The sequence below is a fragment of the Hyperoodon ampullatus genome, assembly GCF_949752795.1.
Source record: "Hyperoodon ampullatus genome assembly, chromosome: 6".
Lineage (NCBI taxonomy): Eukaryota > Metazoa > Chordata > Mammalia > Artiodactyla > Ziphiidae > Hyperoodon > Hyperoodon ampullatus.
Window position 1 is genome coordinate 26539100 of NC_136919.1, and position 72089 is coordinate 26611188.

The 72089-nt window shown below is 42.7% G+C and overlaps 1 protein-coding gene and 1 pseudogene across 3 annotated transcripts; one reads left to right on the forward strand and one right to left on the reverse strand.

Annotated features, from left to right (window-relative positions):
* Positions 1–7176: 7176 nt before the first annotated feature.
* NR4A3 (nuclear receptor subfamily 4 group A member 3) lies at positions 7177–40595 on the forward strand (the record flags this gene model as incomplete). 2 transcript variants are annotated; one of them, XM_079706303.1, is made up of 8 exons in its annotated part: positions 7180–7348; positions 8216–8287; positions 9559–10517; positions 14129–14258; positions 14720–14892; positions 24788–24987; positions 27555–27733; positions 40348–40595. In XM_079706303.1, exons 2-8 carry the CDS (start codon positions 8257–8259, stop codon positions 40593–40595), a joined length of 1920 nt encoding a protein of 639 aa, XP_079562429.1. In that variant the 5' UTR covers positions 7180–7348; positions 8216–8256. The 2 variants fall into 2 exon arrangements, with proteins under 2 accessions (XP_079562430.1, XP_079562429.1); XM_079706304.1 differs by lacking the exon at positions 8216–8287 and having other exon boundaries at positions 7177–7348.
* A 17025-nt stretch (positions 40596–57620) lies between these two features.
* Positions 57621–57956, reverse strand: LOC307054581 (cytochrome b-c1 complex subunit 7-like; annotated as a pseudogene). The gene has a single exon. The product of its transcript is annotated as a cytochrome b-c1 complex subunit 7-like (transcript).
* Positions 57957–72089: the final 14133 nt, after the last annotated feature.

The following is a 72089-nucleotide window of genomic DNA, read 5'->3' on the forward strand; positions in this document are numbered from 1 at the left end:
GATATTAATTTGAAAAAGAGAACGATTCACTTGGTTTGAGGTCACCTAAAGAAATGCATATGACTACAGCCCTAGGTTTAAGCAGAGGATGGTGTCCCAGTTTGTAAGAGAGCCTTGTCTCTGCTTCCATGACTTTCCATTTGAGTGCAAAAATGTTGCCACTTATCAGTGACCACTGGAACCTCTCCAACAGTCAGTCCAGCTTCCTACCCAGAGGAGCACTAAGCCAGCTGATTGGCTCAGTGCAATCAGACAACAGCCCTCAGCCTCACAGTAGTCAAGGAACAAAGATTGGTGACCCGATACTCAGGAAGAAAAGGACGTAAAAGGCAGAGGAGGGGAAAAAGGGGCGAGGGAAGCATATAACCAACATAAACGTCCAGAAAATCACATTCACTCAAAGAGTCAAAGGGAGAAATGCTTTACCTGGAGATATTCAGACAGGGATGGACTTTTTTTTTTTTTAATTTAAGATAAATAAGGAAACCGGTTTGAAACGGTCACTGAGGAAACCCAATTCATATAAACAAACTTAGCTAGAAGCTTTATAAGTACCTTCAGTGGGCAAGGATCTTTTACATATTAACATTTAAAAGTGTAGTTTACTCAACAAATTCACTGAAAGATGTCCTGTTTCCTAAAAACGGTACCTAATAACTGTTCTTTTCAGTGATTCCAGTTCTGCACGCGATTTCAAATTGAAGAGGGAATGGGTGGGGTACAGAACATAAGAAATTTTTACAGCATGGAAATAAAAGTATTTTTAAACCTTCTTGGGGGTGAAAAGTTAGGCAAGAAGTAATACGTGGAAACTGTCAAGTGCTTCTCTACACATCCACCCACCAGATACCATCGCAGCCGGCTAGGGGAGTCTCCCTCTTCTTGCCTGACAGCTTCACTTTCTTTGAGGTCTGGAGCTGGTGATCACACTGGCCCGTCATGGTATTTTCATTTAACAAAGCAGTTACTCAACAGGGGAAAAAGCCACAAAGGAGCAGAGCAACTGCTGCTGCACCCGTGATGCAAGTGCAAGATGAGCCCCGGGCCGCCACCGCCGCCTCGGCTCCTCCGTGACGTCCGGGAGGGGTATCCCCGGCTCTCAGGAAGTGGTGGCCGCGGGCAGCTCCGCCCCCACGCGACTCGGGGCTGGCCGGGCCGCGGGGTGTCGGGACGGCCGGGCCTGCCGACTGGCGGGCATCGCCGTCCCACACCCGCGCACGCCCCGTGGGCCGCGCGTCCCGGGCCCTCCCCCGCGCCACCCCTGAGGGCAGGCTCCGCGCCCTGACCCGCCGTCCGCTCAAGTCACAGCCCGCGCGTCCCACTCTATCCCACAGCTCACACCCACTCACCCCGACCCCCTGCGCCGAGCCCGGCCCAGCATCGCCGGTCACCAGACTGGGTCGAGCCGAGTCCAAGATGGCGACTCCGCCCCCGCCCCCTCTGCACTCCCCGCGGGGTCTGGGCGCCCCCTCACGCGGCGAGCTGGCGCCCTAGGCCCGACTAAAAATAGCCAGGCCCGACTATATTTGGTGCGGCCGGATCCCGGCGCGGCCGCGCGCACCCCGCCCCGCCCCGCCCCGCGCGCGCCCGGCCCCGCCCCGCCCCGCCCCGCCCGGCCGAGAGCTGCTCTGAATGGAGAAGGGGCGGGGGTGACCGAGGGGAACCTACTCCGCTATCTGCCGCGCGCGGCGGCGGCGGGGCCCGGCCAACCGCCGAATTTAGTAACATTGCCTGCGTCAATCACGCGCCTCGCGTGCGTCAGCGCCGCGCGGCTCCAGGTCCTGCTACCCCCACCCGCCCGCCTTTGAATGGATGCAATGTAGCAGCGCCCTCCTTCTTTGTGAGACTGGATTGGAACCCGTGGCAGTGCAGAGGCTCTGTTCCTGTCCGCTAGGTCAACTTTCGTAGTACCCTTCCAGGTCTTCTCCACACCACCCTGTCTGAAGTGGAAGTGGAGGCGAAGAAATATACCCATACCATATGTATAATTCTAGTTTTGTTTCCAAGTTTCTTGTGGTAGCTCGAACCTTCGATTCTGAATTGTGTGCTCCGCCCCCCCACACACACACACGCAAAGATTGTGACAGGTCAAAGACATAAATGTCACGTCTGATTCAAGCGGACCACATGGGGACCATGTCTGTCTGCATTGTTTCACTCAAATACTTTCTCCTCCTCAAAAAAATCATTTTTAAAAGAGATTGTTTTCACCCAGCTGCAACCTTTGGAACTAGGAGACTTTAATTCTGATAAAATTTTGTTTTTGTTTTCAGCAAGAAATTCACACTTAAATTCATCACTTCCAGGAAGAAATTTCTCTCCCTAACAGAATCGCCCAGGCTTTCAGCTCACCATTTCATAACAAATGTGTCCCAGGAGACCAGAGCAAATCCCGTAGCGAGGGACTGACTAATAAATCCTGTTGACTGATTTCGAAATGTTTAATTTGGGAGGTGGGAGGGTAGGCCCGTCTACAACCATCAAAAAGTGAAAGTGCGAGCTGAGAGTTACATTTCTGATGGGAGGAGGTGATTTGCAAGTCAGACCTGCTCAGCTGTTCAACACGTGTGTGTTTGTTTTACACACAATAAGTAGTTTCGGCTGCAGCGCGCGCGGATGACGGATGTGCACTTAGTTGGGTTGTAAAGTCCAGTTAGGAAACCCACACTTAAGTGTAAAGAAATACAACCTTATCTTCCCAGAGCCATCGGTATCCCTGTGCGAAATACGCACCCAGCAAATGATGGGAGGAGAGAGATTAGCCTAGGCGCAGGGAGCCAGAGAGACGCAAACAGCTTTAGAACTGTTGCTTGGGGAAAGAGCAGCTGCCCCTCGGGGAGTCTTCGGACTGGTGCCTGACTCCTGCACCCGCTGCCAGGTCACTCGGAGAAGCTGGCTGGCTGAGGCTTCCCTTTCGGAAGAGCTGTCCTCTCTCTTACCCCCTCGCCCTGGCTCCCTGCCTCGGGGCAGCCTCGGAGGCGCGCCAGTAGCACTCCTCCAACTCTACTCCACCCGAGTCTGACAGCTGGGCGGTCCCGCCTGACCCGCGGTCGGGCCGCTGCACCGTCTTACAGAATAGCGCCTGGGCAAGCAGCGCGGTTGCAAACGGGTTGGCAGCGCGGATCCGAAAGGCCCCCGGGCCGGGACTGGCCGCGCGGCACAGTTTCCATTGCGCTGCCCTGCAAATAGCCGGGGAACGCGCGCGCGCGCACACACATGCACACACACCCCCTCCCTCGCACACGCGGAACCGGCTGGGCCAGGGGAGGGAGGAGGAGGGTGACGTAGCGTCCCATGGCGTCACATTGACGTCTCGCATTCCAGGCACTCTATGGAGAGGCCGCTAGGGCTCCTGTGGCATAAATGACGTGCCGAGAGAGAGAGCGAACGCGCAGCCGGGAGAGCGGAGTCTCCTGCCTCCCGCCCCCCACTCCTCCAGCTCCTGCTCCTCCTCCGCTCCCCACACACAGACAAGCTCACACCCGCTCCCTCACTCGCACACACAGACACACGCGCGCACACACGCTCCTCACACACACTCCACTCTCTCCCGCGCGTTCACACCCCTCTCGCCCTGCGCCCTCGCGGGTGCAGCGCTGCGCGGCAGGCGGACGCCCCTCCCGGTCTCACTTTGCAACGCTGACAGCGCCGGCGGTGGCTGTGGAGGTGGGAACAGAAGCGGCATCCTACCCCCTGGTCGCGGCCCGAGCCAGGACGCCCGCGGAACCCCTCGGCGGCGCTCTCCCATGAATCGGGATCGCAGCATCCCCTGCCAGCAGCTCACTGCCTCTGGGAGCCGCTGGACTTCTTCACAGCAGCCCTTCCGGGACAGCAACTGTGACTCCCGCCCCCCCCGCCGCCCCCAGTGCAGATTTCGGGGCAGCTTTCTAGAAACTCGCTCTAAAGACGGAACCGCCACAGCACTCAAGTAAGTATGAGATTCGCTCAGTTAATAGGGGGACTTGCTAAAAAGTTGGCGTGCTGGGAAGCTTAGCTTCTGAAATTGACAACTTTGAGTGTGGGGTTTTCCCCCCTCGCCTCCTCGCTCAGGCTTTGCTCGCGGAGTCGCCGGTGGGTTCTGATCTGAAACTTTTCCCCCGTAGCGGGCCTGCGGGGATCTCTGGAGCTTGTGGTATTCCTCTCCCTACCCAAAGAGGCGAAAAGCCTCTAACAAAGAGGAGGACCGGGATTTGTGCAGTAGCAGCTCCAGCGATGTAATTCAGGGTATTTCGGCTCTAGTTGTCATGGTAATGATGCTCTAGGCGGCGGCGGCGGCAGCGGCAGGGAGTTGCAGCTCCGGTGATGAACGGCAGTAATTTTCCTGCCTTTTAACTAGGATTGAAAATAGGGGCTCCGGTGGGTCCCAGTTAATATGCCTAATGGTGACTCCGAGATGGTTGACTCGGAGGAAGCTTGGGAGGGAAGGGGCCTGGTCAGCAGCGGCCGGAGTTTGCAGCGGCGCTCCGAGGATCTCAGGAAAGAGGGCGTAATTGTAGGAATGTGGCTTATTGTATTGAAATGAGCCTGGGGCTCCACCAGGCACGTCTGCCTTGTGTCGCCGACTTGCCCGTTTACACTTTTCCATTCGGAGGTAATCGGGTGTAATTGCCGACCCCAGTGCCCCGACACGCGTGGGAACGGTGTCCCTCTCCTCCGGGCCTTAAGTCAGTATGGGAGAGGCGTGTTTTACTCTTAACTGACAGAACTCGCGCTTTTGGAGAAGTTGCTCGTAGTGTTTTACTCTTCATAGAAATGAAAGTTCTCGGTGGTGAGAGGAGAGCGGTCAAGCGGGCGCAGCCTGCGGAGGCTGACTTCCAAAGGCACCTCTCGAACCTGTTGGAAGCTTGGGTCAGTCGTGAGGGAGAAAGCATTTGTCCCTTCATTCCAAAGAACGTTCTTGGAGATTGTCATTTATTTACTATGCCCACGGATTCTCCAGAGGGAAGAGCTGCAAGGAGTTGGGTAATCAGAAATCTCGGGCTATTATCCCAGAGCCCTAGGGTGCCAGGAGAGAGGTACAGGGCGCCCTTCAGTCATTTCATCGCGAATCCAATCCTGAGCCGTCTTTTCCCACGACGGAGAAATATTTTATAGAACTGAGCTGGGGAAAGGAACATCTTCCTAACGCGGCTGCTGAGCACAATGAATGAAGTTTGAGTTTATTCGAGTTCTCTTATCTGAGCAAGACGCTCGTAATGTGAATATCAAAGACCCCTTAGGCCACAGCAGCCTCCACACCCGCTCCCTCCCCCCGCACCCCCCACCCCCACCCCCGCTTCCCTGGGACCGTGCGCTCGCAGAAATTCTCCCCCGCGGTTTGTCTCCTCTCCCTCTGTCTTTCTGAGAATCTCTGTCTTTGCCTTTCTGTCGGTCTCTTCTCCACTCCTACTGCCCCCGCCCAACCTCCGCCCCCGCTCCCCAGGGTTGGAAACTCCGTGGAGGAGCCCCGGTCACAATGGTGCGTTTCACGGTTTCCTTCACACACTTCACCACGGGGAGGGGAACACGGGGGTGTTCCTTTCGTCTGCCCACGAGAAAGAAAGGGGCTTTGACAGAGGTAGTTATTTCTTCCTAATTTACAACCCCGAGGCTCCGTGCTCCCGGCCGCGGCGGCCGCGAGCGGGAGCGGAGCAACGTGTTTCCAGGCTCTGAGGCTTTGCCTAGGTAACCGGTCGTTTCGGGGCGGGGGGGTGGGGGGCGGAGATAGCCGAGGGGCGCTCGGCTCGGCGGCTGTAGGAAGTGCGGTGTGGCTCTTCCCCGCGAACGCCGGGCGCTCGAGGGGAGCCCCTTCCTTGGGGAGACGCTACCCTCGCCCACCCCAGTCAGAGGCCTATCCTTGGAGAAAGACTCCGCTTGAAAGGCCGTGGAGAAGGGCGGGAATGCGGGCACCTGGAGGAGGTGGTGGGAGGTTGCCAGAGACTCCCACTGAAGATGCGGGAGGGACGGGAAGCGCAAGCTACAGCCGTGGGAAGATCCGCCCTTGCCTGCGCTAGGGCGAGCGCAGGCTTTCTGTAGTATCAGCTGGGGCTGGGGTTGGGGATGGCAAGGGAATCCCCCATTTCCTGGCCGTCGAGGGCTCCCCGGATCTGGGGGCTCCGATACCCTCTTTCCTTTCAGGCAAGCCCGGGGCGCAGGGGCGGCGGGAGACGAAACTTATCCGACACCCGCGGCCCGCGCACTCCCGAGGTTTTTGGAATTTTGGTAGTTTGGGTTTTTTTTTTTTTTTTTTTCGAGTCCCCGTTCCCATCCCTTAAGCTGCGAGTGGGTCCGGGCAAAGGGGGCGCTATACGCCGGAGTTTGGGGCCGTGGGATCCTTACCCGAGGCCCGCCGAAATGCGCTTCTAGCTACAAAGTTTTGCTAAGGCTTTGCGCAGAGACGCTCGCCCCAGAGCCGCTCTCGGCGCCCTCCGGAATGTGCCCCCCTCCGGGTCGCCGGATGGCCCCGAGCCTCGAAGTCGCCCACCCTCTGGGATACCGCCCGCTGGGCGCAGGGGGCCTCCCTCCCTCTCACCACCAGCCGCAAACGCCAACCGCCTTGTGCCTCGTTTCCAGCGCCGGCCTATTTCCACTGTGTCCTTTTGTTTGCTTGACCCCTGGCCCCCGAAACTCACGGCTAATAGAGGCGAAGCTCCATTAGCATTTAGAATGAAAAGCGCGGACTTTCTTAATTCCTCGGGGCATTCATGCATTCGTTCCGTACCCTGTGCCTTTCCTATGCAACGTGTCAAATTTGTATTTGAGGGGTGGGGGCGGGCGAAGTTGGAAAATATTTTCCGCTCGTGCACACTCACAGACTCCGATTCGGGCGGAACTCCTTCCTCAAGTGTTCTCCATTCTTCGGTTTTCATGACATCGTTAGCTTGGAACCAATTGTGGGGGCAGATGGATTAATTTCTGGGCGACGACTGGCTGCGCGTTTTTTTAGCCTCGGTTCGGGAACCACAAAACCGCGGTGAGCGCGGACAGCCTTTCCTCGGCTCCTCCAAGGCGCTGTGATGCTTGCTGCCCGGGGACTCCGGTCACCTTAAGCACTGCTTTCTTACCCTTCTAATTCTTTTGTAATTAATGCATTTCTAGAGATCTATTCAACCCTCACCTCTGTACGCCCAGTCCAGGCCGCGGTGACCCAGCGTGGTCTCACTGTGACCTTTGTCCTCTCTCTTGGTGCCCGCAGAGCCCACTGCGGAAGAGCGCAGCCCGGCAAGCCCCAGCCCTGAGACTGGACCGTCAGCGGAGCCGGGCAGCACCTCCGCCGCTTCGCCCCGCCGGACGTCCCCGCCTCCTCCACTCTCAGCCTCCGCTGGAGAGACCCCCAGCCCCACCATTCAGCGCGCAAGATATCCTCCAGGTAGGTCTGAAGGCGCGACTCCTTATTCCTCCCGGGCTGGGATATGTGGGTGGGGGAGCCACATACCCAGCAAGCAGGCTGGTCGACTTGCCCAGCGCCAGGACAGCGAGTGACTGCTGGCCGCGAATTTCATGGCACAGGTGGCTTCCTTGCACGAATCTCCTCTGGATACCACACCCTGTTGCTACCTAGTGGAGCAGCCAGATTAAATTAATCGTATTGCTCAAAGATATTTTTCCTGAGAAAAATGCAAATACACCAACAGATTTGGATCTTTTATACATTTTAATGTCTTCATATTTGCTCTACTTTTAATGCTAACGCATTTAAGTTATGGGATCATTTCGAACAATGCAAAGCATTTTTGTTTGTATAAAACGTAAATCATTTGGGTGCAGACATTTGGATTATTGAAGCTCAAAGGGAAAGAGAGAAAGCATTTGAGCTGAAAACCAAGGAGTAAATTTGATTTGGGCAAAAGAAAGGATTGCAGGTTTGGCTTGTAATACCTCTTTATGCATTTGGTAAAGGGATACCAGGTGCCTGGCCAAAGAGATGCAGATAAATAGAACTCAGTCCCAGCAAGCTCATCTTCTATCTGGAAACCTCAGAAAGACACAAAGAAGAGCAATAGGTAGGGATTGGCAAAGAAGAATGATAGAAAAGACTCATGGAGAAATCCAAGGGAGGAGAACAAATGAAACATCAGGCAGTGTTCTTTCTTTTAAATGACTAGCCTTTCATTTCACCCCAACAACTGGACAGCAGGATAAGTGCTCTTTTAACTTCAAACTAATGAGTGTTTGTAGGGCGCTCGGAAAATAAAGGCTTGAACTGGCCCCTCCTCATCACTGCTTCTTCCACCAGGCCCTCAACACCTTTTTACAAGTCAAGATTTCATCCCATACATGTATGACTCAATCAGATTTGGAAATGTGGGTAAGAGAAAGATGTCAAAGGAGATGTAAAGTGTTCACTTTTCTATTAGTCACACCTTTTACACCATAGACTCCAAAGACAGGTTAAGCACGTGGTTTTCCTTTGGCTCAGAAAAAACAACCACCAGAAACTGCCCAGTTTACTATTTATATTTAACCATAAAGAAAGGGAAATAATTAGATAAATTATCCACTAGATCCAATATTTCTCAGGGCTTTCTCATCCAGTTCAACCTCTCTGAACAATAGTAAGCACTCCAGATATCATTGCTTTGGGGGCTGAGAGAAACTAAACCTATTAAGAAACTACTTTCTTTTCTAGGGGTGCTAATTCTTCTGTCATAAGAAAATATGTAGATAACTAACCTATTATGACAACTGTAAACTACTGTTATAAAGCAGCCACTGATATATTTTATTTCTTAGAATGGGGGGGGATACACACACACACACACACACACACACATATATGGCAGAGAGCAGGTTTGGTGGGTGTTTTGTTGCAGCTGCTGATCTTTTTCTTTGCAGATGGTGCAAACTCCCCCGAGTCCATTTCCTGGACCTAGGTTCCTACCTCACCACCTAGCTGGCTGAAATCAACAGGGGTCCAGTTTGAGCAGGCTGCTAGCCCTGCTTGGAGGAGTAGGGAGAGGGTGGGAGAAAGCAACCACAATGTGTGTGGGTAGCCTCAGTTGGCACTCATAAAATGTTAGAATGTCACTGGGCCAGTAAGTCCCATGTAGGACACCTTTTTTTTTTTTTCTTTTACTAACTCATAGGTTTACAAATCAAAGCGTGTGACTTGGGGGACCAGTGGTCTCTTTCACCCAAAAGAAACCAACATGGCATTCACTGGATTTCTTCTTGTCCTCCCAATTTGTGGCTGAGGTCACTTCATTTAATCTCTAGGGCTCAAAACCACTTTTAAAAATACAACTGGGCTTATGAGGGAAGATATCAAAATTCACAGATATAGTGGAGGACAGGGCAAGGGAGGGAAGGTGGGCACAGAAGTCCTCAGGAGGCTGGGTTTTGGCAACCTGTGGCCCCTTTGGCAGTTTGTCAGGGATTCAACTTTCTTCCCAGCGGACGAAGGAAGGAAGGAAGGAAAGAAGGAAGGAAGGAAGGACTCTAAGTCTATGATACTAGAATGTGGAAAGAATGTCACTTCCTCTCTATTTCCCATATTAGAGAGCGACAAGTCCATTGCTACCTATTAGCTATGAAGAGTGCTGACTTGCTTCTGAGAGACCTTTTTCCTCTCCCTTGCAGATATGCCCTGCGTGCAAGCCCAGTATAGCCCTTCACCGCCAGGTTCCAGTTATGCAGCACAGACATATGGCTCGGAATACACCACGGAGATCATGAATCCTGATTACTCCAAGCTGACCATGGACCTCGGCAGCACCGAGATCACGGCCACGGCTACCACGTCCCTGCCCAGCTTCAGTACCTTCATGGAGGGCTACTCGAGCAACTACGAACTCAAGCCCTCCTGCCTGTACCAAATGCAGCCGTCGGGGCCCCGGCCTTTGATCAAGATGGAGGAGGGCCGCGCGCACGGCTACCACCATCACCACCATGACCACCACCACCACCACCACCACCACCAGCAGCCATCCATTCCGCCCCCCTCCGGCCCGGAGGACGAGGTGCTGCCCAGTACCTCCATGTACTTTAAGCAGTCCCCGCCGTCCACCCCCACCACGCCGGGCTTCCCCCAGCAGGCGGGGGCGATGTGGGAGGACACGCTGTCCTCGGCACAGGGCTGCATCGCACCCGGCCCGTTGCTCGACCAGCCGATGAAGGCGGTGCCCACGGTGGCAGGAGCGCGCTTCCCGCTCTTCCCCTTCAAGCCCTCGCCGCCGCACCCGCCCGCGCCCAGCCCCGCAGGCGGCCACCACCTCGGCTATGACCCGACGGCCGCCGCCGCGCTGAGCCTGCCGCTGGGAGCCGCCGCCGCCGCCGCCGCGGGCAGCCAGGCAGCCGCGCTCGAGGGCCACCCTTATGGGCTGCCGCTGGCCAAGAGGGCGGCCGCGCTGGCCTTCCCGCCGCTCGGCCTCACGGCCTCCCCCACCGCATCCAACTTGCTGGGCGAGAGCCCCAGCCTGCCGTCACCACCCAACAGGAGCTCGGCGTCGGGCGAGGGCACGTGCGCCGTGTGCGGGGACAACGCCGCCTGCCAGCACTACGGTGTGCGCACCTGCGAGGGCTGCAAGGGCTTCTTTAAGGTGAGCGCTCGCCCCTCCGGCTCCCTCTCCCCTCCGCAGCCAGCATCGCCACACACCCGCTCGACTGAGCGTCTAAGCGGGCCCTTCCCGGTTTGAGAGGTGTACTGGTTATACTGTGCATTTCAGTAGCCTTTCCTAGCACCCTCACACCCACTTTCTCAGGGCTTTTTAACTTGAAGTCCATTACAGGAGGCCCAGACGGGCTTGAGGGGGCTGTGAACTTCCTGACTTGGCGTTACCTCCTGCTTATTTTTCTGGAGAGAGCTTTCAGCAGATTCGCAAAAGGATCTGTGACCTCAAAAATGCAAACACCTCACTGTGTTCCTCTTCTGTCCATCCAGGATGTCTGAGGGAATAGAGTCTGTGTGCCAGGCCCTGGGTATTTGTATCTCATTTAATCATCCTAGGAAGAGCTAGGACTCTAGACTCAAACAGAACTGACATTGAATTTTGGTCACCCACTAGCTATTTTTACTAACAGCGTCTTGAATGTTTAATTACCCTTGTTTCATAGATGAGGAAATGGAGGCTCAGGGAGGTTAACTGCCCCTGGACACACACTCAGAGAGTGAGATGAAGGCAGGATGCCAACTCATGTTTGCATAACCTCAACGTGCATGTCCTCTTCACAGCTCTGCAGCTGCAGAATAGACAGGGGCAGCTGGTGGATGCAGTTTGAGGCAGCTTGCTCTGTAGAAGATAGTAGCTGGGGTCTCACCATTCCACTCCACTTCTGTACCACACAGAGTGGGGACACTCTTCATTATCTCAGAGACCCAAAGGAGAATTTTATAGTGGGAGGGTCTTCAGCCTCCCCCTTATTTTGCCCAGGAGGATACTGAAGTCTAGAGAGGTGATTTAGTTGCACATGGGGACAGTTCCAGCTGGTTTCTCCTGACTCTTGAGTTCAGTGCTCTTCTCACCACTCAGGGGGAACAGGCCTTGTTCTCTTGCAGCTCTATTTTTGCTACTGACTCCCAGACTTCTTCAGACACTTAATTCTATGCCACCCTCCCCACTCCTCACTCCTCTGGCTATTATGTCAGGCATTTGCAAACCCCCGAATGCTCAATAATCACTTCCTAGCCTTCAGTGCTGGGCAGGGTGGAGGGAGAGGAAAAGCTGGATGCTGATTGGATAATGAGGATTTGGGAGGCCAATAGGATGTACCTGGGAGCATGCTGGAATTGGAGTCAGAACACTCAAATAGGAGTCCTTGATCTGTCACCTAACAATTTTATGATGTTGGGCATGACACTTCCTTGCAGGCCTCAGTTTCCCTATCAGGTGAATAAATTTCAGAGAAAGGCTGTGAGTATTAAATGAGAGAAACATTTATGAAAGCACTTTATAAGCTTTAAAGGGCCATAAAAGAATAGTTCATTATAAATGAAAATACAAACATTTATAAAAAAATGCACGTGTGCATTGGTATACATACCAACAAGCAACAGTTATTTTTGATCTGGAGATAGGAATCATGTGATTAATTTCTGCAGATAAATGAGAAAATGCTTATGGAAAGATTTTGCAGTATGTTAACTGCCATACAGGAGATATGCAGGATTATGATGTTTTAAATGTAGAACCGTCGGTTTAGCCGTTTTTTTCTGTCTTAACTACTCAAGGTTTACTTTCAAGTAACTGCATTCCTTTAGCAGATTTGCTTTTTACAGCATTTCAGCGGAAATGCTGAAGGGCAGTGAAATGGGCAGCTGAAAGGGGGAAAAGAAAGAAAAACAAGAGAAGTACAAGTAATCCACAAATATAATCACCCCTGAATTGACCAAAATACAGGAGTGGTGATACATTCCTCGTCTAGAAATGTCAATTAAGTGTTCCCCAACAGCATCCTTTTTCTGTAGCAATATCTTGAAAACAAATCTATACTTGAAAGGGTAGGGGTAGGATAAAGGAGAACCACCCCACAGATCTGTTAATTAAGGGAACCGGAGCAGGTTTTACCCAGTGGCTTTCTACCATTAAATTGAATTCTTTAAAAATGTGACATGAAGTGCAGTTAATGATGGGAATTCAGTGATTGAACCATAACGATCTCTCCCTGTCCTTAAACTATTGTGCAGGCCTACACAAATGTGGGGAAGGTTTGAGGTTATTGGGAAAACGTATACCTGAAGCAAAATGCCACCAGCACTGAAACTAGGATATCCTTGAGGACAATGGCAAGAAATAGAGTTTTTTAAATTACTTCATGTTCAATGAAAGAGAGCTTCATTTAGGAAACACAAGTTTCCTACCCTTACAAACTGCTGCGAATTTAAATGGTGGAAACCTCAGAAGTATGTTTGTGTTTTGGAAATTTTGCATTTTAAACTAGTCACCTGCTAAAGCAGGGAAAATGTATCTGGCTTTAAATTTTATATAAGCAGTTTAGAAATGATCTCTTAAAATGAAATTAAAAGGTGATAGAGTGAAAACTGATACAAGGGGGTTGAGAATTGCTGAAAATTAAAAAAGATAGAAAGTAAATCTATTTAGAATTTTAGACACAAAGTAGATCACCAATCCCAAATTACCTGGATTTCTTTCTTTTTTATGCAGCCCAGGCTTACCAAATAAATTCCAACTTTCTGCTCTATTTGGAGTTGAATAGATTCAGGTAATTTCTGAATGAGTGGTAAATACACATCCATTTGCACAAATGTTTTTAATTTTTTTTAAAAAATCAAGCATTCTCTTATATTTGGAGCATAAAATATCCTTTATTATTTCATGTTTCATTTTAAAATTATACGTGATTCTAAAGAATACAACAGTATTTTATAACCAGGCCCAAGTTTTATAATACGTCTTTTACAGTATGGTTATTTGGTGTCTGTGTCAATAGTCATTTATGAAATAACCAATTAATGGGAATTTTCATTGAAAATATATGGCTCTCATATTCCTTCTTTTATCTCATTCTTTTTGTTTGTTTGTTTGTTTGTCTTCTTTCTTGGATATGATAGCAGTTTTTAGTATCCCGTTTTACAATTTTGCTTTCAAAAATGAGAAATGGACAGTTTACCATTCTTTTAAAAATAAAATACACTACACAAGCTGATTAAGTGATTTTTTTTGCATTAAAACATTATTTCCTATATGTTAAAACTAGACAAGTCCTTGTTTTTGCTTTTTATGATTTCATCTCTATTGGGGAACAAAGCCAGTTTCTGTGATATTTGACTTACAATAGTGATATCCAGCAAAGTACATCCCAGATAATTTTGATTTTATTTTAATAAGGTCAGCAATAATCAGGGGAGTGGAACAAGTAGAAAATTGTTCCCAAAGGGATATTAAAAGTGAAGATAATCTAATCCTCCAAGGTATGATATGTTGACCTGGTAATTTCAGATATGATTTTATCATTCAGACTTGGGTGTCTCCTGAGACTTGCTTCAGAACAATCCGAGATGATTTTCATTGTCAGCAGCTAACACTAATAAAATTGTTTTTCCTGCAGGCTAGCGTGTTAGGAAATTAAATTTATCTAATTATACAAATTGCACTGTCGCTTTTCACATTGTAATTAAAATACATCTTGTCAGGTCCTACCTCTTTCCAGAAACTATTAGTTGACTATCTCTGTATGTATTGTATTTCCTCAGAGAACAGTGCAGAAAAATGCAAAATATGTTTGCCTGGCAAATAAAAACTGCCCTGTAGACAAGAGACGTCGAAACCGATGTCAGTACTGTCGATTTCAGAAGTGTCTCAGTGTCGGAATGGTTAAAGAAGGTATGGATATAATGCTTTTTGTCCAGCTTGCTTATAAATATTCTCAGATATCACTGAAAAAGTTAATATTTACATTAGAATGGTGAAGTTTCCTAGTTTCCCTTTCTTTCAACATTTTATTTTTATGGTGTGTATTTACATTCAAAAATAGCTGAGGTCTACTTATTCTAATTTCTCAAAATCAATAGAGAGCTTGTGTACATACATCTTTGTTCTATTTGAGAAGGAGACTTTTTAGGGCTAATTCATTACCAAATGTAAGTATGGGTGGCTTTTATGCTGCTTGTTTCAACTTGCATTAAATCATTGTGTGACTATTACTCCAAACTTATTACTACTTTTAAATGGTTGGTCTCATTAATGATTTGCTCAACTGTGAAGTGTTTTGATTCCTTTTTGTGATTTATGGCTGTTCATGGATATCTTTGAAGACATTTTTTCTCTGTTTCTCTCGGTATCAGTCGTCCGTACAGATAGTCTGAAAGGGAGGAGAGGTCGGCTGCCTTCCAAACCAAAGAGCCCATTACAGCAGGAAGCCTCTCAGCCCTCTCCACCTTCTCCTCCAATCTGTATGATGAATGCCCTCGTCCGAGCTTTAACAGACTCAACGCCCAGAGATCTCGATTATTCCAGAGTAAGTTTTATGATGTCTTGCTCTTGAATGAATGGTCAGGGTCTCTATTCATGGTAATAGTAGTAAGAGTGGATTGAATGACTTTGTGCCTGGCACTGTGCTCAACCGTTTTCATACCTTTTCTCTATTTTTCACTTCACTTAGCAATTCCAGTGCATCCATTGCACCAAATAATTTTTGCCTTATTGAATCTCTAAATGCCTTAACAAATGAGCCTGACAGTGCTGCACCTGTCATACCCATTGTTGCAGGATTCCTGATGGTTGTGCCAATGAAAATCTGCACAGGTGAATTACAATTTGTACATTTCTTTCATGCTTTAGACAAAGTGACTACTTTTTTTTTTTTTTCCATATTGTGACCGAACCGTCTGGGTAAGCTTCAAGTTATCCTTAAACAGTTTACCCAATTGCACGGGCATTGACTGACCTACTGCTTATACTGAGGGATTAAACCATTGACGGAGAGGAGTAAACTCTGGCCTTGACATCGGGAGGTGTCAGGAGGACTGGGATGGAAGGCTGCCTCTGCTGCTTCCTGCCTGTGTCACCTGGCTCCTGCTCTTGGCTTTCTCATCCTTACAGTGGAGATGATTACAATATTTAACCTCAGAGGGATGTTTTGAACATCAGTCACACAGGAATGACAGTTGAGAAAACATTTGAAAATTGTAAATGATTACCAGTGTTGTTATTTAAGCCAACCAAAATATATTAACACTTTAATTTCATATGGGATATAGTAAAATATCATCAGTTTGAACCCTGCAAATTCCCAGGAATTTGGATAACACAAAGAAGAATGATGAGAAAGGATTTTCTGAGCAAAGGTATAAACATTACTGGAAGGCAGTTTAAAAAGAGACTTAGAAAAGCAGACTTCTAGTAAGACAGGGTCTCACCAAAGAAGAAAAGAAACGAAAAAGATCTCAATTATTGAGCAATTTCCACATGCTAGGCATTGTGGTACTTTGTCTCATCTAACTATTGAAAGAAGCATGAACTGTACGAATGGTTAATCCCACCGTAAGACAAGAAAACTTAGAAACACAGTTTACGCACAGATAAGAGAGATACCAGTCCAGGGATCCCCAGTTGGTTGATTTGGCTTGGCAGCAGCTACCAGATTGCCCTCTCCAGGTCCAATCAGTATTTCAAACTTCTGGTTGAAGGGCTGGCCAAGAGTGTGAGAGTGTCTGCCATATGCCCTCCTTTTAGGCTGCAATGTTGACAGAAGTGAAGGGGTGATTTGTGTATCTGCTGTGATCTTCCTTCCCTCATCCCCTCCCTCATTGTAGGTTGTGAAGCCTCCTCTCCACACTTGAGCACAAGACTTCATATGAGAAGCATGGTAGACCCTTAGCATCAAAGGTTGAGGACTCTTACTCTGATTACAAGTAGCATCTCTTGACTGAAGTCAAGTCTCAAATAATAGTCTAACAGAATAATGCAGTGATTAAGGGCTTAGGTTTTGGAACCATGCAGGCCTCGATTAAAATCCCAGCACCATCATGTACTAGCTGGGTGATCTTGAGCAACTGATTAAATCTTTTAATGCATCAGTTTCCTCATCTGTGTTATGGAGTAATAATAATAATATCTACTTCCCAGGGTTTAACTTCCCAGGGAAGTTTAAATAAGATGATACTTGTCAAAGCTTTAGCACAGTGCCCTGTATGTTATCTCCTTGACCAAAACTTCTTATTCTATCCTTTGTTGAATGTTCTAATGAATATAAACACTACACATGTCAGGTACTATGTAGCAAAACCACTAAGGTAAGTGTTATGATCTCTCATAGATGAGATTAAAACTGAGAAAGGCTAAAGGACTGACTTGCCCAAGGTCACATAGTAATATGTATCAGAGATAGAATTAGAAGCCAAGTGGGCCCAATTTGGCCCCCAAAGCCTGTGCTCTTAAAACCATAATTCCTTGCATCTCTGGTTTCAGTGTGAGTGGGTGATAGAAAAGCATTTGGGAATAAAAATTTTTCCATGAGCCAACTCTGGCCTTCCCTTATGCAATTCATCCGAATTAATGAAGCTTCTTGGCACTGCCTTCACTGAGGCTACAGCACACAATCTGACATTGTTCTGGGGCATTTGAAATCACTACTGATGGCCAGTCCAGAGGTTTAGTCCACGAAGTGATTTGGTGGGTTGGGGGGGGCCAAATTATCCAATTATTGGTCTACATGGCCTAATTAGTTATTCAGCGGCAAACCCTACCCCGTACTTTGAGTTGTCCCAGCTAGTAACTGCCTCACAGTGAAAAATCAATCCACCGTGTTTGCTTGCTTCTGCACCATTCAGGGTGTTAGACTAGAGTCATCATTCTCATCAACAAACATTTATCCAATTTAATTGTTAGCTTTGCCCAAAATAACAGATTGACCATGCCAGAGTCTGGGTCACACTGATACTACCTTTGGGGCCTGGCTCAATTTTGTAAAGCGTATTTATTTTAATTGCATTGTTTTGGAATTGGGTTGAACCTCATAGCTTGGATTCTCCTGCTTTTAGATAGCTTTACAAAATTATCAAAAATTGGACCCAAATCAATTATATTAAAAGTCTTTTCAAATAAAATACAGTGAGTTTTCATCAAAAACTTGGATGAAGGCAGAGAAAGCATGCTGATCACATTTGCGGATGACAGAAAGCTGGGAGGGATCGCTAATATGATGGATGTCAGTGTCAACATTCAGAGTGATTTCGACAAGCTGGAACAGGATGGGCTGAAACCATCGTGAAGAAAGGTCACAAAAATAAGTGTGAAGCTCAGCATTTAGAATTTTTTTAAATGGGAGAGGCATGGCCTGTCAGTGGTTCATGTTAAGAAGATCTCAGGAGTTTATTCCATACACATTCAGTGAGAACCAACCAAGTGTGCAGTGGAAGGGAGGGATGCTAAATTAGCTTAGGCCTCAGTAGTAGAAGCATGGGACTAGAACCAAGTTGATGGTGTCCCACAGACTCGGTCCTGTCAGTCCACACTTCAAGGATGGAGTTCAGTTCCATGCTGGGATTTAAGAGGACGCAGTGTATGTGGATACACTGTTTCTGGAAACTCGAAAGGGATGGTTGGAGGAAATGGAAATACGTAGACAGAAAGGGAGAAGATTTGGCAGGATTAGGTCACACTTTGACCCTGTCGCCAAGAGGACTGTTGCTCCCAAGGGCAGAACTAGAGGGTGAAGGAGGGGGCCCTTCCAGCTCACTCTGAGGACAAGGAAGAGCTCTCCTGGCTACAAGAGCTGCTGTGGAAGCGTGAGTTCATCAACACAAGAAGAAACTAAGGAGAACACATAACAGGGTTCCTCACAAGGAGAGAGGTTATTTTGGCTGATACTAATTTCCTTCCAGCGCTAAGATTTTATGATTCTAGGGTTTACCTTACTGTCCACAAATGCAAGTGAATATATATACATATACATATAAGAATATGTGTTGTTAAACAACTTGTTACTTCACAAGATTGAATTTGCTTCTTTCTCTTTTAAAAAAAATTAACATAAAATGAATGAAGCAAAATGAATTTATTGAATGCCTACTTTGAGCCAGGCACCATCACATACATTCTTACATAATTTCACTTAAACCCAGTTTATGTGGTACAATTTATGGTTTCAGTCATTTTTTTTTAATGTCATTCATTGAAATTCAATGTTCATATTACCTTCTCCTTAACGTTTTTTATTTATTAATTCATAGAACTGGAGGTGATCTTGAGGTCACCTAATCCAAAACCCATATTTCAGAAGAGTAAATAAAGGCTTAAAAAGGCTAAGTGGCTTGCCTCAGGTCAGTGGCAGAGCTAGGGTTAGACCCAAATCTCATCACTCAAAGTAATATGTTTCTCTTTCACCATACTGCCACTTCTGTTTAATGGCAATGTACTAGTTTTTTTTTTTAATAGAAGCTTTATTAGATTTTAAAAATTACAATAAGAGTAATTTATAAAAGGCAGAGCATTTAGAAGTGAATAAAGTGAAAAATGAAAGTCTCTTCTTCATTTATTCCTGCCTAATCTATATCATAGTGGTATACATACTTTTACATTTTAAATAAGAATATGCCCTGTCAGTTTTGAGTCAGACAGTTGGCTTGGCCAAAACAATTTATTAAAGATGCTCGGGCTTCCCTGATGGCGCAGTGGTTGAGAGTCCACCTGCCGATGCAGGGGACACAGGTTCGTGCCCTGGTGCAGGAAGATCCCACATGCCGCGGAGCAGCTAGGTCCGTGAGCCATGGCCGCTAAGCATGCGCGTCCAGAGCCTGTGCTCCGCAAGAGGAGAGGCCACAACAGTGAGAGGCCCGCGTACCGCAAAAAAAAAAAAAAAAAGATGCTACCTTCCCCCAGTGAATCAGAGAAATGAGAAAATGTTTGCCAGGCAGGTATGTTCTAATCTTGTACCTGCCTATGTGCCTTTAAGGTAGTAAGTGAGTGTTTTCCTCGTTTGTGGGAAAGGGAGGTGAGGAGTTGTTCCAAGTCACAGAGGGAAGGGGGTTTTCAAGGCCAGAAAGAGGGCTCTTCACTCTGTGAAGCGTTCCTGACTCTGGGAACTTTTCTTCTCCTTTGGGCCAAACTTCTCTCCTTCAAAAGTGAGCTCAGATCATTGTATATCACTGCAGTCAAAACATGTCACATTTGATTTGTTTCTCCTTGAAATATTGCTATTCTGTACCCCACAGTTGCTTTTAATTGAGCATTACAAGTATATATAGATACTGGGCTTGTCTTCAGAGCCTGCATAATTACGAATGAGAAAACGCACTTCACATCCTCATTAGTTGGTCATTTCAAGTATTTTCCAGCAAACTAGAATGTTTTCTGGTAATGGTGTCACTTAGTATAATAACAGACTCCAAATACAAGAGACACTGCCCAGATAAAACCAGGCACCAGCAAGTGGCATTTAAATATGTTAACAAGATAGCCTAAGAAACAACATGGTTGACACGGGTTAAACCTACAAAGTAAACATCATGAAGATTCTGCAAAGAGGGTGCTTTCATGAAGCTACTCAGAAGACCCTCTCAAATTGCCACCAATTCACTAGATGATTTCAGGCAAGTTCTGCCCCGCTGTAGGCCTCTGTTTTCTCATCTGAAGGCCGAGGAGATTGGACTAAATGCACTGCCATGATCCCTTCCAGCCTTCTCCTTCCCTGACCTTCTGATTCCCCTGTGGGTACAGGTCTGCATTTCCCAAAGTGTGGTGCCCAGACTGCATGTATCAGAAGGGAGTCAGGGTGTTTGCTTAAAATGCAGATTCTCGGGACCACACACAGGCCTACTGACTCAGAATTGGGGGACGGGGGAAGGCAGGCAGGAATCTGTATTCTAAAGAGGACCTTGGATGATTCTTTGGCACACTAAGCCTTGAGAACGATCGATATGATTTAATAAGAACAATTCAATTTTACCTCGTATCTCCTATTTCCCGACTTTCTTGGGGTTGAGAAGGAATGAGCAATAGAGATAAGTTTAACAGAAAGTAATTGATTCATTTAACAATTCTTCCAGAGCAGTGGACACGTTATTGAACAAGATGCAGCTCCTGCCCTCATGGAGCTTATACGCAAGTGAAGGAGACAGAAAGTAAACAAATATGTAACTGCAGTGATCCCATTGACGGGAAGAGAGGAGGGTTTTTTGATTTTGGTTTGGTTTTTTAGAGAGGGGAGGCAATTAGATCAGAAAAGAAGAAATTTGGGATAAAATATATTCATTGCCACTTTTTAAAGTGTCACATTTTAAAGTGTAAGAACCTAAGAATATGTATACATAGTTTGGCTCATAGAATGATAACATCTAAAATATAAAGAAATATAAGGACCCAGGGAAAAGTAACATTCTAAGTGGAAACAAAGTGTTCTTAGGACATTTTACATATTTAGCGTGGACTGACACTGAGATAGAGTAAATAGGAGATTCCACTCTGCTATGAAAACATCACATTGCTAACTTTTAGGGCTGGTGTTCACCAAGGGTCTCATGTAATTCCCAAATAACTTATTTTAGGCCTAGGTTGTGGCTGAAATCTGACCTGTATGGCCATGGTATTGCCATTTGAAATGTGTCAACTCAATTTAGTTTAAATAGTATTCATTGTTTTTTGCAGCTCTAGATTCTCAATCTAAGTGCTTCGGAGAAATCTGCATTAGACATTAGCTATCAGTAAATGCAATACTGTGTCTTTGACTAGTGGTAAAACCTGATTATTGATTATCCATATAGGCTGGAATAAAAAGCATAAATAGGAAAAAAAGATTCATTTTTAAAGTCTTTCTCTATTTGGCCTATGTCTGATTAGAATGGTCAATAAACAAGTATTTCTAGATTTTTCTTTGGTGAACCCCAAAGCTGCTTATCCCAGAGACAGAGGGATGTAGGGGAGCAAACAAGCAGAGATGGGGGTCTGGTTCTTCCAACTCCACGTACAGTATTCCTTAGCGAGGTGTTTATAAACTGCTAGTCCAGGCAGAGAAAGACTCTACAACGTTTTGTTCCATTTCTTTAAATCTTATGTTCAGTAGAGGGGATACTTGGTTTGTCTTTTCCCCCCAGCAGTTGATGCTGACCCTCCAGTCACCCCCAAGTTACTGGTGGCTCAGGCTGAATCCAGTTTGGCTCCAGAATTCTGAAATGTGAACCAGAATCACTGCAGGTGAAGCTCAGAGGGTCTGGCTGGAGTCTGGCACACAGGGCCTGCTGGCTTTCCTCCCTGCTGGACTCTATCAGAGAAAACCGCATACACAGGCAGCAACTGCATTTCCCCGTGTGCAGGATGCATGAAATGTGAGCCCAGCAGGGGTGGAGGCCTGCAGAGGACCCTGGGGGAAAGCTAAGTGCTCTGGAGGATTCTGAGCAAATATTGGAAGCAGGGAGATTATTGAGTTGTGAGCCATGGTTTCAGGGACTTCAGTGCAGGAGAGAGCTGTTAGGTCCCATTCCTTGACATTCTTTAGTCTTTTTTTCTCCATTTAACACACTATTTTAAAACAATAATGCTGAATCAGTATCAAATTCTAGGCAATACCATCATACCTGGTGTGATTAGCAACATTTAGAATCATCAAATGCAAGAGCCATCACATGGAACATTCACCAGGATAGATGATGGTCTGGGCCATAAAACACACCTTAACACATTTAAAAGAATAGAAATCATACAGTGTCTGCCGTCAATCCCACAACGGAATTAAACTAGAAATCAGTAACAGAAAGATAGCTGAATTCAAGAGCCAGAAGGAATCAGCTAGTCTAGTCACTTCCAACTTCAGAGGCAGAAACAAACCCAGAGAAGTTAAGTGCCTTGTCTAGGGCTGCACAGCAAGTCAGTGCCAGAGTCTGGAGGAGGTCCCCATGACCTACCGCCTGATCCAACATTCTTTCCTCACTCTGAATTACCTGGGAGTTTCACATGTAGTGCTGTCAACTTTCTAAAGGTGGTGCTGCCCTGAATTTCATCCTGCCCCTGGAGAGCATATGGAATTAGATTCATAGAAGAAGAGAAAGTTTAAAAATAAAATCTTTTTTTTTTCCACTCTCCTCCAGTTAATAGTATGTGTGCTGGAAGGAAGTGGTGGGGAGTGTCTATGACACCAGTATCATGCTATCATCCTTGAATATCTGTGGGAAGGATGACTGCTTCCTTCTCCTGGACTTTGCTTCCATGGTCCATTACAACGCAGAACATCCAGGGCTTCACAGAATCCAGGCCCTGGGTGGATTATTGGGAACAGAGGAGCCAGGGCTTTGAACTGGACCTGATATTATGGGATCCTAGAAAAAGTCAGGGCTGAAAATTAGAAACCTTCCGGTTCAACCCCTTCCCCATTTTATAAATATGGAAGCTGAGGGACAGTGATAACTTCAAGTATCAAAACTGTTATCAGTATCATCACTGTCGTCATGTGTTAAACACGTTCTATGCGTCAGGTCCTCTGCATGTATTATCACATTTAATCATCACAACAAAATGTTAAGGAAGATATTATCCCCATTTTACAGAGGAGAAAACTGAGGCTCAGAAAAGTGAAGTAATTTACCCCAGATAACTATAGCAGCAGAACTACATTATTTCACAAATTAGGAGCCTAGACAAATCTAGGATCAAAGTAGCTTGGCTCCTTGTCTGATGTTTCTTTTGTTATTTCATGATGCCTCTTGGGAAAACACAAAGAAAAAAAAAAAAAGACCAGTTAAGACAAGTGCCTCATTTCCTCACACCTGTGTAGTTCTACAGTAAGCACTTGGCTGCTTATTGGCTGTTTGTCCTCCAGCCAGGTTAGAGTATTGTTGCAAACCTAGGCACTCCCCTGACTGTTCTTTCATGGAACAATATTCAACAACGGTTTATTGAGCATCAATTATGTGCCAGTCACTGTGTTGACAAAATATGGGACCAAATGTATACATACATGGAGAACTCCAATTAAAGCAAAGCAAAATACTTTTTAAAACTATCCTACATGCCACCAGCTAGTAACATCAGACCTATTAACAGCTAGGAAGTGTATGACTGGAAATCACAGAGCCATGTTTAAGTCTTGGCTGTACCACTGTTGGTTATGTAACTTGGGAAAGTGTATTAACCTTTCCAAGCTTCTTTGAGCCTCAGTTTCCTCATCTGTAAAATAAGGATTAAAATCCATGCCCTTTGAGGATCAACTGAGAGACAAAAGCACACTCAGCAGTGTTCATGTGAAGGCAATGACGTGCATATTTACATGAATGTTTTTGCACATCTCCTAAGTCTCTGTGTTGTTCGTTGTCCCTTGATTATTATCTCGCTGTATCAATCTTCCTTCCTGACACAGGAAAGATCTTCCTCCAGTGATTCAAGCAAAACCCAGACTCTACCAGCATATCTAAAAGCTGTGTCGAGACTTTATCCCTGTTTGTACCTTTCTTCTCCCGGGGCCCTCTAGATCAATGATGTCCAATAGGGTGTTCTGCTGTGATGGAAATGTTCTAAACACATGTGACTATTGAGCACTTGAAATATGGCTAGTGTGACTGAAGAACTGGATTTTAAATTGTATTTAATTTTCATTAATTTTAGTAGCCGCGAGCCCTGAGTCTGATGGCACACAGCTGCCTGGGCCCTGCCAAGGATACACTCCTCCCCGACCCCTTCCTTGTTTGTTTTATCTCTCAGAAATCCATCTGCAGCAAGCATCCATCTTCTCGTATTGGTTAATTCCGTGATTCTCAAACTTCACTGTGCATGAGAATTCACCTGGAGATCTTGATAAAACAGTTTCTTGGGCCTACCCTCAGAGTTTCTGATTCTGTAGGTCTGGGGCAGAGCTGGAGATTTTCATTTCTAACACATTCCCAGGTGTTGCTGATGCTGCTGGGCCAGGGGCCACAGTTTGAGAACCAGGGGTTAATTAAGCATCTTGTTTGGAGACAGCTGTGCCTTAGGGAATCTGTGGCTCCTGGAGGCTGGTGCAGACACAACCCCCTGGGGCAACGGTTCTCAACACAGCAGCCCTTTGGAATCACCTGGGGAGCTTTTAAAATTCCTGATGACCAGTCCCGATCCCAGACCAGTTAAATTAGAATCTCTGTGGATATGACCCAGACATGAGTGTTTTTTTTAAAGCTCCCCAGATGATTGCAGTCAGGATTGAAAACCACTGCACTAATGGGACTTAAGCAAATTTCATTGCCTATTAAGTGGTAACAGAATCCACTCTATTTATGTCACAGGGCTATTGTGAGAATCTGATGAGACTGTGAATGCAAAAAGGTTTTATAAACTGTGGCACCTAAAAGTAAGGATTTAGGTATTGAAAATCTTGGAAGAGCCAAGCTGCAAATGATGCTGTTATCCCTGTTGGATTGAGATAACGCCGCTATCTGTGGTTTGCATTCTAGTACTGTCCCACTGACCAGGCCGCTGCAGGCACAGATGCCGAGCATGTACAACAGTTCTACAACCTTCTAACAGCCTCCATTGATGTATCTAGAAGCTGGGCAGAAAAGATTCCTGGATTTACTGATCTCCCCAAAGAAGATCAGACATTACTTATAGAATCAGCCTTTTTGGAGCTGTTTGTTCTCAGACTTTCCATCAGGTAATTACTTTTATTTTATCTTCCTCAGTCCACTCCTTCCTTTGAAGAAGTTTGAAAACTGCTGTGTTTGTAACTAAGTCAGCAGTGAAAAGTTTGCTCAAGATGGACATATGAAATATGACCAGGCATTAAAAAACTGAGCAGTGGGTGGAGCCCTAGGCTGGCAGCCAGGACTCCTGGGTTCTAGTCTCAGTTTTAATACAGACTTGCTCTAAGACCCTGAGCAGGTCACTTGCCTCATTTAGTTTCCTTCTTTGTAATTTGTAAAATGAGAATGTTGGATTTGGTGTTCTCTAAAGCCCCTTGTAGCTCACATTCTGTGATTCCAGGAAGATTCTTATGGTGCATAAGGTATTTCCTGGGAGCAAGTATTTGTTTTGAACATTGCATTTACCTCCCAAGTTTCTATTTAACAAGTTGCTGTTCTCATACACCAGACGGGGCGCTGGAGTTCCCACAGCTTAACCCCCAGTGTTTACTCCAAGAGAATAGCTTCTGGATCAAAAGATTTGGTTCAACTTATGACACTCAGTGACACCAAACACAAAGAGGAACTGATTTTTCTAAAAGCCAGAACCTGGGATCTAAGCTTCTCTCTTAAAGTCCACATTAGCATTTTAAATTTCATCTTTCTTGCTTCCTTTTAGTTATATATTTATAGGAGATGGTACCAACATTTTACCAATTTTATAGGAAAAATCATCACCTTTCCCCTCTATGTCTTCCCTACCACCCCCTCCCCAGTTTCATACCATACTACCAGAAACTCTCACTTAAAGTGCAAATTCCCATGCCTCATTCCCAGCTATTTTGGTTTGGATCTACCTTGAAGGAAGTCCAGAAATCTGCATTTTTAAGTCATGCTCCAGCGATTCTGATGCCGGTGTTCTGAGGTCTGGGGTTTTTTTTTTACATTTATTTATTCAGTTTTTGTTGTTGTTGTTTTTTGTTTGTTTTTTTACATCTTTATTGGAGTATAATTCCTTCACAATGGTGTGTTAGTTTCTGCTTTATAACAAAGTGAATCAGTTATACATATACATCTGTTCCCATATCCCTTCCCTCTTGCGTCTCCCTCCCTCCCACCCTCTCTATCCCACCCACCCCGCCCCCCCCGGGCTGTCACAAAGCACCGAGCTGATCTCCCTGTGCTATGCGGCTGCTTCCCACTAGCTATCTATTTTACGTTTGGTAGTGTATATATGTCCATGCCTCTCTCTCGCTTTGTCACAGCTTATGAGGTCTGGGTTTTAAACCCTGAGGTTGAATCATTCGGTCCCGTGCGTCCCTCTGGGGAGGGATCTGTGGGAGAGACTGAGGTGGAGTTGCTACTAGGCTGCCAGTAGTCAGCATAGTTACAATCCTCTGTGTGCAGGAGCCACGCTGAGCCAGCAATGTGACTTCCATCTATTAGGCAGGCAGCAAAGGATTAAGTAGGTGATGAGCTCCATGAGAGCAGGCACCATAGAGACCCTATTTACCAGGTATTCTCCAGTGTCTGGCTAAGGAACGGCACAGGCTCTGTGCTCAGGAAATACTTCCTGAGTGAATGAATGAATAAAGCTGTTCATCTGAGAAGCACAATTAAAGAGACATTAGCTTGTTAATGCAGAAAGCCAAGAGAGAGAAATATGTGGCAAGAGATTTGAAAATTAAAGGAATTTAAGATTAAGGTAAGGACCACCTAGAATTCAGAATGAAGTTACACCTAACACTCATTGGCCTCTTGTATACCAGGCATTGTGCATGGGCTTTCAAATCCTTTATTTCATTCAATTCCCACAACATTCTTTAGAGGTAGCAATTATAATTCCTGTTTTATAGATAAGGAAAAGGAAACTCAGAAAGATTAAAGGAGTGCCCAAGGCCCCACAGCGAAGTGGTGCTAACTAGAGGTTCCAGGGCACCTTTCATTAGAAAAGAATGGGATGACTATGGACATAATATAAACTATCTGGGTGGGTTGAGAAATAACCCTCTACAGTCCCACTGTTTAAAGCAGAGAATGTAATACAAAATAAGGACTCTTTGTATTTTAGACCACTGTTCAGTTTGTCATTGACTTCTGGCGCTTGCAGGAACTTGGTGTTTTTAGAGTCTGCACAATGGAATTGTAGTGTCTAGCCTCGGGCCTTATCAGTTTTTGACATTTAAGGAAATGAAAGAGAAGTCGAAGGAGCGAAGTGCGAAGGAGCACTGAAGGGAACAGTCTTGTGTTCACTGCAGAGAGAGACTGGGCACTGGGCTTCACTCCCACCATCCATGAGTCCCAGGATGAGCCAGCAACTGCTTGTAGCAATAAGAGAGCAGACGCCCTACCCCGAGCATCCCCAGGGCGGAGGCTCACCAGGGAAGTCAGCAGGCAACTGGCGGTGGTTGTTTATCCCAGGAGCACAGTCTTGTTCATGGAGGGCGTCTGGGCAGGTTTCACAGCACCACGCTGGGCTTTGGACGCTGCCCCAAGGCTGTGTGGGTGCCTGTGTGTTATGATGTTATCCCACTGGACAGACTGAACAGACCTATTTAATGTGTCTCTGTCCCTCACCCACCACGACTTTCTCTCATAGGTCAAACACTGCTGAAGATAAGTTTGTGTTCTGCAATGGACTTGTCCTGCATCGACTTCAGTGCCTTCGTGGATTTGGGGAGTGGCTCGACTCCATTAAAGACTTTTCCTTAAGCTTGCAGAGCCTGAACCTTGATATCCAAGCCTTAGCCTGCCTGTCAGCACTGAGCATGATCACAGGTAAGCACCACCCTGCCGTGACTTGAAGGGACTGCATCCCCCTCTCTCTTCTTTCCTGGCTTATGGTAGATTCTGGCTTTGGCTGTCACACACACAAGAAATTAGGAAGCTGATTGCCACTTTGCTGAAATCTGCTGTTTACCCTAGTTTAAAACAAGAGACAGGGACTTCCCTGGTGGCACAGTGGTTAAGAATCTGCCTGCTAATGCAGGGAACACGGGTTCGAGCCCTGGTCCGGGAAGATCCCACATGCCGTGGAGCAACTAAGCCCATGCACCACAACTACTGAGCCTGCGCTCTAGAGCCCGCGAGCCACAGCTACCAAAGCCCATGCGCCTAGAGCCTGTGCTCCGCAACAAGAGAAAGCCCGTGCACAACAATGAAGACCCAATGCAGCCAAAAATTAATTAATTAATTTTTAAAAAGAGAGACATACACCTGTAACTTATTGTCATGAACTTCCAGGAAAGAGGATTCCCAGTCTATTTGGTTATTGTCAACAAACCCAATATATGAAAATCTAAGTTTCCACAGGACCTCTGTGGGCAGTTGGACTCGCTGCTTCAGGGTTATCTTTACAGGGGGTTTTGAAGGAAGATTACCTTAACCAGCCTGTTCCTGTGGGGCAGAGGGGCGAGTCTTCCCCTTTCCCCAGTCCTTGGCTAGTAACCCAAAGTAAAACCAAAGAACTGCACGCACATAAAACGCACCTTTATTTATTTACAGCTTTATTTAGCAACTTTGATTGGCAGAGGACTGAGGAAAATGGATATTCATATAAAGCAAAAATGGTTTGACTCAACGATTTTGAAGGGTTAAAAGCAGAAGCCTGAAATATATTCAACTTCTTTGTTATGCCGTTCTCTCCCTACGTGTCTCTCCCTCTCTATCCTTTGGGAGATAAAGGATTCCAAGGCAGAATGAGAGAGAAAGAGAAAGGCACAGTGGGTAAGAGAGGGGATACCATCTCCCTGTGGCTGCTGGAGGCCGCAGGCCCCAGCTCCCCTTTGCGCCTTTACACTTTCAGAGTTTCCTGTTCGATCTCATCCTTCTTGATCAAACAGGGGCCTGGTGAGACAGTGACAGTAGATGGAGGCTCCAGAAGAGGCTAGCCAGACCAGGGGTGCACCTCCCATCCTTTTCGTCAGACCCAAGTACAGGCTAGGCCGTTGGACTGAGGATTAAATTTCAGATTCTTGATACACTCTTGGCCATGGAAAACATGTTTTTCAGGCAGGTGATGAGTTTCACAGAGGACCAGATGCATCCTGTGGCACAGATGGGCCCTTCTTTCTGATGCATTATCTATATGCACCTTCTTGGGACATCTGTTAGCTAAAGTGAGATGTGTCTGAGTACCTTAAGAGGCTAAGCTGGTTCATCATTTAATGGTTTACATGAAGGTCAAGAAGAGTAAAAGCATGTTCCATGGGAGGAATAGGACACTAGCATGTTCCCTTAGTATTCCAAGTGGAACCTGACTCCTCCTGGTCTTTGATCCTAGATGAGAAACTCCCTTCTTTTGTGAGGGTTCCAGAGACTTCCAAGGGAGCCATTAACAAAACAAAAAGAAACTCAGTCTCCAAGAGTATGGATTTGATTAAGGGGGCTTTCAAATGGCAACGTAAGGGAGCACCTGAAGAAAATAAACCCATTTAAGGCACAGACATATTACTCCAGCAGTACTGAAATGAAATTGGCTCAAAGGCTACCTTTCAACTAAAGCTCTTCAGTTCAATTTTAAAACCATTCACCTCTTCCTAGGACAGTTAAACCTTCAAAACTAGAAAGTATGAAATTTAGTTAATTTAGAAAAACAGACACAAAAACTAGAGCCAGCCTTCGCTTTCCGTAAATAAAGCCAGCACATTGCCATGTCTCTATGGAAATGGGTTTTGAGTCTAGTATATAAACAAATGTCCCCTGATCTAGGTACTCTGCTGCAAGTCAGTGGGTTTTCAGAGATGATAACACACATCCCTAGAAGAGATAGAATATGCAAAAGAATCCATGTGATACAAAGTGCTGAGTGCTGTGGTGGGGATGTGAGAGTGGGTACAAAGTGCTGAGAGACCCATGGTAGGGGGTGGTGTTCTCAAAAGAGGTAACATAAAAGAGTCTAAAAAAGAGTGGATATATGTATATGTATAACCAATTTGCTTTGCTGTACACCTGAAACTAACACAACATTGTAAATCAACTATACTCCAATACAAATTTTTTAAAAAGAAGTAAATATGTCCAAACCAGGGGAAAAAGAAAGAGGTAATGTGAGCTGGTCTTTGATAAAAGCGTAGGATGTCTCCAGGCTAAAATGGAAGGAGTGAGAATTCTAGGCATAAATTAAAATGTGCTAAAGCCATTGGAAATATGGCTGTCATACGTTTCAGGAAGGAAATGTGTAAAAAAATAGAGTGATGGGAAATGAGACTGGTGTGATAGGTTAGGGTGGGGCATGGCATGAAGAAGCTTTCACACGTAGGTGAGAAGATTGGGGGTTATCTTGAGAGCAGTGGGGGATCCACAGAGGTGAGCATCATGGCCAGGCTTGCATTTTAGAAAGGTCTACCCTGAAAGCTGGTTTTGAGCACAGATTTTAGCAGGAAAGAGACTAAGAGGGGAAAGGCCAGTCCAGGTGTGAGAGTTGTGGTTTAAGAGGAGGGCCCGAGGCCTACATCTTTTTTTGTTTTACCCTTTAAGTAGAAATTAATAGACAACAATGAGGTCACAGCATGCGGGTGCCAGGCAATCCCAACCTGGAGAGGTCGGCAGTTCAGTGCACAGAATACAAACTAGGAATTAGGAGAAGGTGATGCTAGTCTTGTCTCTGCCTCCAGTTTACTGTGTGTCTGGCAGTTATAGCTGCTCATCCACTGCCTAGTTATGTAGAGGCATGCTCAGGGAGGAAGCAGTTTGGCATGGCAGAAATTGCAAAGATTTTGGAGACCACCATCCCCAGGTTAGAATCTGGGATGGTGTATTTAATAAGTACGTACTATTGAGAAATGCATTTCTCTGAACTTCAGTTTCCCCATCTGTAAAATGGGGAAAATAATATCTATTGCCTCAGGTGGCAGTAAGGATTACAGAAAATTAGGTTTGTGATGTAGCCAAACTGGATTCAGAATAAGCACTCTTATCCACTTATGTTCCATCCTCTGGAGGGATGATAACAGGGACTCCCTCAAATGAGGCACATGCCTGCCCCTTCTGCAAACCCTAGGTGGTCCAAAATCAAACTCAGTGTCATGAGGAATCGGGTGGTGGCCTTAGAAGCGGTGTGTTTGGTGAATATCTCTTTGGATGCTTGAGAGAGGCTCAAAGAAGGACAGTGATATTAAAGGAATTCAGCTGCAGTTACTGGGCACTTACAATGGGCCCAGTCCTTGAGGGGGTGTATCCAGATCCTGTGCTCAGTCCTGCAGCCTGTGCAGAGCTGGGTGTTACAGGTGCTGTGGTTATAACACACAAGAAAAAGAAACCCTCTTCTCTCATTTCTGGATCTCGCAGAACTCTCTTTGTGATTTGCTGGTTCGGAGGGGGTTTGAAATGTGTGAAACATCAGGAAATGGCAGAAAAGGCAAGGCCTGAGCAACAGCAGTGCACATTGTTGTGGATATTAATTTTCATTTGAATATGGGCTACCCGGAAACCTTGACTTCTAAATAAGCTCCATTGATCATAAAGGGTGCTTGTCGAATATCACTTGGGCTATTGGCAGCAGAAAATTCATCCCAAAATCGTCTGCTCCAAACCACACAGAACTCATGAAAAGGAAATGGGGTCTTAGACGTTTAACCAGTCTTGCTTTCCAGGAAAGGTATTGAGAATCTGGACAATATTGGTAGTTTGTACAAACATGACTTTGTTTCCTAATTCTTTTTTTTCCCTCTTCCTCCACCTCTCTCTATGTGCCCTGGTGAAAAACTAGGTGGCCAGGTGGGGCAGGAAATGGTTTCTTTCAGATCACTCTCCTTTCGCACAGTGAAAGGGACTTCCCCACAGTTGTGATTGTCAAATGTTTTTAGGTCCCCAGTTCATCTACCCTAACCATTCCCTTTTCCAGTGACATATTCCTGACATAGGAGTACTGGAAATGCTTTGCTTCTGATGGAATATCAATGAGGTGGTATCTAGTTGCAGTTAATTATGTGTAACAAATAAGAAGGCCCCCCAATAGAAAGTTAGTGTGGAATTACCATTTTATAAGTATCCATTCGCTAAGTAAATACTGAAGACCTACTATATGTGGGGCATGGTGACAGTCCCTAGGGATGCAAAGGTGAGTCATGTGTGAATTCTGCTGTCAGAAAGTGTATGGTCTACTAGGAAGTCATATATGATGATGATGTAGTGAACTGAGTGTGTGGTGGTGAGTGCTCAGGTCCTTAAAAGTGCAGGGGAAGTTCAGACTACTGCTAGCATTTTGCAGGTGAAGAAAAGTGGAGGTGCTGGTCATGAATAGCTTCCCAAGGAGGTAGTATCAAGAAATGAGACCATTTAGAGGAAAGACGTTCCAGACGGAGGAAACAGCATAGCAAGGGCATGGCAATGGAACACTTCAACACATTTTGGGGAAAAGCAAGTATGGTGGAGTTGCATTATGTATCTTTTAAATCCTATATATAATCTCAGTAGAAAGAACAGAAAAATTAAAAGAGTACAAGTTATTACATTTGATGATTCTATGTCTTTGAATGAGCGTGAGAGAGAAGACATGAATCCACTGTGGGCCATGGTCTCTCTGCTTCTGGTGGTGAGAGCTGAGAGCATGTCCTCCACTTTGGGGAAATGTAAAGAATTTTCAGGAAAAAATATTGATTCTATGTAATATTTATCTTATGGCCTAGGATTATGACCTAACCTCAGAGTAAAATGCATTTCCCATATAGTAAAAAGGGAAATAAGATTGGAAAGGCAGTTTTGGACCAGATGGTGGAGGGAACTTGAGTGCCCAAATGCCATTTTGCAAAACACTACACTAAAAGAATGTTCCCCGTGGCTTTCTTTCCCTACTCATGTCTTCCGTCAGGTAGAAAATGCTCTTTTCTTTCTGTAGTCTTTTTCTTTGTCTTATTGGAACATGAATTCTGAGACTGAGGAGGAGGCAGAAAGCAATGAAACAGTGACATGGCAGAACCGGGCAGGTGGCTGATCCTGCCACACCCTCTACCACCTGTCTTCCCAGAGCTCCACTGTTCTCTCTAAATGGTTACCTGGTTACTCTGTTTTTATATCACATATAGCCATCGGCTACATTACAAGGAAAACTAAGTGTAAAACTTGGCAGGGCCATACTTTTTTTTTTTTTTTAAGGTAGTGGAGAAAGGTTATCATGAGATTTGGAGATTGGAGAGCTGAGTTCAAGTCTTCACCCTGCTTAATTCCTAGCTCTGCAAGTTTGGGCAAGTTCCTTACCCTCTCTGAATCTCAGTTTTCTCATTTTTCACAGGGATAATAATGTCTACTTGTAGGTTTCTTGTAAAGATTGAATGAGCTAATGTATACTTTGCAGAAAAAAATATTAGACAAATCTTTATTATTATTATCCTAAATGGTAGGAGTTTTACTTCCAGGAAGAGCTAGCTGTTCTAAGAATCCATAAAAATGTTGATGCATCCCTACAATTGTTTATGCACATTACATTAAGCGATTTCTTTGTGTCTTCCTTTTCCAGCTAGACCCAGGGTTTCTTAAGGGCAGGGAGAGTCTTATTCATCTTTAAAATTACTTTAGCATTGAAAGGTGTCTGGCACAAAGCAAATATTGGTTGAATGGATGGGTTAGTTGTGAATAGCAGAAAGTTTCCCAAATTAGGAAAAGCTGAATTATTTATTTTTAGCCCACCACTTTGTTAGTAGAAAATAATTAGAATTCCTGAGAACTACCTTATTTCAATTCAGATTGACTCAGTAATATTTATTGAGCATCTTCTATGTGCCAGGCATAAAATCCCTTACCCTCCAAGAGTTTGTGGTCTCGCTGGGGGGACAGACACCTGCTCTAATAGATCAAAGACAGACAGACAGACTGAAAAGCACTATTACAGCCTGAGCACAGGTTGCTGACCGACTTGTGGTTTCCTGATCAGCGTGGGCTCAGTGTCTCCGGGACTGCCCGTCGGTAAAGGATGTTATTATGACATGAGAAGTAGCAGTGAGATGACTTCCCAGAGAAAGAAGTAGAGCTCCGAGCAGGAAGTCCTGTTTGTTAGTTGGTGTTTGAGTTACACACACATCTCTCCCCCAGTTGCTCTCCTCTCCTCCTCCTTTGGCTGGACCTGTATTATTGCTCTTGCTGGGTTGGCCTGTGTGGAGACCTGCTCAAAATCAAAAGTTGCTTTTCCTTATTGAGGCTCCTGATGGTATCATCACCCCTTTCCTCATCCCCTGATCCTTGCCGTGAGGAAGAAGATTTGGCATTTCTTGTGTGGGTCTAAGAGGCAGACCTGGAAACTGTAGGAAGGCAAAATTTAGCTCAACATAAGAAAAACTTTCTAAAAGACAGAACTATTTGAAATTGGAATAAGCAGCCATGGACAGTGAGTTCCTGCCTTGGGGAGTGAGGTTTACAGAACAGAGACTAAATGAATGCTAGTTGTAGACTGGGTCAAACATCTTATGGGGACTGGGGTTGACTATAACAGACCTTCTCCAGCTTTCACGTGCATGCAAATCATTGGACATCTTGTTAAATTGAGGATTCTGATTAGGTAGGTCTCTGCAAGGCCTGAGATTCTAAGAAGCTCCCAGGTGATGTTGATGCCGCTGATCTAGGGACCACACTTGGGTAGCAAGGGACAAGGGAACCTACTGGTAATTAGCATTCCATGAAATTAACAATAACTACCATTTTAAAATACTCAGTGCGAGGCACTGTGCCAAGGCCTCTGCCTGTGTTATCTGTTTAATGTTCTTTAGTAAATAGATTTGGAAGGACCTGAGATGGGTTACAGCAGAGATGGGAAGCAGAGAGACCAGTCAAAAGCTATTAAAACAATATAGATAACAGATATTGAAAACCTGGTCCAGAGGCAGTGAGACTGAGAGAAGATAGGTGCAAGGAACATTGCAGAGATAATAATCAAAGTTCTTGCAGTGGATTAAATATGAGCCAGGGAGAAAAACTGTTAGAGATGATTGTGAGAGTCACGGGGAGGATTGTGGAATCATTAATAGGCCAACTCAGAAGTGGCTGATTTGAAGGAAAGTTGAAGGGAAAGTTGAGATGGGGACGTGGAAGATACTGCTAATGTTTATTAGGTACTTACTATATGCCAGGCATTGTTCCAAATACTTCACATGTCTTAATTCATTTAATTCTCACAACAACTCAGGAGGCAGTTACCATTATTAGCTCTATTTTATGAATGTGGAAACAGACCCAAAGTCACCCAGCTAACAAAGTGATAGAGCAAGGCTTTACATCCAGGAAATCTGGTTCCAAAGCTTCTGATGTGGTAGGTTTTAGAGTTTGTTAAGTTCTTTCCTGTTGTTAGCTTCGTAATAACTCCCAACTTGTATATTTATTCTGAGCAACCCACCTGTTTAGTATTCATTTAATATATTTTACAGGTCCCTCCATTAACATATGCACTTAACAGATATTTATTGGGTACCTCCTATGTAGTAGGCTTGGTGCTGGAGATACAATGATGAGCAAGTACAGTCTATGCCCCCATGGAGCTTACATTTAATGGAGGAGGAGGCAATTGTCATAAAAATATCTGATTTCAACCTGATATCATTCAAAGGGAAAAAATAGAGAAAATGCCATAGGAGAAGATGATCTAGACTGGGAGTATAAAGGGAAGCTTCCCTGAAGAATTATTTGATCTGCAATGTAAAGGATGCATAGATGTTAACTAGATGAAGAGGGAAGGACATGAACACAAACCTAAATAGCTTTATTATTTCACTCAATCAGTCCCTCCCCCTCTCTCTCCATCTCTCTCTCCCTGTTTCCTCCCTTCTCCCTCCCTCCCTCCCGTCTCTCCTCCTCCCTCCTGCCTGCCTTCCTCTCTCTCCTAGCAGAGATGTCTATGGCATGGATAGCCAGAATGAACAGGAACCCAGCAGTGTCTTTAGATACTAACACCACGCAGGTTAGGAGTGCGGTCTGTTGTCTGTCTGCTTTGTTCACTGCTCTAACCCAAGTGGCTGTAACATTGCTTGGCACAGAATAGATACTCAAATATTTGTTGAAAGAAGCAATTAGTCAATTAGCTAATTAGGTACAGGGAAAGTAGGAGGGAGTTACAGGGAGGCTGAGTTAATCTCAGGAAGAGGAGAACATTCTAACAGTGTTCAAGGCAACCAGGTACAATAGAAATATCTCTGGACTTGGTGTGAAGGAAATTAGCCACTTGTTAATTTTGACCATGGGCAAATCACTTAACTCTCTGTGCCTTAGCCTTCTTACTCATTAAATAAAAATCATCTTTGTCCTGCCTAATTCACAGGGTTATTGTGAGGGTGCAGTAAAATAATCTAAGTAAAAATGCAATGTGAAGTGCTATTAAATATATTTTTATTATCAGTGTGTAATAGTGAACTGCCAGTCCAGCTGGTGCCAGGTACTGTCTTTGTGGTATCTCATAGTGGGAATTCTTGTCTTAGGAGAAAGTTTGAACTAAATAACTCAAATTCTTTCCAATTCATGTATTCTATGGTTACGACATATAAATCCATTATGTAACCATTTCTATAAGTTGTATTTTAAAGTTTTGAATACATAAAGCTGAGTTAAAATACTGAAGTATTGGGTAAAAATGTTGTAGATCAAAATGCAAAAAATACTGAGAAGTTTGTTTTATTTAATGGTGGACAAAGATCTTAAGCTGAAATCTGTATATAATTCTCTAGGGGGGGGAAAATCCGAATGTCTGATTTCCCCTAGAATTTATGAACTCTCTGTATATCAGCTCTGCAGCCATGTTTACCAAGCTGCAAGATGAAAGGGGGTCCCTTAAACTAAAATGTCAGTGATTGGGGTTTTAAGGAATTTCAAATTACTCAGAAGGTCCCAGACACTTAGTGACTCCCAAGAGATTTGAAAATCTTGCTGACTGCTGGCAGTAGTTTGCCTGGAGACTGAATTTTATCTCAGCCCTTTTGAAAGAGTAAAGAGGCCACAAATCCAGTAGCTGTTCAAAACAACAAAGAAGGTGCCCTTGGCTTCTAACAGGAGTGTCTCTGAATTCCTCAAGGAATTCCAGGCCTAGGCTTGATCCAGCTGGCAGGAGGTATCGATCTCCACTTGAATTCACTGAATAAATAATGGTTGCCATAGTTATCGAGCAGTCACAACTGGTTGGAGAGCCGGGAAAACTCCGAGGCACCTTCTGTGAGTCTGGCCATGAGAAAGTCTGGTTACAAGGTTCCATAATCAACCCCCTCCTGAAATCCAGCCCACACATTGCTCAGTTTCTTCACCCTGATAATGAATATGGGATCTTGAATATACTGCAAGGCATGAGGCACAGAAAGGAAGGGAAAGCTTAAATCAGTGGGTCGGTATTTTATTCTGGGAAAAGCATCTCTCCCTGCATTATGAACCTAATTTGATATATTTCAGTATTTAATAGAATTTGCTATCAGCAAGATGACCGTTTGATCGTGTTACAGCAACTAGAGGGGTTCTCAGAGGACCAAATCCCAGTTTGTTCTATTTTAACATTGTTTATTATACCAATAGCGTTAACCTGGATATTTTAAAAGAAAGGAAAAGAGTTATCTGACAATCTCATGAATATTTTCACTTTTCTGTTTCCTTTCATCCTTCTCTATATGCAGAAATACTTTTTACATGGATGGGATCACAGCTTAGATACCATTTTATATTCTAATCTTTATTTAATGTGATATTATATATTTTGCCATGTCGCTTCACAGCCTTCATATTTGTCCTTTTTGATGTCTACAGAATCTTCTATTATGAGGACATACCATTTTTCCCTTAACAGTTCCCCTATTCTTCTTCCCTTTATCTTTTTCCATTTTTTAAAATAGGTAATGCTACCGCAAATGTCTTCATGCATATAGTCTTATTCTTCTGTTCAGTGTTTTCTTCAGATAAATTCCCAAGAATGGGATTACTTGGTCAGAGGCTATGAACACTTTATAGCTCTTGAAATTTACTGCCAAATTGCAGCCAGCTTTTTTGCTTTTGAGGGAAAATAAAACTTTAGGCAGAGCACCACTGCAGTTGAAGTTCACTCTTGAGTGCTTCTTCTGAGACTAAAACAAGGGGACTATGTATTTAGTAAAGATAAACCATAGAGGACAGCTTTGCACCTGGGCTGATTAGTTAATAGCTTCCTGGGGGAAAGCAAAATCCTGCACTGCAAAGCTTGGGAGTCAGGGGACTTTATTGCCTTTGTTTGACCCTGCAGCTGCCAACCATTTGCCATGTGTCAGGTATTGTCTTAGGGCCTGACTGTGCCACGCATGTAGCACTCTACTGTTGGCAGAACACTTTTATGTAGCATCTTCTTAGCTGAACCTCACAATAAACCATGGAGGCGAGCTTTATCATAATCATAATTTTTCTCTCAATTCATTGTGTAATATTTAAGAAACACAGAAAAGAATGAAGAAGACTACAACAAAGACTTGTGTATCTACCACCCTTTAATCCCCATTTTCCTAGGAGGATGTTGAGGCTTAGAGCAATTAGGTCACATGATTAGTAAGTAACAGAACCGAAAATGGAACCCAGGTCTGTCTGACTCCAAGTTCAGTCACCTTTTCTCTATATTATGTTGCATTGAGATGAGAGACCTGTAAGTTACAGCCCACTGGCAATTTTCATGGTTGTACTTTAATATAATTATAAATATATATAAATGTGCATCAGAGCTGGAAGGGACCTTAGAGGTCATTAAATCCAATCTCTTCCTTTTCATAGGGGCTCTAGAGAGGAAGGCACTCCCCGAGTCATACACAACTAGCCAAGCTGGGGAAGAATGCAGATCTCCTGGTTCCTGGACCTCCTTTTATTTAGGGCAAGAGAAAAAAAATTGTCTAGATAGTTGCTTCATTTTTCCGATGATTTTGGGAATTAACTTTTCTAACAAAAATATTCCCAACTAAAAAAAAAATTAATGTAGGAAAAATTAAAAACTAGTACTTGATTTCCCATTGGATGGATATCTTCCATCTCTCAAGAATTATTATTTTACACGTAAATACACCAAGAGATGAAAACTTTGACTAAGATAACAGGGGCCAAGCTCTTCTCTCTTTCTCTTCTCTCAGAAAGAGACTCTGATATCTACATGCTGAGGGAGAGCAAATTGATTTGTACTGGATGTCATGCTCCTTTCTGTTTGCAAGGAGATGCAACACTGCTCTGGAGCAAGAGGACAGAGTCTGCCTCAGAAGACTGGATTCAAATCCCAACCTTTAGCAGCTGTGTGACTTTGGGAAAACCATTTAACCTTATTTACAGAATAAGAGATAATATTTAACATGGGGATAATTTATATATTATTTTATAAAATATAAGATACTGGTGTTCGTGTCTTGCCACGTTATAAAATGCTTGCACCACCTCCTCTGGGCCTCCTCTCTTCTCTTTGACTTTTCCGTCTCCACAGCAGAGGAACGTGTATTTTGTACCAGGTGTAGGTCAGGTGTAGGTGTGTGCCAGGTGTAGGTCAGTAGGAGTATGGGGCTGGGAGAACAAGGAAAAGAAAATCTGGATTCTTCTCAAGCTGGTTAGCATGAAAATACAAGAATGCGCTTTGTATCAGGTCTTGCAGGGCAGCCTTTGCATTAACAAATGGAAATTACAACCGCACTACCAGCCCAGTGTGTCAAGATGGGAACATTTTTTCATTTGCCTGGATGTGTTTCCATGTCACTCCGAAAAAGAGTTGCTTCCTGATGGGGCTTTTGTAAGACCTCAGTCAGATAATGTGTGCAAAATAGTAACCACCCTGTTATTCACTCAATGTGGCTCTGTGACGGGAACTGTGTACTTCATCTGCATTATTCGCCCAAGCTGATCCTCCCAGAAACCCTGAATTGGGTATGATTATTATCTTCATTTTATAAGGAAACTGGGGCTCAGAAGTTAAGAGACTTACTCAAGGGGACACAGTGAGTAAGTGACAGGACTGGGATTCAATCCCTGTTGTTTAATACCAAAGGCCATGAACTACCTCTAAGAGGGAGGGTACTTTGACTGTAGAATGCCATCCCAACTGGCAGAACAGGACACAGGTCTCCATTGGGGATTCCGGGTTTGTTTGTTTGTTTGTTTATTTTAATTTATTTTTGGCTGTGTTGGGTCTTTGTTGCTGCACGCGGGCTTTCTCTCATTGTGTTGAGCAGGGGCTACTCTTCGTTGCAGTGTGCGGGCTTCTTATTGCGGTGGCTTCTCTTGTTGCGGAGCACAGGCTCTAGGTGCGCGGGCTTCAGTAGTTGTGGCTCATGGGCTTAGTTACTCCACGACATGTGGGATCTTCCCGGACCAGGGCTCGAACCTGTGTCCCCGGAATTGGCAGGCAGATTCTTAACCACTGCGCCACCAGGGAAGTCCAGGGATTCCGGGTTTATTAAGATGTAACTGCCTCCTAAATTTTTCTATCCTTTTCTAACCCTCTGCAGAACGACATGGGTTAAAAGAACCAAAGAGAGTGGAGGAGCTATGCAACAAGATCACAAGCAGCTTAAAAGAGCATCAGAGTAAGGGACAAGCTTTGGAGCCAACTGAGCCCAAGGTCCTACGTGCCCTGGTAGAACTGCGGAAGATCTGCACCCTGGGCCTCCAGCGCATCTTCTACCTGAAGCTGGAAGACTTGGTGTCTCCACCTTCCATCATCGACAAGCTCTTCCTGGATACCCTGCCTTTCTGAGCAGGAGCAGCCTGAGCAGGGAGCTGCCTTATCCGCTAGCAGCCGCTTGCTAAGCAGCGGAGGGATGGGTCTGGACACCTACCATTTTCTGTCCTTCCTTAAGAGAAAAAGCAAGCTCCTGTAGAAATGAAAGACTTTTTTTTTTTTTTTTTCTGGCACTTTTCCTTACAACTGAAAGCCAGAAAACTTGCAGAGTATTGTGTTGGGGTTGTGTTTTATATTTAGGCTTTGGGGTTGGGGTGGGGGGGGTATAGTTCATGAGGGTTTTCTAAGAAATTGCTAACAAAGCACTTTTGGACAATGCTATCCCAGCAGGAAAAAAAAAAAATAATAACTGTTTTAAAACTCTTTCTGGGGAATACAGTTATAGTTGGTTTGTATTTAAAAACAAGAACAGCCAAGGGTTGTTCGCCAGGGTAGGATGTGTCTTGAGATTGATCCCTTTAGAGCACACTTCTTGTATCAAGGGTACGTATGTGGTGCAAACAAAGCAGAAATTCCCTCCTCCTAATTTCTTTCTTCCTTATTTTATTTTAACAAATGGTGAAAGACGGAGGATTACCTATAAATCAGACATAGCAAAATGATAATGGCTGTTCGCTTCCATATACAAGTGCAATTTTTAAAGTGCTGTCTTACTAAGTCTTGTTTATTAACTCTCCTTTATTTTATATGGAAATTGAAAGGAGGCAGTCATGTTAGCAAATGACACAGGCTAATTTTCCTAGTAGAGGCTTTGTCCACCTGCCCTTTAGAACCCTTCTGAGGTATGGTCCATCCAAGAATTTAGGCCATTCTTGATGGATACAGATTCCTGCCCTGACTGTCCAACTGTCCTAAAGGGGGCTCAGATTATAAGATGGATTGCATACAGCTTTTTTTTTGTCATGTTCTGTAAATCCAGCCGGAGTTCCCTAAACTTTCTTCAATTATAGAAACCCGACTGACACATTCATTCAGAAGGCCCAGGAGCATTCAATGAGTTTTAAGCATTTGAACCCTAGATGAGAACATGCAAATGAGTAGGAATGGATCATACAGGGTAAGCACCAGGGATAATAAGGTTTTTAAAATATATATAATTTAATTTTTGTTATTGGTTAAAGAGACAATTTTGGAGAACAAGCAAGTCTTATTATAAAAAAAAAATAGTGTGAATGTAAGTACTTAGAAAGGATTAGTGGGCTGCGTTTCAACATTCCGTGTTCGTACTCCCTTTTGTATGTTTATACTGTTAATGCCATATTATTATGAGATAATTTGTTGCATAGTGTCCTTATTTGTATAAACATTTGTATGCACGTTATATTGTAATAGCTTTGCCTGTATTTATTGCAAGACCACCAGCTCCTGGAAGCTGAGTTACAGAATACTTAAATGGGGTGTTCACAGTGAACTTGGATACACCAATTAGAAATTAAATAAATATATACATAAATATAGCAGGTTACATATATATATTTATAATGTGTCTTTTTATTAACCATTTGTACAATAAATGTTACTTCCCATGCGGTTATTTTATGGTTCATTTGCAGTGACTTTTAAGGCAGTACTGTTTAGCACTTTGATATTAAAATTTTGCGTATGTTTCGCTAAATTCAAATAATGTTTGAAGATTTTTAGGTCTAAAAGTCTTTATATTATATACTCTGTATCAAGTCAAAATATCTTTGGCCATTTTGCTAAGAAACAAACTTTGAATGTCAAACTGATGTCACAGTAGTTTTTGTTAGCTTTAAATCATTTTTGCTTTAGTCTTTTTAAAGGAAAAAGAACAAAACTATGCTGTTTATATTGTCATTAAATTATACAATCAAACAAATGCCAAATGAATTGCCTAATTGCTGCAAACGATAGCCAAGATAGCAAATCATATATGTTTTTTTCCAAGAGTCATTCTGATATTTGATCATGTATTATGTTTGTGTGAGCTTTTGTGAGAGATTATTATTTTTATATCAAGATGATAGGATCTGGAATGTTAGGATCTTGGAATGTTAGACTTAGAAGGGGCCTGACTTGTCAACTAGTCCACCCACCCTGAAATTCATAGAGTAGAAAACTGGGGCCCAGCAAAAGGCAAAGAGTTACCCAAGGTCAGACAGCTGGTAACAGAATCAAGACTAGGACCTAATTCTTCTTTCCATGGTCTTTTTACTTAATTTACTGCACCTATAGGGAAACAGGCTTTTAGAAATAACCACTAATATTTATTTACATTTTACCTTGAAAAAGTAGTACTTTTGCAGTAATTTTTTTAGCTTATATGCAAACACAATAAACTATTAAATATCAGGAAAGCTAACGTTTCATACAAGGTAGCTTCAGACCAAATTCAAAATGAATTTGGATAAATTAGAAATACTGTGCATACATATAACCCTTTTGTGCACTGTTAGTCTTGGAATATTAATCCTTGTTTTTTTGTCATGTCTATAAAGGAAAAACAAAACAAAACAAAAAAACAGAGCCCTAGAGAAATGCTGTCACTTTTCATTTTTACACCCATCAGATTTAAGGAAAAGACTTTTTAGCCGATATTGATTGGTTGGAAGGAATGAAGGTTTTTAGTTATAGGTCCAGACACGAGTGCTGAAAATAAAGATTATAGCTAGCGTTCTTCTTTCTGTCTTCCATAGTTATTACAACTATGAGAGCCCCCCCACCAAGTCATCTATCAATTCAAGTCTCTTTTTTTACCTTAATGTTGACACACAAGTTTATACAGAGTGGATGACCAAACTAGCTCAGATGAGGGCAGCAAGAATTAAAGCAGGTGATTCTTCCCTTGTGGGAGAGCTCTCTCAGTGCGAACATGCCTTCTGTGGGCGGAAATCAGGAATCCACCAGCTGTTAATGGAGAGTGCCTTGCTTTCATTTCAGACAGCAGAGTTTTCCAAAGTGTCTCTGCTCCTCTAACAGCATTGCTCTTTAGTGTGTGTTAACCTGTGTTTGAAAGAAATGCTCTTGTACATCAACAATGTAAAGTTAAATGATTAAATTAAATTACATTTTATCAATGGCTACTGGTGTGTTGAATAAGCACGCTTCATTTAACAGTATTTTCTTAACCATTTATATAATGGTATTTGCTGTGAACTCTTAAACATATCCCAAATGGATTTTTTAAAAGGCTTACTAATGCTGAAAAATTAATAGGCATTCTGAATTGGAAATATATTAAACCTCACTGATTGGGAAGAAGGACATTCTAAATTCAATAACCATTTATTGACTACTTCCTGCAGGCAAAGCACAGTTGGGTGCTTTGAGGAGATACAAACATGCACAGTGTATGAAGTTTTTGCTTTCAACTGTATATAACATAAGTGGAGCTAAAAATCTGTTGCCTAAACTTATCATTTAGGGGTATGAAGGATTTATTTCTATATCAAGATGACAGGATATCAGTTGTTTGTGAACCAGAATTTACAAGAATCAGTGTAAGAGTTCTCAAAGATTGATTGGTACTCTCTGCCTTTTTGCTGAAGCCATTACTACTAAATTGCTTAGAAACCCCTCTGTGGGCAATGCAAATACAACTTTTATTCAGCTCTACCCCAAACACATATTCCAAGTTAGTACAAATATGGTTTTTTTGTGTGCACTGATAGCTCAAAACTAGAAACGTGGGAGCTCTCATGATTTTCTTCATTAGTTCATGCATAAAGTATTTTCTAAGTGCTGTGTGTGGTCTAGGAGCCAAACCCTTCTCCCTGCCTCTTGCCAGTGCCTTCATTTCCTCAACTATAAAATACAGTAAGAAGAGAATGAGAGATACAGCGGAGCACCATCTTGCATACAAATTCAAATATAGGTGCTTGGCCCAAAGGGAAAAAAGAAAGGGGGAGTGGGGAAGCTCCTTTTTCGGAGACTCTAGGGGCAAAAGTCTGGTTTGAATGGGGAGGGAGGCAAGGAAGATCAGTTCCTAGATAAGGGGCATTTATTTACCTTCGGTTGAATTTGCATAAGTTAAATGCACAAAGATAATGCAAGAAGTTAATTGTTGACTTTAAAAAAATTGCTGTAAAACACACATAAAACTTATCATTTTAACCATTTTTAAGTATCCAGTGATGTTGAGTACATTCATGTTGTTTAAACAATCTCAAGAACTCTTCATCTTGCAAAACTGAAGCTCTGTTCCCATTAACAAGAACTCCCCATTCCTCCCTCCCTCAGCACTTGTAACCAAGGGCTTTCTGTCTCTGTGAATTTCACTACCCTAGGTACCTCATATGAGTGGAATCACATGGTATTTGTCCTCTTGTGTCTGGCTTATTTCACCTAACATAATGTTCTCAAGAGTCATCCATGTTGGAGCATGTGTCAGAATTTCCTTCCTTTTTAAGGCTAAATAATATTCCATACCACATAATATACCACATCTTGTTTACCTATTCACGTGTCAATGGACACTTGATTTGCTTCCCCCTTTTGGCTATTGTGAATAATGCTGGTATAAACATAGGCGTACAAATATTATCTTTTCAAGACTTTGCTTTCAATTCTTTTGGCTAAATGTTGACCTTTGAGCTTAAGTATTATGTAAATTATTTTCAAAGATAATCTTGATTATATGTGATTTGAGGTGTTTTTTTTTTTTTTTTTTTTGCCTTAGGCACTGATTTCAAACCCTCCCCATTTCCTTCTCTCTGGTAGCTCCACGAGCAAGCTGCTTATAAACCTTTGTTCTAGGACTAGGAGAAAAATGGGAAAGACTAAAATCAAAAACGGAAAAGACTGAAATCTAAGAGTATTAAGTGGTCCATCATCTTGTCCAACTACTTTTCTTTGAAAAAGCCCATACTTTTCTTTGAAAAAGCCCATACTTTCAGCCCAATGGGTTGAAAATCTCATCATGTTTCAAAGAGGATTTTTGCACCTTCTATTATATGACACCCCTCACCATGAACAAAATTCTTCAAAAGATATTTAAGAATATTATTCCTCAGGGTCATCGCTGAGTTGTGACACTAACATAGACAATACTTTTTGTTTGTGTGTTCTGTTTGGTTAGTGTTGCAAGCACACTCATTCCTGTTTTGTTTTTTTTTAACTCTGCCCACTTCATGGCTCCAACTGGGAGCCCAAGGATCACTGGCCCCTTACCCAATTACCTGCTATGATGCTGGTCATCCTCCAGGCTGGGGCTCTAAGGGCATTTGATTCAAGGAGAAGAGGAGACTCAACATTTATTAGGCATCTATTATGTGTGCCAGATACTCCAGTAGATATGCTCATACATGATCACACTTAATGCTCACTACTTCTGAGAAGGTGTCATTATTCCCTGTCTGAAAATGGGGAAAGAGGCTAGGAGAGGGTGAGTACCTTGCCCAAGAGCCCATGGGATTTGAACACATGTCAATATGGCTCTGCAACCCCTGGCAGTCTTCCTGGTGCTGGTCTTTATACCCCTGCTCCTCTCTGAAGCAGAGAGAGCATTTACCCTCAGTTCCTGGCTCATCAGCAAGTGGTAAGAAACTCTACCCAAGCACCAGAGCTACTAGCCTATAGAGTGACACAACCTCATTTTCTCTTTCTGTCAAATTTATTACCTGTCCTACTAATTCTTCAGATTCCTTGACTCATGTCCCCCACCGTTTTTTCTCCAGGTACTCTAACTTCGTCCCTCACCAGCCTTAGACCCACAGAGCCTTGTAATAATGAAGCCCTGCTCCACTTTTGGAATCCCTTTCTGGTGCTTTCCCCTCTAAACACAAATGTTCTCTATACTCAGAGTGGACTGCAATCATTCAACCCCTCACAACTCTTTCCTGCCCCAGCCAACTTCCCAATTTCCAGCTGATTTTAAACTTACACTGAGGCGCTATAGTCAACAGCTTAACGGTTGTCCTCCTTCAGATTCTACAACCACCTCTCTGTTCCCTTCTGACCATGTTCAGTAAACCCACAAAGACCAGCCTCATCATCCCCATAATCTGCTTTCCTTGTCCCTGCAGAGAGTTGCTGGAGCAATGCAGAGAACCAGACAGTCCTTGACCATCTCAGAGTTGTTCTCTTCCCAGCAGCCTGGCCTTCATTTTGCCCATTGAACATATGAGTCTCCTAACACACTTTCCACCTTTTATTCCTAAAATCCTAATTTCTTCCCCCTGATCATTTCATCCTTGAACATTTTCCTTGCCAGTTTCTAATCAATTGTTTAGAATTATACAAAGGTGTTTTTAAGTATATATAAAGAAAGACACATAAATATACTAACCTAACATAGCTGCTTTCATATGTTTCATTGTCCATATGAACATACTTAGGTTTTTCTTCTTATTTTAAAAAAATAAAGAGTACATCCTTATATATTTGCATTTTTGCTTCCTACATTGCCAAGAGATTCTATGGGAAACTAAAATAATATAAAATTGGAAAAATAAAATCGATTGAAAAGAAAAAAGTAAAGTAATTCATATATACAAAAAATGAAACTGACTTAAAACCAAAAAATAATTATAAAATGATTTATACATACAAAACAATACTATAACAAACATCTATGAACTTACCACCCAACTCTAGAACTGTTGGAATCTCTATGCTTCCCTAATCGTATTGCCCCCTTCTCCCCAACAGCCTGAATTTTGGTTTATCATTGCATATGTATATATTCCTAAACAATTTACTGTTTAGAGTTACACTTTTAAAATTTTATATTAGTTGTATCATAAGGTATACATTTTTCTGCAACTTGTTTTTCTCTTTGCTCAAAATTATGTTTATTTATCAACAGATGAATGGATAAAGAAGATGTGAGGTATATATATACATACACACACATACACACAATGGAATATTACTCAGCCACAAAAAAGAATGAAAGAATGCCATTTGCAGCAACATAGGTGGACCTAGAGATTATCATACTAAGCAAAAAGTCAAACAGAGACAAATATCATATGATATCATTTGTATGTAGAATCTAAAAAAAATGATACAAATGAACTTATTTACAAAACAGAAGTAGACTCACAGACATAGAAAACAAACTTATGGTTATCAAAGGGGGTAGGGGTAAATTAGGAATTTGGGATTAGCAGATACAAACTACTATATGTAAAATAGATAAACAACAAGGTCCTACTATATAGCACAGGGAACTATATTCAGTATACTGTAATAGACTATAATGGAAAATAATCTGTATATGTATAACTGAATCACTTTGCTGTACACCAGAAACTAACACAACATTGTAAATCAACTATACTTCAATTTTTTAAATATATGTATCCATGATATCATATGGCTCTAATTCATTAATTTTCACTGCTTTGTAGTACTTCTTTTAATACATTATAATTTCTTTATTCACTGTCCTGTCAATGGTTATTTAAGTTGTTTTTAAGTTGTTGTTTTTAAGTTGTTACTTAAGTTGTTATTTAAGTTTCCATGGTCTTACTATTACAAGCTATAATATCAGGAACATTTTTGTACACATCTCTTGATAAACACAGGCAAGAATTTTCCTAGGCTAGTGGTTTACAAAGTGTGGTCCCAGGACCAGTAGCATCAGCATCACTTGGGAACTTGCTAGCAATGTAAATTCTCAGGTCTCACCCCAGACCTACTGAATCAGAAACTCTGGGGATAGGGCTTAAGAATCTGTGTTTTAATAAGCCCTCCAGGTGATTATGATGCATGTTAAAGTTTGAGAATCACTGCTCTAGGATTACCAAGAAGTAGAATTGCTAGGTTATAAAGTATGCAAATCTTCTCCTGTACTGGGTATACCAATATTCTTCAAAAGTGGTTGTACCAATTTACACTCTGAACAACATTGTATGAGGGTTCCATCTGTTCTACATCTTCCCCAACACTTGAATTCATCAGGATTTTTTATTTTTGCTAACTCAGCATTTATAAAATGGCACCATGTTGTGCTTTATACAATTATGAATAGAGCTGCCTATTTACCTACAGGCCTTTGTGTGAACATGCTTCATTTTTCTAGAGTAAATACCTAGGAGTGGAATTGCTGGGTAGGTTTAACTTCATAAGAAACTGTCAAACCTTTTTACATAGGAATAGAATATTTAGCCCGGCACATAGCTACTCAGGATAAACACGTTTCTCAGACTTCCTTGCAGCTAGGGGTGGTCTTGGCACTGTGTTCTGGTCAATGGGATATAAGTGAAATTGTCGTCTGGGTACTATGTCCTATATGTCACTCTCTCCTTCCAGATGGCATTTGACAGTGGCCTTCTAGAGACAACATTATTATTGTTTGGCCCCAGAAAGTGGCTTTATGGGTAGAAATTTCAGCTTGGAGAAGAATCAAGAGTAGTATCATAATAGGTGATATTTTAGGATGACTTGTACATAGGGCTGGTCCTGGAATATGTCTGATTGGTATTGTAACCCACATGTTAGCTGGGGCCTCTTCTCCTTAGGATCTAGAAGGGATTGTTTTGAACTCCCTATTCCACAAATAGTGAGGTCCAAAGACCTCCTCAAGATATCTGCAGATTCTGCCAATTTTTACATTAGCTCTGGCTTCAGGTTCCCAGTCCTGTTTGCTTAGCTCTGTTAATGGACTGTCTTGCTGTACTGCTGATGTCATCCCTATTTCTGGTGTTGCTCTAGAAGTAGAACCATCTCCCTACCCCATCAGTTAACTGTGGTTGAAGAGGAACATGCATTGACCCTTCAGAAAATATTGTGACCTGAATAGTTTAAATCTGAAGGGGCTGTAAATATAGTGGCACTGTAACTATCATGTCTAGTATAGTAGGAAGCTTGACTTGGCTCATGAAGCCATTGTGAAGGGTAGTTTTGGTAGAATCATCCTCAGTACCTAGCACAGTGCCTGGTTCACCAGAAACCCTTAGAAATGCTTACTTAGTGAATTCAAGTTAGATAGTCATTGATGGAGGTGGGAGATGGAAACCACATCAAATTCCCAAGAGATAGACTATGTCATGATTTTTGAAGTTGGTATCTAGGGCCAAAGTGTCTGGTCTCATATTTTTCTGAACTTCAATGCCAAAGAGAGAGAGAGAGAGAGAGAAAATCAACACAACCCCAAGGAAGGTTTGTTTTTTCCCTTCCCTTTAGAAAGCAGCTGTCAGTTTAACTTATCCCAAAATACTGTCAGTGATGAGCATGACTGAAAATGCATTTTATCTGTAATTAGAGAGATTACATTAAACACTATTATTTGCAGACACACATTGAATTAACCCTAATCGAGGCTAGCAAATAGTAGAGCCTGCCTATTTTTCACCTCAAAATTTTTAGAAAATTGTGACAGTTGACACACGAGGGACAATGCTGACAAGATTCCTTTCCATCAAATGCCAGACAGTAATTACAATTGCCTTTAAAAATGTTTTAAGCAGTTTCGTTAGTAAATCAGAAGTTGCCACAAATCATGCTGATAGTTTCTAAACATGGAGGTTGTTGACTGTGCATTCCAATATGAGTTTAATGAATTGATTTTCTAAGGAATTTAACTTTTCATGTTTTCAGGTGTAATTAATTCACTCTGATTAATGTGATTAGCATAGATATCAGTGGATTACACATGATGCCCTCTATTTATTCACTTATTTTTAATCTGCCACACTGTCCATTGGGAAATTATATATGTGTCTTTTGGGGGAAACATCTTGCTCACGGCTCTGATCACATTGGATTTCTGCAAAGCAAAATCCTGGTAGGAATTCATTGATTATTTACAGGCTATGCAGCAATGTACTTTTGTTTGAGGGACCTATTACAGTTTACACCGTTCCGGGCTTTAAAGAGCTTATAATCCAGAGGGGAAGATGAGACAAACATTCCGATGCAAGTCACTCACAAGGAAGAATGACTGTCCTCAAATTCTTCTTTTTCTGAGCACTTCTCCCCTCCTCCTCTTAAATAATGCTATTACTCAATGGCCCTTCTCTTCTCCAGTGTTTCCCACTATCCTGGGTACTCTTATTTGTGGCTTCAACTACCACTCCCAAATCTATATCTCTAACTCAGTCCTTGCAGATGCCTCCAGGTAGATTCACCTGTATATCCCACGGGTACTCCAAATTTAACATACCAAACCCCAATCTCCATCCAAACATGCCCCTCCTGTCTTCCCAATCTCTGTAAATGCCTCCTCCATCCATCCAATCAGCCAAGCTATACTATTATTGTGAGTCTCAGGACAAGAAGAAATTCATTTATTCCCCATCGTTCTCAAAATTTAACATTCATTTTAACGTTCATTAGAATCATCTGGAAAGCTAATTTAAAGCACAGCTTCCTGAGACTCGTGCCCAGAAATTCTAATTCAGTGGTCTGGAATGGGATCCATGAATTTGCATTTCTAACAAGCTCACATGTGACACCAATGCTGTTGGACCAGGGGCCACAGTTTGAGAACCATTGCCCTAGATAATGAATATAACATAGACACATTTCCATGAGCCGTCAAATCCCTAATCGGTGAGGAATCATTGCTAGAGAATGAAGGCCCAGGAAGTAAATCTCCTCTGGAGAAAGCCTCTCTGCATCAATCAGAGGCAGTAAGAATTAATGAAAAGGCATGTGATTTAATTATTCCTTCATCCATTAACTATGTATGAGTGCCTACTCTCTGCGAGGCACAGTGCAAGGCACTGAGCTATTCTCTGAGATACAGTGCTGAGTAAAACCATGACACAATCCATGTTTTAACAGGTGAATTCAGGCACTCCACTGAGACTTAGATAATCTGTAAAATGGGGACTGTACAGACTTTATGAGAGATATCAAACAGAGGACTAAAGTAAATGCCTAATTCAGCACCTGGCACACTGATTCTCAAAAAGGATGCTGAATAATTGGTAATTAGTTCTTATTTTTTCATGTGAGAATTAGCCACTCTAAAGTGCTATGCAAATGCTAGTTGTAATTATTTTTAGCATTATTTCATAGACTCCTCAATGAGTTTACCCAGGTAGTTTTTGATTAAAAAAGAGTATTGGTTTATTTACTTATGTGTATATACATAGAAAGAAGTTCTGGAAAGATATATAAAAAATTGTTAACAGTATTTATTTCTCTGTGGAATAATTATGATTAATCTCCAAAGATTAATCTATATTTTCTAGATTTTTTTTACTTCTTTCTCTTTTTCTTACTTTTTAAAAATTGAAGTACAGTTGACTTACAATATTATATTAGTTTAGGTGTACAACATAGTGATTCGGTATTTTTATAGATTATACTCCATATAAAGTTATTATAAAATATTGGCTGTATTCCCTGTGCTGTACATTACATCTCGGTGTCTTATTTATTTATTTCTAAATTTATTTATTTATTTATGGCGGTGTTGGGTCTTCATTGCTGCACATGGGCTTTCTCTACTTGCGGTAAGCGGGGGCTACTCTTCCTTGTGTTGTGCAGTCTTCTCATTTCTGTGGCTTTGTTGCGGAGCATGGGTTCTAGGCACGCAGGCTCAGTAGTTGTAGCTCATGGGCTCTAGAGCACAAGCTCAGTAGCTCTGGTGCATGGGCTTAGTTGCTCTGTGGCATGTGGGATCTTCCCGGACCAGGGCTCGAACCTGTGTCCCCTGCATTGGCAGGCAGATTCTTAACCACTGCACCACCAGGGAAGCCCCCCTTCTTCTTTTTTTTTTTTTTTTTGCGGTACGCGGGCCTCTCACTGTTGTGGCCTCTCCCGCTGCGGACCACAGGCTCCGGATGCGCAGGCTCAGCGGCCATGGCTCACGGGCCCAGTCGCCCTGTGGCACGTGGGATCCTCCCGGACCAGGGCACGAACCTGCGTCCCCTGCACCGGCAGGCAGACTCCCAACCACCAAGCCACCAGGGAAGCCCCCGCAGCCCCTATTTTTTAACCTAGAAGTTTATACCACTTATTCCCCTTTCTCTATCTTGCCCCTCCCCCCTCACCTCTTCCCACTGGTAACCACTAGTTTGTTATCTATAACTATGAGTCTGTTTCTGTATTGTTATATTCATTCATTTGTTTTAATTTTTAGACTCCACATATGAGTGAAAACATACAGTATTTGATTTATTTCACTAAGCATAATAACCTCAGGACCATCCATGTTGCTGCAAATGGCAAAATTTCATTCTTTTTTAAGGCTAATATACCATAATATATATATTAATATATATATTCCGTTATATCTTCTTTATCCACTCATTTGTTGGTGAAAACTTGGCTATTGTAAATAATGCTGCAATGAACATTGGGGTGTATATATCTTTTTGAATTTGTGTTTTAGTTTTCTTCAGATGTATACCCAGTAGAGGAATTGCTAGGTCATATGGTAGTTCTATTTTTAATTTATTGAGGATCCTCTATGCTGTTTTCCATAGTGGCTATACCAATTTTCATTCTCACAAACAGTATACTAGGGTTTCCTTTCTCCACATTCTCACTGACACTTGTTATTTGTTGTCTTTTTGAGAATAGCAATTCTGACAGGTGTGAGGTGATAGCTCATTGTGATTTTGATTTGCATTTCCCTGATGATTAGTGATGTTGAGCATCTTTTCATGTACCTGTTGGCCACCTGTACATCTTCTTTGGAAAAATGCCTGTTCAGGTCCTCTGCCCATTTTTTAAATCAGCTTGTTTGTTTTTGTGATATTGAGTTGTATGAGCTTGTTATTAATCCCTTATCAGACATATCATTTGCAAATACCTTCTCCTGTTCAGTGTGTTGTATTTTCATTTTGTCAATGGTTTCCTTTGCTGTGCAATAGCCTTTAAGTTTAATTAAGTCCCATTTATTTATTTTTGCTTTTGTTTCCATTGTCTGCGGAGACAGATCCAAAAAGATATTGCTAAGACTGACGTCAAAGAGTGTACTGTCGGGCTTCCCTGGTGGCGCAGTGGTTGAGAGTCCGCCTGCCAATGCAGGGGACATGGGTTCGTGCCCCAGTCCGGGAAGATCCCACATGCTGCGGAGCAGCTGGGCCTGTGAGCCATGGCCGTTGAGTCTGCGCGTCCGGAGCCTGTGCTCCGCAACGGGAGAGGCCACAACAGTGAGAGGCCCACATACCGCAAAAAAAAAAAAAAAAAAAAAAAAGAGTGTACTGTCTATGTTTTCTTCTAAGAGTTTTATGGTTTCCAGGCTTACATTTGGGTCTTTAGTTCATTTTGAGTTTATTTTTGTAGATGGTATGAGAAAATGTTCTAATTTCATTCTTTTCCATGTAGCTGTACAGTTTTCCCAATACCACTTATTGAAGAGACAGTTTTTACCCCACTGTATATTCTTGTCTTCTATGTAATAAATTAATTGACCATAGGTACATGGGTTAATTTCTGGGCTCTCTCTTCTGTTCCAAGGATCTATATGTCTGTTTTTGTGCCAGCACTATGATGTTTTGAATGTTAATGTTGGTATGCTTGATATTGTCCCAGAGGGATTCATTTTTTTTAAATTTGTTTTTCTTTTTGCTGTTACGACTGGGTGAATTCCACTATTCTATCCTCGAGATCATTTATGCATTCTTCTGTATCACCTAATCTGCTATTAATTCCTTCTAGCTTTTCATTTCAGTTATTGTATTCAGCCTCTGACTGGTTCTTTTTTATATTTTCTAGTACTTTTTTGAATTTCTCACTCTGTTCATCTATTCTTTTCCCAAGTCTAGTTAGCATTCTTATTACTATTGCTTTGAACTCTTTATCAGGTAAATTATTTGTCTCTGTTTCATTAGGGTTTTTTCAAGGACCTTATCTTGGTCTTTTATTTGAAACATCTGCCTCTGTTTTCTCATTTTGTTTACCTTTCTCTGTTTGTCTCTGTGAAATTAGGTGAAACAGTTACCTATCCTGGTCTTGAAGGCATGTCCTTGTGTGGGAGGGTCCCTATGCAGTCTGCGTGTCTCCAGCAGCTTTAGGGGAAGAACTGGATCTGAAGTGAGCATGGGCCATGTCTTCCCCCCTGCACTGGCAGCCACCACCTTGATGGGAGGTAGGGCTGGAATCAGTGGGGCTGGGTGCAGAGAGCCAGGTGCCAGCACCAGTTTCTCCTAGGCTCAAAGGCAGTCACCGCCCTATCGTGGTGGGGGTCAAGGCCAGAGGGGCTGGAGCAGGAGCCCTGAGGAAGTTGGGCTTCTACCCGGTGTGGTGGAGTCTCCACCTTGGTTGGGAGCATGGTCAGAGCCTGAGGGCTTGGGGCTGCACTTCCGAGCTGGTTCCACTTTTCCCCCAATGTGTGGAGTTTGGTTAGAGGCTGGGCTGGGGTCAGAGGTGGAAGTGAAGGGGTTGGAGACACACTGTTCAGCTGGTTCTGCTCCCTCCCGGGTGTGAGCTTGTGATGGCGGCGGGCTCCTGCCTGGCTAGAGGCAGGGCCAGACCAAGCTTGTTCATCTCCCTCCAAGTGTGAGCACACTCACTGGCAGTGGTGGCCTCGGCCTTAGCGGGGAGCAGCGGCGGAACAGGAGCCTGGTATGGGGTGGGGGGCAGGCCCTCAGAGCACCTGGCAGTTTTCAGACCACTGCTTCCACACTGGGACTGGGAGCAACCAAGTTTGTGCACGTGACCTTCAAGAGCAGAGTCTCGGTTTCTTACAGCCCTCCGGTAAGCCCCACTTCTTTTCAAACCAGCTCATGTTCCTAGTGTTGAACCCCAGGGCTGGGGTGCCTAATATGGGGCTCGAACCCCTCACTCCTTAGGGAGGATCTCCAAACCTGTGATATCCCCGTCCTGTTCTGGGTCACCCGCGAGGGGTGCAGGTCCTCATTAGATCACTTCTCCTTCCCTCCTACCAGACTCTGTGTGGTCCTTTCGTTACAGCCTAGGTCGTAGGAGAGTCATTCTGCCAGTTTTCATGTCATTCTCAGTGAGAGTTGCTCAATATGTAGTTGTAGTTTTATTGGTTTTTTTTTTTTGCGGTACGCGGGCTTCTCACTGTTGTGGCCTCTCCCGCTGCGGAGCAGAGGCTCCGGATGCGCAGGCTCAGCGGCCATGGCTCACGGGCCAAGCTGCTCCGCGGCATGTGGGATCTTCCCAGACCGGGGCACGAACCCGTGTCCCCTGCATCGGCAGGCGGACTCTCAACCACTGCGCCACCAGGGAAGCCCGTAGTTGTAGTTTTGATGGGTTCGTTGTGGGGAGGTGAGCTCAGGGTCCTCCTGTTCCACCATCTTGATCCTGCCTCCTGCATTTTCTAGATTTTATTAAACGACCGTATAGGATTGGTGTAATAAGCATTTAGCAAAGGGAGAAAGAATGAGTCCACAGGACCTACAAGGAACAGGTAAACACGTGGAAGCCCTCAGGCAATGTTTCCAAACTAGGCTGCATGTTAGTATCAGCTGGGGAGTTTTTAAACATCTAATGGCCTGGCTGCCCCCAAGACCAATTCAATATAAATCTCTGGGGCTAGAACCCAGGCTTCAGTAGTGTTTAAAGCTCCCCAGCTGTTTTCAATGTGTAGCCAAAGTGGAGAACCCCTGCCTCAGGAGAACTCCTGGGTTTTCTTGTTCTTGGTAGGTCCTGGGAGTCCTGGCTTATGGGGGCTTCCTGGGTCCCTACAACCAAGCTCAGCCCCAGGAGAGACATCAGTGTTCCTTGGCTCCCAGTATGAACATAGTTTTGTTCAGATTTCAGGATAAATGGATGAAGGATGAAATGAAATGGATCAGGGCTAGAAATGACTTTGGCCACTGGATGAATATAGGGAGAAATAGTTGAAAGAAGATGTGAATTAGAATATCTGGGTTCTTTGTGAGGTCTGTCATCCAACAGCTATGTGATCTTAGGTTGCTTTTCACTGAACCTCAGGTTCCTCATGGCTCTGCCTTTCTGTGATGCTATTAGGATTAAATGAACTAAAACACATGAAAAGAGTTTTGTGAAATGTAAGGTACTGTATAAGTATTATTATTTTTATTATTTTGTAACTAATAATATGAAGAATGCGCTCAGAGAAAGATAGTATCTGAGGAAGACACGAGAAAGGTTGAATTACCCTCCCATAGGAGACCCAGGCCTCTGGATGGACAGGGAGAACTAAGTTCAAAGCGAATCAAATAAGGGGCAAATCCATGGACTGAAATGAAAAGCAACTTGACATGCTAAACACGAAACACTTCTTTCTCAGAAATCCAGAGAAGAGACTCTGAGAAAGATCTTCCCTTTGCTTTTATGATGGCTTCCAGGAATTTATCCCAAAGTGGTGATGTCTCAGAATAAATAGGTTTTCTTCTCATAATTAAGCCAGAAGTTCTGGAAAAGGGCTGAGCACAAGGCTGAATTCACTACTGAGATTGCTTGCAGTTTAGCTTAGGTCCCAATGAGGCGATCCCTATGTGTCACCAAAAAAAGAGTCCTTGCATATAGCTTTTTAAATTGGTGGTGGTTTTCCAGAATCCTTGCATCTGGACAACAGCCTACGTATGTCTCTAGACTGACTTTATTTTCCTCTGAAATTAATTTATTCTTTGAAAATAATAGGCCCTGGAAGGAACTTTACTGCAGCACTCTTTGTGGGAGGAGCTCAGCTTTAGAAAGGGCCATCTGAGATATCATTTGACGTGGGTCATGATGAAGAGAGCTGAGAGCCCCTTAAGCATAGGGACCATGACTTTTTCATCTTTGTATCCCCTACATGTGCGGTACCCAGAAAAAGTACACAGTGAATCAATGCCCTGGAAGCATATCCTGTAGGCACAGTCCCTAGCTCATGGTAGGAAATTAATAAATATTTGTGGAAAGAATAGCATTGTCACCATGTCTAACACACTGACAATGTCCACTATCGTGCAAGCATGTTTTCCTTTTGTTCATCTCAGACCACTATCAGCTGCAACTTCTCCCATAAAATGGAGATCTATTGACCCACATTCTCAGGGTTAATAGGGATCTATACTGAAAATAAACCATAGCGTTTGTAGTTGTGTTATAGCTGTGTTACTTTTTTATAATTATTATAGACATTTATTTAAAATAATACATTTACAGCCCAGATAGTTCTACATTGTATATTCCAGGTTTAACTAACTTCATAAAAATACTTTGAGAACAGCTGCATCCACAGATTTTTAAACTACATGATTATTTCTTTGCCCATTCTTCTCTCTCTTTTCTTTCCCAAATAATCTCTTTCAGATATGGTTCAAGGTAGAATTTATCCTCCTCATATTTTGTCCACTGCTCTTTAGGCAAGATCTGCTGCCTCATGGTCAGGTCCAGTGCTCTCTTAACGCAGAACACCCTGTTGTTATAAAGGTTCTCAGGAAGCCTTCTTATGGATTCTTTTACATCGTCATTCTCATATGTTGTATCATCTCACATTAAGCCCAGTTTATTGAACCCGGCAGCATTGTAATACCATTTTCAAATACCCTCCAGCCGTTTGCTTGACGCTGCAACAGCAGGCTTGCTTGCCATTTTGACCCGAGACCTAGCTGTATTATTGAACTGGAGCTTCACAACTTGAGGAAGAATGACTTGCAATAATCATTGCAGGCAAAAGATAAAGGAAACCTAAGCAAAGAGAGTGACAGGTTTCTGGCTTGGGCACCTGAGTGGATGACAGTGCTATTCACTGAGATATGAAGGAGGTATAGTTTTGAGGGGAAATAGGACACATTTAGTTATAGACCTGCTGTGTTGTAGGTGCCTATCATCCAGGTGGCGGCACTGGGTAGACCACTGAATATGCAGGTATGAAACTCGGGAGACACCTAGATAGATACATTCTTGAGCACTATCAGCATATAATAGTTATAGAAATCCAGGGAAAAAATGAGTATAGAGAGAAGAACAGTGAGAGCAATTTTAAGGGGAAGGATGTGATAGGCCAGTAGCAGAGGATTGAGGAGAAAGGTGAAAATGGACACAGCATGAAAGAAGAGAAGGTAGTGTGGAAGGGGCCATAAGGTTAAGGGGGAGATTTTTAAAGATTGGAAAGACATGTTTAAATGCTAATGGGAAAAGACAAGATGGACCTGCTAGGCACCTCTGTATCTGTTCATCACCACATTTGACCACAATAACCCTCAGAAAGTGTTGACTTCAGCCTTTCAGACCTTTAGCACAAGTTCCTCTCTTAGCCAACTCTAACTCATACAAAAAATGGAATTCTAGGAAATGAAGCTCTCAGTTCATCCAAGTTGATATATCACAATCCAGCATAGATCATCCCTTGTCAACTTGGTGTCTACACACGCTCTTTAACTATATTTAATTTCCAAATAAAACCATCAATGAGACCATGCTTTTGTATAACATGATTAAACTACACTTCACACAACTGAAAACATGCTAACCGTCTCCTAACCAAAAGATACACAAAGTCCACTTCATCTATCCTGAAGAGCAAAGTTTTGCCATCCATCAGGCACTAAACTGAATCTTCAAAAGGCTATTACATAATTCAATCAGGTGAGCTGTTTCTAGGTGATGGGAAGACTAGTATTGCCCTCGTTTTCTGTAAAGTGAGTTCTCTGGTCAGCAATAATGCTCTGTGGGATACGATGACGGTGCATAGCGCTTTCTGTAAGTCCATAGATAGATGGGTGTTTTGGGAGGAATCACTGAGGAGGGGAAAGCAAATCTATATGCAAAGTAAGTATCTATTCTAGTAAGAACAATATACTTTCCCTTCTATTATGGAAATGGCTCTGTATACTCAGCCTGATGCCAGGTGAACTGAGAAACAATGTCATATATTTGACTGGTGTTGGTCTTTGCTTTTGGCAGTTAGGGACTCAGTAGTGGAGGTAACCAGACTGGCTCTTTAACCAGCAACATGGACAACCTCTATCCCACAGCCATGGCCACTTTATTTATGAATGCCTTGGTCGAGGACAGGAGTGACTGGGGAAAGAGTCTGACTGACATCCACAAAACAGGTCATCTTGTCTACCTGATTAAGATCTTGCTCTTTGGTTAGCATTCACCTGGGACACGAATATCATATTCTGTGCTCTTTCAAAGAGGTCTATCCTCATACCTCTTCTCCAGAACTCACTGCCTCCAATTCTCCAAGTCGTCTTCCTTCCAATCCAAACTCTTAGTGATTTGCTCATGAATTAATGTAGAGCAATACTTTTGTTCTTCTCTCCTTCCAGGCAAATTAACCAACCAGGTGTACTGCTTGGAGTTTTGACCACCGAAGAGATTTCTCTTCAACACTGTCCTTCATAGTCACACTGAGTGGAGCTATAGTGCTGCAGGCATCCAATTTCAACTTCTGCCAGTATTTTTGGTGTTGATTTGGAATGAGAGACTGAAGAGGGGTGTGAGCTTAGAGAATAATTCTGGAGGGAGGGGAAAGAATTTTGAAGAGAAAAGAGAGCTGCTGTCCACAATGGAAAACTGGGGAAAGAACAGAGATATTTAACAGATTTTATTAATGTTTAAAATATAATTTTTCAATAGAGAACCTCTTCCCCTAGTCCCACGGGATTTTCAGTAAAATATTCATTTCTCATCCATGCATGGAAGAGGTGGACCTACAGTGGGAATACATCAAAATGCTGAGTGCAGTCTCAATAGTAGGCCTGGAGCAACAGCTTAAGCTGCTCCCAGGAAGCCTGCTACACCCCTGTTATATTGGCGAAAACCAATGCAAAGCACTGTTATTAAATTGCTGTGAGCAGTTTCTGCCCTGCAAGAATACACTTTGAGGCAGATTGTCCTTTGTTTCAGGAGGCTAAAGCCCTGAACTGGCCCTTTAGTCACCCAAAGTTTCTACCTGTTTTTCTTGGGAAGATCTGTTGTGTAACATGAATGCAAATATTTTTGCCTAAAAAGCTAAATGACTGTGGTATAATATAAATTGTCCTGGCTAGGTTTTAGCAGCCAAAATTATGCATCTACAGATTTTGTTGCTTCTTTTTGGAGAAGTGTTTATTTTCTTTGTAGACAATTAAACTGGAAGTTCTTCACCTAGAAGTGGTTGCTTACTCCTGTGGAGATACATGTGCCCTTATGTGCAGAAATAGGAGCTGTGAGGAAAAGAAAGGCAGGGGGGACATGTAAGTAAGGTCTTCACCTCACCCTGGAATAGTCTTTAAAAGCTGGGCTTGGTTTGATGCATGCCAGCTGTTTAATGTCTTGTACATGGGACATGTGGTTAAGAGCATGGACTCTGGGGTTAGATCACCTTTGTCTGAATCCCCCCCTCTACCATTTACAGGCCGTCTTGCCTTGAGCAAATTACCTAACTTCTCTGTTCTTCATTTTCCTTATTTTAAAGTTGGAGGGATAATAGTTGTTACTCTATAAGGTTGTTGAGAGGATTGAAATGAGTATGTAGAGAGTTTAGCACAATGCTTGGCATATAGTAATATCTCAATAAATTTTAAAACAATCAAGAAAATACTGATACTGGGCTATCAATGCTATGATTGTTTTGTAGGAACCAGCAGGTGAGGCCACACTCCTTTGGGTAGGCTGGAATCTCTTCTGGAAAGGTAAAATTCCTACTGGCACTCATCCCAAGAAGATGTGGATTCCAGGAGCAGATGATGGAATGAGAAATCAAGGATAGGTAACATGAGAAATGGGTCAGAAATGAGTGAGGCAAAAGTATTTACAGTGAAGTCCCAGATCTTCTGGGGGAAATGGAGAAACAGTCTCTGAAATTAATAGTGGGGCTTCTGACCAGAAGTAAGACCCCAAAAAACAAGATATGAAGGCTGTCAAGCTCTGGTCAAGGAAGATGCTTCAAGATGATAAGAAACTTATGTATGAGATAAAGGGGAGTTGGGATCTGCACCCATCTTGGGGTACCCGCTCACGACTTATGAGGAACACACTGAAGAGGATACTTTTTCTGTCAGTATTGCTGTATAACAAACCACCCCAAAACTCAGTGTCATAAAACAATAATTGTATTATACTCTTGGTTTCTGTGGGTCAGGAATTTTGACACAGCACAGCAGGGCTGGCTTGTTTCTGGTCTCTGATGTGTGGGGCCTCCGCTAGCAAGGCTTGAATGCTGAGGTGACTTGATGGCTGGGGTTTGGGATCATCTAGAGGTGTCTTCAAAGTTGATGCTGGCTGTGGCTGGGACCTCAGGTGGACTGATGGCTGGAAAAAGTACAAGTGATCTCTCCATGTGGTGTCTCAGCATGAGATAGTTTGGGCTTCCTCATAGCTTGGTGGTTGGGTTCTAAAAGTGAGTCTCCCAAGAGAACTGGGCAGAGACATGATTCCTTTTTATAATCTAACCTTGGAAGTCACATAATGTTGCTTCTTTCAACCACAAATCCACCGTTTCTAGGGAAGGGAACATAGATTCCACTTCTCTATGGAAGGACTGTCAAAGTCACATTATAAATAAGACTATGTGGAATGGGAGTTATTCTTTTTGTCATATTTAGAAAATATAATCTGCCACAGATGGATGACACTACCAAATTGCTCTCTTGCCTGGGTTTTGGGGGAATTCTTTTAACATCCCTCCACACTTGGGACTCAAAAGCTAAATGAGCAAAGCTCTATTTGACAGTCCAATAGGACAGCATTCCTTTAAAAGTTAGAATTGGAAAAGTTGGCTGCATGATATGTTATCAGCTGGAAGGAAAAACCACTTTCAACACAGTGAGTGGAAAACAGGGACAAACATAATTATGGAAAAGTAGGAGCAACAGAAGCAAATCCTGCCTGGAGAAGCAATGGAGAACAATAGTAGCAGGATGAAGAATGGGGAGAAACAGCAGACCAGTGAAGACCATAAAAGGAAAGAATAGTTTCTGTGAAACAAATAAATCTTGGGTAAATTTAGCCAATCTTTTTTTTTTTTTTTTTTAGATGTTGGGGGTAGGAGTTTATTAATTCATTTATTTATTTTTGTGTTGGGTCTTCGTTTCTGTGCGAGGGCTTTCTCTAGTTGTGGCAAGCGGGGGCCACTCTTCATCGCGGTGCGCGGGCCTCTCGCTATCGTGGCCTCTCTTGTTGCGGAGCACAGGCTCCAGATGTGCAGGCTCAGTATTTATGGCTCACGGGCCTAGTTGCTCCATGGCATGTGGGATCCTCCCAGACCAGGGCTCGAACCCATGTCCCCTGCATTAGCAGGCAGATTCTCAACCACTGTGCCACCAGGGAAACCCCAAATTCAGCCAATCTTGACTTACAAAGAGTATAAGTTAAATGCCCCCTCCCATTTTAAATTAGGGGGGACATTAACTGAGAGAAATTATTTGTTGTTAATGTGTATTAACACTAAGTATTCTGTCATATTCAGGAGTGACAGCTCAAATGGGGACCATACTTCTAAGAGATGGTGACATCTCAGAACTACATAGTAATTACTACTATTGCTTCTTATAAATTTGTGCTAACAGGTATACTACATTCATTTCTTAAATGATTATATGATATTAAATTAAGGATTTTTCAATGTTATATCTTTTATTTATTATGTTAAGCATCCAGTATCCTAATTTGTGTTATCTCTGAGTCTAGGTTATACTTCTGGAGTTTGTCAAACTATTTAGGCATCACTACCTAGAACATTTTAGCACCAGGTGGCAGCAAAATCTGAGAGCTGAGATAAAATTCTTGGCAAGAAAGTAAACAATTAAGAATTTGCCTCAAACCTCAGGATGGTTAATAAGGAGTAACAAATGCATAACTTCCCCACTCCCCTTGCTTCTGTTTAGAGCTCCTTCTCTCTCTCTCTCTCTCTCTCTCTCTCTCTCTCTCATTTTAGTGAGTGATTATCCAAATTGTGCACACACCCTCCCCCTGCCCCCCTTACACTCACTTATACTCTCGAACACACAGAGAAAACAGCCAGTCAGCCAGCTGAGTGGACTGTGCTGGAAATTAGATTCAGAAGGGCAAGAACTAGGATAGCCCAGAGCATAGAAAGCCAGCAGAATAAACCAAACTGGAATCTGTTAGGAAAATCCAGGGTCTAAAGGAACAGAGACTAAGCTCAAACACCAATTCCAAATGGCCAGAAGCAGAACCAAAGTCAGGTAGCTGAATAAAACAAAGAGGTGTAAAGCAAGAGCAGGTAAGACAGATAAGAGTAATTGATCTTCAGAGGTCAGTGAGGGCAAGTGCTTGGTTATTTTGAGCTAACCTAAAGAGACAGAGAAGAAACTAGAGTCATTCTCTCTTCTTAAATGTATCCAAGTGTTAATGACATCAACTCTACAAGATTCTCCATTCTCTATGGACTGGCCAAAGAACAGAATTCTGGGATCTTTTTTCGGTTTTACCCTGTACTTGCTGGATGATCCCGACTGGCTGTTTCCAAGCTTGAGGTGACTCCTTCATCAGACGAGAGTTAGTGCTAATCTAGTCTTGCCAGAAGAGATGGTAGTGATTGGGGATGGCAGCTCAAATTTTCTCTTATTTAAGAAGCACTGCCTTAGTCACTTCAGATTTTTTTCTGGCTAGGGCCTGGTACTTAAACTGCCAAACCAGATAGAAATGCATACTTCTTTTTTTTTTAATGCATATTTCTTAAACACAAATACAAAATCATTTTAAAGTCCATTAAACAGATTTTTTAGTTGGAGAGTAACTCAAAATTGTCAATCAACTTTCCTTTCAGGTGCTTCCTTAATTATGATAACGTTCCAAGTTGTATTTTTCAATAGTTATATTTTGCCAGTGTTTTTTAAAAACGGGTGTTAGGACTTTTAGGCATTTTTTATCCTTTTTCCTACTTGTTGAAAAGGCCCACAGTTCAGTCCTTGGAACGTGTATCAAACTCTCATCAACATTCATCAAACTCTCATCATCGTCTGAAGAATCTCTAAAAGGTTTGGAAGGGACTCTGTTGTAATCTTTATTTCTGAAGCTTCCCACACAATTGCATGGCTGTAAAAATGGATTTTCATATCATATGTCTAAAGAAAAAAACAAGTGTCTTTGTTCCATGGTGCATTTCAGAAGATTAACAGGTGTTAACAGATGGGAGGATTCCAGCTTTTGCTCTTAAGAGTAAAAGGTCTATCGTGGTCAGTAATTGCCTCTTAAGAAGTAGCCGTGTTCATTTCTGGCCTTGCAAACCAAGAGGTGGACTGTCTTTATAGAGCAGGTGTTTGTGGACAACTAGCAACAAGTAGGAATCAAAGTGCCCCATGGTGAAGAGTTGCTAGGTGCCTGGGGAAGCCTTAAAGTGGCAGTACCTCCATGTTCCAGGGTTATACCTCGGGAACCTGATTTTGTAGCATGGTGACAGAGGATTTTTCTCTCTCTCTCTCTCTCTCTCAGGTGAACATTTACTAACAAACTCTGAAATATAAACCAGGAAGCTTGTTTATTAACTTATAACTAGGAACTTGGATCCTCTGATTTCTACCTGTGATCTACAGACAGATCTACACAGAAAGCCAAATTATTATCAGAAGTCTGCTGCACATAAGCATACATTCAGCATAAGGTGAATTAGCACATGATTCAAATGTTTAATAGCATTAACTTTGATAAAGCCCAATGTACTTGTCTCCACAAGGAACAAGACACATCAAATCCTTCACTTGTTTCTTGACCTTAATTTGATCTAATAGCTTTTCTAGTTCTGACATTTATATTCAATTTCAACTTGATTTCCATTTTCTTCTGGTGCAAGTGGAAGCATAAAGGAAATCAAAAGAGTCAAGACCAACCACAGTAGTAGAGAACTGTGGCTCGAGATATATGAGGAGGAAGAAAGAGTGCTCTAAATACTCTGCATGACTTCAAATCTCTAGACCGAGATAAATTCTATTCCACAATGTACAAGAAACACAGACACTGTTTATCATCCTCTGAGCTGTCATAGAGATGAGAAGAGGTGCTTGAACACTAGAAATAATCATATATTTTGACTTTCTAAATAGAGAAATTATTTGAGCCTTCAAAGACAGGAAAAGTAAGTCTAATGAAAACCTCTGGAAAAATTCAGGGAGATTATTGAGCATAGAAAAGAATGCAGTGATCACCAGGAAGTAAAATGAGTTCACTACAAATGCATCAGTCATTCAACCAGTTCATCATTTACGTTCTAGGCTGAGTTATTAGTAGACACATTTATGTATTGGTTTATCAGATTCAAGATAAACCCAAATTTAGATCATAAAGTCAACCAGATGGTACTTAATTTTCTTTCTATGTTCCAAATCAGTTCATGTAGCAGCAGTTATTCGTTCATCAGAAGTCTGGGTAAAACTCAGTAGTGAGTCCATCCTGACCATGCACCCAGTCTACCTCCTGCAGTCACCCTGAAGGTAATGTTTTAGTTCTAATAATATTGCCTGCATTGGAACATCTCTAATTCCACTTTCAGAATTCTCTTCTGAAGTTTACTTTCTGTCTTTGCAGGTAGAAAGGCATTGCCCTTTGGAGAATGGGTTTTTAACTTTTTCAGAAATAATCAAGTCTATTAGAAACAAAAAAGGATGAACCTGATCACCTAGTCAATTGAATGAGGGGGTACGGAAGTGAGGAAGGCAGAGATTAACTGTCTACACATAAACCAAGGAAACTGATTTAGTTAGGGGTCTTGTAAATTGGCTCTGAAAGCAATCTCTAAACAGGGTTTTTTTTAATGGAGGAAAATGTCCTTAATACTTTCAAATTCTTAAAGATTGTCTTGCTTTTTAACGTTTAAAAACGCAAGTTTAGGGCTTCCCTGGTGGCGCAGTGGTTAAGAGTCTGCCTGCCAATGCAGGGGACACAGGTTCGAGCCCTGGTCCGGGAAGATCCCACATGCCGTGGAGCCACAAAGCCCGTGCACCACAACTACTGAGCCTGTGCTCTAGAGCCTGTGAGCCACAACTACTGAAGCCCGCATGCCTAGAGCCCATGCTCCACAACAAGAGAAGCCACCACAATGAGAGGCCTGCGCACCGCAACGAGGAGTGGCCCCCGCTCGCCGCAACTAGAGAAAGCCTGCGCACAGCAACGAAGACCCAATGCAGCCAAAAATAAATAAATTTTAAAAAAAAGCAAGTTTAAAATGATAAGGGAGATTGAATATCGGAAGAATACAGACTTTTCTATATCTTCCTTTCTTCTGATCTAGCAATGTAATTCTAGCATTACAAATATCTTTTAGTAACAGAACAGGTTTCATTCCATTTCAAATGCATTTTTATATGTATGATTTTTTTTAATCGAGATAACAGATTTTATCTTCTAATGCTCTGATAGGCTGTAAATCTTAGCTCTTTTATTTAAACTTAAATAGAATTTTTTAAACACACAGGAACAAAGATTTAGGTAGTCTTAAGTTTGTATCTTTTCTTAAATTCTTTTGAAAACAAAATTCAAACTTTAACTCTAAATGCAAAAATATTCAGTTACCAATAGATTCACATTATGTTCAAGTGCTTTGTTATACAGGACTTAAACCAAATTTTAAAAGTTAGGAGATCAGCAGTAGAACCAGAAAGTAACGCCTGTAATGTTATTTTTCCAATCTGCCTGATCCATGCAAATTTCCCCAGGAGACATTTCAAATACTCTTCACCAGAAGTTAATTGAATAAGAAATTTAAAAATAAGAAATGATCTTTATCTATTTATAACTTACCCTTATTCCAGAAAGGATTGAAGATGGTTTACAAAACTACATATAATTCAACTAAAATTTTAATTTTTTTAATTTATTTTTTATTGAAGTGTAGTTGATTTACTATGTTGTGACCATCTCTGCTGTGCAGCAAAGTGACTCAGTTATACACATGTAGACATGTGTTCTTTTTTATATTCTTTTCCATTATGGTTTATCCCAGGAGACTGGATATAGTTCCCTGTGCTATACAGTAGGACTTTGTTGTCTATCCATTCTAAATTCAACAAAAAAATTTTAAAAGCAAGGGAAGGATTAAAAAGAAAACAAATGTGGGTAAAGTAAGAAAGGGCTGAAGTGAATATTCACATTCATGATTTGAAGTCCGATACACTTGCTAAATTTGACTTAGGCTTTTTAACAGCCGTTGCAAAGAAGGAAACAATCAGTTCCATAGTTCATAAAGTTTGGGAGGGGGGAAAGGTCTATTTAGAGGGGGACAACATTCTAGATTCTGAAGCCTGGGGGTGGAGGAGCTCAATCATCTGCTAACTTAAACTATTTCCTGATGGTTGAAAGCTAAACTGAGCCTTTTGCCAGGAATACCTGAAATGCAATCACACCATGTCACTCCTCTTCTCTAAAAAGTTCAGGAGCTCTCCATGGCCTATAAATTAACTATAAATGTCTTAATCTAATATTTGAGGCCAAATACCAAAACCAAATCAAGGTGACCTCTCTGAAGGCAGACAGCATTTCTTATTCAATATGGTGTTAACCAACGTTGTCACAGGCCTTTGTGACAGAGTAGGTGTCAACAGACACTCAAAGATGTTATCTAGAGGAACTCTAAACCAGCCAAGAAAGTTGGCAGAAACCTCTCCAGTCCTCATTTCTGTACTCGTAGGGCCTTCCTCTGACAGCTTTCCCTGTTGAATGCTGACCGATATCTTCAAAGTCAATAATAACGATAACATCTCCATCACCAATAACAGCTACAGTAACATCACTTTGCGTTTGTATAGTGCTCCACAGTTAACAAAGTTCAGATACAAAGATTTTAAAAGTATTCTCACAACCAGTTTGCTTTTTGGTCTGAGTAGGAATCATGGGCCTTCCTACAATGCAGAAACGAAGTCTTGTAGAAGGCATGTCTTTATTAAGTGGTGGAGGCCATTTCCTCCTGATTTCCACAGCAGGATGTGGTCTCTTCCTCCCCTTCAAATCCTGGTGGCATTTGGTTTGCACATCTCTTATGACAATAATAACTCCATATGTTTTATATCAGGTGTTACAGTTTGCAAAATTTCTTATGCTAAATACCTGTTTCTTTTTTCATTCTCACAACAATTTCATTTAAGGAGAAGATAATCCTTTACCTTGAGTACCCTGCTGCTCTCCCCACACTCTCTAAAAATATAAAAAGTGAAAGCTGCTCTGTAGATTAACACTGCCCATTACCACCACCATACCATCCTCCAACGGAAACTAACATCTTTTCAGCTCCCTATTCTCTGCCAGATGCTGGGATAATTTTTTATAAATAATACAGTCGGCCTTCGATATCCTCAGGTTCTGCATCCAAAGATTCAACCAACCACGGATTGAAAATATTTGAAAAAAATTCCCGAAAATTCCAGAAACCAAAACTCGAATTTGCTGCACACTGGCAACTATTTACATAGCGTTTACATTCTATTTTAAATTATTTCTATAGCATTTACATATATGCAATTTTATATAAGGGACTTGAGCCTGCTTGGATTTTGGTATCCATGGGGGTCCTGGAACCAATCCCCCTTGGATTCCAAGGGAGGACTGTACAGCTTCAATTTATCTCTTCCTTGCCTTTAGATTGTTCAATTTGATTCCCTGCCTCCCCCAAAAAACCCAGCCAAAATCTAGAAATAAAATATGTACTTTCCTTCTCTGTGGATACTCTAATAAGGAAAAAGAAAAGGGGTGGCAAAGCTGAGAAGAAACTGACACCCTTTCTGAAAACTTTCCTGCAGTGGCTGATTTAGGGACCAATTCTGTGGATTTCAGCAGGATAGAGTAACACATTGGGTGGATCAAGGCTGTGTTCACAAGAGCTGCCACTTATGGGAATTTCCAATGAAGACATCATCAGGTAGGAAAAGACTCCAGCAGAAGTATTTTAGTGAGAAGGCTCTTCATTCCTCACGTTGGTTCAGAGTAACAGTTCCAAGCCAGAAGAAGGCTGGGGAGAAGAAGCAAGATGGAGGCCACCACCGGAAATCTCCTGGGAGGACAGGAAAAGCCCTGCTCCAAGATGTAGCATTACCCAATTCCAGGGGGCGCCCTTCATATGGAATACAATGTGCGTTGTGCCCTTGGAGTTGTGCAACATGTGATCCTCCCCATTCCACTGAGGGCTATAGGGGGTATCCATGTTGGGGACTGTCAAGAGAACTGGGAACTCTCAAGCTTTCTTACTCATTTGATGGTTTGATGCCTGGCATTTTGATTTCAGTTCAACGGGATTCTCTAGACAAGTTGATCAGGACTGTGAAGGCAAGTATCATGTCCAACGTGTGATTCCTCCTACAGAAACTCAGGCTCCTTGTGGCAAAGATTTCTCTGGAAAAAAAAGTCAATTTCACGTAAACTGTGTGGCCCCATTCCTGTAGTTATGTTTTTTTCTGGGAAAAGCATCACCATTTGAGAAAAATGAATTAGAAATTATTCTAATTCTTATATGGGGCCTAGTAACTATTTCTCACCTGCCCTTTAAGTCTATGGTTCTCAAAACTGACCACACTTAAGAATTATCCAGAGAACTTTAAAAAACATATTGATGCCTGGTTTCCACTTCAGCCCAATGAAATCATAATCTCTGAAGGTGGGGACCAGGCAATTACATTTTTTAAAGATCCCAAAGTGACTTTGTTGTGTGCCTCAGGTGGTTTTCTTATTCTTCCTCTGATCTCACCCTCAGTGACAAATAGCTTTAAGAAGGCTTGCGGCTGCGGGAACTCAGTTGTGAAACTGGAGAAGACTAATCAGATTACAAAGGTGATGAGACACACATGTCATTGAAAACAAATATTATCAAATGCCACATTCCAGGGCATGTGCTGGGAACACACAATAAATGACACAAGGTGCCTGCCCTCAATAAGTTTCTGCTCTAGTTGGAAAGACAGATATGTGAACGACTATACTGCAGAGTAAAATTAAATCAAGGTACTGTGGGAACAGGTGGGGGGGATAAAGGAAGGTTTCTCTGGAGAGAAGAGATTTGAGGTGTGTCTTCAGGGAGAAGTAAAATTTTGATCAATGGAAAGGAAGCAGAAAACATTCCAAAGAAAAGAACAGCTTGAGCAAAGGCATAGAAGAAAGAAAGTGGATGGGATATTAGGAAATTAGAGGAACCTTGTGGAGCTTCAGAAAATGGTGGGCTATGAAGCTGGAAATTTAAATGAAAACTTGGAGAGCCTCAGAAGCCCCCACAAGAAATCATAAGTGTGTGTAAGATTGTATGATACGTGTCTGAGAAGGAGGGGGCCACAATAAAGGTTTAAAAGTAATTAGTGCCATGACCAGATCTGAAACAAATAGGAACATGATCAACATGTGTTGGTAAATACATTTGAGGTAGTTACTCATCCTACCTTCAGGCAACCTTCTCTGCTTATCTGCCCCTGGAACCTGCACTCTGGGGACCTGAACACACCTTTGTTTCATTCTTTGTGCCTTTTACATATTTTCTCTCTGTTCAGAATGCTCTGTCCTCCCTTCTTTAATAATTCCTATGTATTGACCAAACTCTGAAGTCACCTTCTCTGTGCTTCTTTCTATAGCACTTGTGTAGGGATAGCTTAAAAGGGCTTGTTAACTGTATTGTATTCATTGACATGTCTGTCTTTCCCTCCAGAAGGTGAGCTCCTAGAAGACAGAAATGAGATCTTTTTAAACTTTCAATCACCAGGACTCAGCACAGTGGCTGGCATATTGGCTGTGCAGACTGACTGATTGAATGAATGTGAAAGCACTTACCAGATGTTAGAAAGATTCAGACTTACAATTTATGTCCTGTAATGTTTAAGTACAGGGATTCAGGAACATTTTTTCCATATTTAAAACCCGTTGCCCAGGCTTGAAACATTTATTGTCTGAAGCGTTCATTTATATAAGCAAAGTGAAAGTTACTGAACCTATCAGTTTATTTCCATGGAGCAAGCAATATTTCTTTCTTTAGTAATAATCTGCCAAAGGAATATTACAGTTAATGTGTCTTTGGCTAGAGGAAATATAAATACAATTCAAAAAGCTCCTGTAATCCATTGAGGCCTACAAAAGGGAAAAAAATCCCCTAAAGGGTGTGACAATGACATTTGGGCACTTGCTGGGCTGAGAAGAGGGAGGGTGGAACTCTGTGAATTTTGTTGATTTCCAATCCCTTAAATGTATTTCTGCTAGTTGGAGGATTAAAAGGTTCACCGATGAGAGTGTCAGTTATGAAAGGATTGAGGATAGATTCTATAATCCTGTAAAAGAGAGCCTCGGCAGGTTCTCCAACAGGAATCTAGAAATATTTGGTATCTTGGAAATCATTTTGCGCTATTGTTATATTCTCTTAGTTCTTCTATGACAATCCTGCTGCCCCTGGAAGAAATGGCAACTTTCATGAACTTAATTTTTGTTGCTCTCATATTCTATTTGCAAGGCACTTTATTTTTCCCTGCAGTTCTATCAGGCTTTGCCTCATGTATTTTGGTGTTTGTTGTTAGGTGCATACACATTAAGGACTGTTACATCTTCTTGGAGAATTAACCCCTTTATCATTAGGCAAAGTGTCCCTCTTTATTCTTGATAATTTTCCTTGTTCTCAAGTCTGCTTTGTCTGAAATTAATACAGCTACTTTTTTTTTTGAAGATTTATTTATTATTTAGTTAGTTAATTTATTTTTGGCTGCGTCTGGTCTTAGTTGCAGCACGCAGGACCTTTGTTGTGGTGCATGGGCTTCTCTCTAGTTGTGGTGTGTGGATTTTCTCTTTTCTAGTTGTGGTGTGCAGGCTCCAGAGTATGTGGGC